The 72,089-nt window shown below is 34.3% G+C and overlaps 1 protein-coding gene and 1 long non-coding RNA gene across 2 annotated transcripts; both read left to right on the forward strand.

The window, feature by feature from the left end:
• Nucleotides 1–7,787: 7,787 nt before the first annotated feature.
• LOC127165990 (calcium-binding protein 7) lies at nucleotides 7,788–48,848 on the forward strand. The gene is made up of 5 exons (XM_051111038.1): nucleotides 7,788–8,686; nucleotides 35,870–36,013; nucleotides 39,830–39,942; nucleotides 41,288–41,438; nucleotides 43,686–48,848. Exons 1-5 carry the CDS (start codon nucleotides 8,578–8,580, stop codon nucleotides 43,814–43,816), a joined length of 648 nt encoding a protein of 215 aa, XP_050966995.1. The 5' UTR covers nucleotides 7,788–8,577; the 3' UTR covers nucleotides 43,817–48,848.
• A 12,183-nt stretch (nucleotides 48,849–61,031) lies between these two features.
• Nucleotides 61,032–62,996, forward strand: LOC127165741 (uncharacterized). The gene is made up of 3 exons (XR_007827811.1): nucleotides 61,032–61,172; nucleotides 62,069–62,189; nucleotides 62,535–62,996. It is a non-coding gene; the product is annotated as an uncharacterized LOC127165741 (long non-coding RNA).
• The last annotated feature ends 9,093 nt before the right edge of the window (nucleotides 62,997–72,089 follow it).

The raw sequence follows: 72,089 nt of genomic DNA on the forward strand, positions 1-72,089 counted from the left end.
AATCAAAAATTACGAGATTAAAGTCGTAAAATTTTGAGAATAATGTAAAAATATTTTGAGAATAAAGTCCAAGTTACAAGAATAATGTTGAAATATTTATTCTCAAAATATTTTGACTTTATTCTCAAAATATTTTGACTTTGTTTTCAAAATATTTTGACTTTGTTTTCAAAACATTTTGACTTTATTCTTGTAATTTTGACTTCATTGTCGAAATATTTTGACTTTATTCTCGAAACACTTCGACTTTATTCTTATAATTTTGAATTTATTCTCAAAATATTTTGACTTTATTCTCGAAACACTTTAACTTTATTCTCATAATTTTGAATTTATTCTCAAAATATTTTGACTTTATTCTCAAAATATTTTGACTTTTCAAAATATTTTGACTTTGTTTTCAAGACATTTTGACTTTATTGTCAAAATATTTTGTTCATTGTCGAAATATTTTGACTGTTGAAATATTTTGACTTTATTCTTATAATTTTGACTTTATTGTCGAAATATTTTGACTTTATTCTCGAAACACTTCGACTTTAGTCTCATAATTTTGAATTTAGTCTCAAAATATTTTGACTTTATTCTCGAAACACTTCAATTTATTCTCATAATTTTGAATTTATTCTCAAAATATTTTGACTTTATTCTCAAAATATTTTGACTTTGTTTTCAAAACATTTTGACTTTATTCTTGTAATTTTGACTTCATTGTCAAAATATTTTGACTTTATTGTTGAAATATTTTGACTTTATTCTTGTAATTTCTTTGTAATTAACTTTAATCTGGTAATCTTTTTAACATGACACTAAAATGCCATCATATACAAATGGAAGGAATTTTTTAATTATAACTTTTAAATAAAAATATATAAATTTAACATTCAGGTCTAAATATTTTGAAAACAGCCCACTATTTTTGTCCACCGCATAAAAAATGAAGCAAAATAATAAATATATTTTATTTTTAAAAAATTGAGCATTATGAGATGTGAGCTATGAGTTCATACTTAGGGTAGTGGTTTAGAACCTTAGATCAGTGCTTCAAATATATATACAAATAAAAGTAAATGTTATTATATTTTTTAAAATTCTTATTAATAAATTACAAAATTATGTACTCCAAGCACAGCCTTAGAATAGAATAGAATAGAATAGAATAGAATAGAATAGAATAGAATAGAATAGAATAGAGCAATGCTGCTAAACCTGGTGAACCCTTATTCATGAGCTAGAAAAATACAGAGGTCACAATCTTTATTATTTTTGAAGCATCTAAGAAAGCATTAGCATTGTGGTTGCCTCGGAGGGATTGACCGTGTTACTCTAGCTGGCTTTAGATGAAAACTATCCTCTAAATGCAATCTTTAACTACTTTTTTTTTTTTTAACTTCCAGAGAGCATACTGCAAACTTGAGGTGATGAATAAAATATGTTAACAGGCACTTCATGCTGTTTTTCTAATTTGTCTTAGTGTCCAAAGAAATGTTCTGAAGTCAGAATCTAATGTCTGCCACTGCAGGAGCCCACCAGCAGACAGGAGCCACGGGCTCTCCACATTGCCCTCTAGAGACCGTCATATAAACTAAGAGCAGTGATGCACTGTAAAGCCTTCCAGACAGACCCTCGGGAGGCCCATTCGATTCCGTGCGCTATACATGAATGAAACATGCTCTATGAACAATAGACCCTTCGGTGTGCGTCCTAATAAAGTCCAGTGGAATCTATTGAGTGACCTTTTGGATGCTGCCCCGTGCTGTGGAGGTTTTGTGCAGATGTCTGAATAGAGTTTACTAAGAGGTTCCGTTTGCTTTTTGTATTTAATGGGCATTGCCAATACAGGGATCAATACAGACCAGAGTGAAAAGAAACCCATGCAGGGGCTCGTCCGGCTCTCCCTGAAGGCATTGTGTGTTTACTTGGACAAAATTCATTATAGGCTTAAGCAACAATGGTTTAATAGGGTGAATTTTCTGGAAATCAAACATATTTTGACATTATTTTTAATTTAAATTATTATTAAATTCAAGTATCTATATATTGCAATAATATATATTTTTTTCACCCTTACACTAATTTAAAAGGATAAATGGAAGGAAACTTATTATTTGCCTACCCTCATGACATTTTATACTTGTGTAGCTTTATTTACTTTATGTAATATCTATACTGGTCCCTCTTTTCTGTACGTTTACATTAAATGGGAACTTCAAACCTCAAAAAGGATGCAAAAGCACCATAAAAGTGTCATAAAGTTTCCATACAACTATAACTCCATTAGTTAGTGAGAGATGTCCAAATTATGAATGCATGAGTTTCAGTGAATCAGTTGATTTGAATCAGAGTGATTCATTTATGATTATACTGATCTGGTTCCCGAGTTCAATTCACTGACTCCACTTGAACTGAAACAGAAGATTAGCAGTGAATATTCAGTTAAATATCAGTTTGATCTACAAAGCTATTGTATGACTTTAAAGCACAATTCACATGAATTATGTTTGTGATATTTGTGCAGCCTTTTTGAAGCTTGAATGTCCCAGTTGTAATGCAAATTATAAATCCAGAATTATCTGAGTTGAAATTAAAGGGAAAAAGGGCCATCAAAACCAGAAAACCAGCTGATTCATTCATGGATTGGACTGATCTGGTTCAACTCACTGACTGAGTTGCACTGAAGCAGAAGATTGGAAGTGAATAACTCCTTACATTTTACAAAGCTTTTGTATGACTTCAGAAGACATATAGTAACTTTAATGATGCCTTTACAATCATTGTGAAGCGTGAACGCCTCAGTCACCATTTATTGTTGCAATGATTAGCAATGAATTGAAACATTCAGAGTGATTCATTCATGAATCAGACTGATCTGGTTCAACTCACTGACTGAGTTGCACTGAAGCATAAGATCAGCAGTGATTACTTATTTTTTTGATCTACAAAGTTTTGTATAATAGACACATAATAACATTAATGATGCTTTTACAATCATTTTAAAGCTTGAATGCCATTATTGTAGCAATGATCAGCAATGAATTGATTGATTCAGAGTGATTCATGGATCAAACGGATCTGGTTTAACTGCCTCCAGTTGCCCTAAAAGATTAACAAACAGTGAATAATGACTTTTGGTTTGATCTACAAAGCTATTGTAAGACTTCAGAAGACTTATAATATAACTTTGATGCTTTTACATTCATTTTGAAGCTTGAACGACACAATGATCAGCAATGAATTGACGGATTCAGAATGATTCATTCATTGATTGGACTGATCTGGTTCAACTGATTCCATTTGCACTGGAACAGAAGAGTAATGATGAATAATTAAAGCTGCAAGCAGGGTTGAAAGGGCCCTCGCACCCAGGCTCACCATCACCTGGTGGCTTTAGGAAAACAGCAAACGGTGGCCAATATGGATTTAAAGGGTTAATTTAGAAGTCATATGTGCCAGTCTTCCTGCTACCAGGTGGTGGCGCCATGACTATAACTGGATACTGGCATGTAGATGACTTCAGGCCAGCACTTTTGTCAAACATATAAAGTTTGGTGCAGAGTGAACATGGTAGGTTTGAGTTGGTGCAAAGCATAACGTATCCTGTTGCCAACAATATTGGCCTTTGGATGACTTCAGGCTAGGACTCTTACCAAACGTGAAGTTTGGTGCAAATTGAACATTGCATGTTTAAGTTAAAACAAGTTATTTCCTGTTGCCAGCAGATGGCGCTATGATTATAACAGAATATTGGCCTTTAGATGTGTTCAGGCCAGGACTCTTATCGAACGTGTGAGGATTGGGGCTGATCTGACATTGCATGCCTGAATTATAACAACTTCCTTTTTCATGGCAAAACATCAAAGTTTGTCAGACCGCTACAGACACGCCCTTCAAAGAAAACTCAAGATCTTCGCAATTGAACGTCACAAAGGGCTTTAGATTACACTGAACAAATTTGGTGTTGATCTGTGTAAATCTCTAGGAGGAGTTTGCTTAAATACAGCACTTGAAACATGGCAAAATCGGCACAAATTTTGTCAAGAAAATTCAAAATAACAGACTGCCTGTTGGGTTTTGGACTTCGTACCGGAGGGGAGGATATTGGTGTGTTACGTGTGTCTACCGAATTTCGTACATGTGTTTGAAACACAGCTCAAGAAGCACTTGTTCAAATCCTTCACTTCTGAAACCCATATCAGATGTAAATTTTCACCACTTTTGGCGCGTGTGAGTTTTCGAGCATGTTTAAGCCCTCAAAATGCAATTAATTTTGGAGAAGAAAATCTGAACAATTTCACCACCGGTGCTCGGGCCCTAATGACAACTTTAATGATGCTTTTTCAATTGTGTTGATCATTGAATGATGCAATGATCAGCAATGAATTAGTGAATTCAGAGTGATTCATTCTTGGATCAGACTGATCTGCTTCAACTGACTCCAGTTGCACTGAAACAGAAGATTAATAGTGAATAATGACTTAAATTTTGGTTTGATCTAAGCTATTGTATAACTTATTGTAAAAATATATAACTTCAGTGATGCTTTTTGAAAGCCTCATTTGCCGTTTTTTTGTAAAGCATGTAGGAAAAAAGTAATCAAGGCCAGAATATGGAAAGACGTGAGGCTATAATGATAGTATTTTCAGTTTTAGATTAACTATTCATTTAATTAAAAGAAAACATAGTATAACAGTAATGTTTATGACATGTTTTGATGAAATTCATCTTCTAAGGAACTCCTTTGTGAAGCTAGTCGGGTGTTTCAGTGTTTGTTTATTTATGAGAAAGGAAAGACAGCATGCGCTGGAGTGTTCAACTTGTTATTAGGTTTTCAAACCGGGGGTTTATGTTGTCAAGATAACATAATACATAATTTACACCAGGCTTATCTGCCTTAATCACACTAAGAATGAGCAATGCATTATGGGTACCACTTAACCTCTGACATTCAGCTTACAGCTGATGCTTCCCGCCAGTGGGCCGGATCTAGAAATGAAAATCTCTTGGAGGAGCGTTTCTCTGTCAAAGCAGGTGATGCACCCAGGAGAGCTTCAGGAGCAGTGAAAAGAGACGGAAAGAAGCCCCTTTCTCTTCTTGTCACTCAGTGTTAGACGTGGGTGACACTGTGAAAAGTTTATGCTCTCCCACTGAGATGTGTGAGTATGTGTGTGTGCAAAACACAGGACACCTGTCACTATGTGGAGGAGCTAGAAAATGCCTCAAAATCTGGGTATTGGAGGTTGAGAGTCCGCCGGTCGTAATAGGCCATCAGGTCCTGATATGTGCACCTGGGTCCTGTCGCAAGAGTACCGGTCCACAGCTGGAGGAGACAATGGTGTCATTACACCACCCAAATCCATCACAGCTCCAGATAACCCATAATAAGACTCATATGTCTCCGAAAGAATGCATATGTTTTTTACTAAGTGCATTTGACAAAGAACGCATGCGGAAAATCCCTGGTAGGGATTCGAACACCTGCTTGCGAATATGTCAGAAATCTGGGCAGAAAAGCAAAGATAACCCACCCACACGGAGACAGATTAGTGTGCGGTGGATGACTTCCACCATGCCAAGCACCTTTTGATTAATATGTTTGCATTGCAAAGTGCTATGCATTTCTACCAGGATGCTCTTGCACATGCAAAATAATAAGCATCTTTTTCCTGAGATGCTGGCATGCTGTCTCGCGCTAGAGTTTGGAGTGCTTTCAGTCTCTTGTTTGGACAGATCTGACAAAGCCTTTGAGTTTAACAACAGCAGTAACTGACTTCTTATCAAACAGAATGTGAATTTTTAAAGACGAGTTTCCATTAAAGAAATGCCAAAGGGGATGGGATCCGTCCCAGCCCTGTGAAAACATTAGTCACATCTCTTCTTGTTTAAGGGGGGTCTGAGAATCACGCCTATCAAGGATGCCTGTGGAGAGATACATGCAATGAAATGAATGAGAATGAATGAGAGGAGTGTTATGTGCTTGATAGTGGTGTTGCGCATAGAAGGGGGCGTTCATATGGAGGATGTGTTCGTTTAGTGCTATTTTTTACTCAAGATGTGTTCCTGTTTTCCTTCTGAGTGTTTTTTAATTGTATGTTTATATCAGGGTCAGAAATTTTGAAGATGCCACAGAATTGTTCATATATCTGTAAGGGGCAAAAAACAATGATTCATTCAGAAACAAAACAATTGTGATGGTCTTTATGAAGGAGTCACTGAGTCATTAGTTTAACAGATTTTTTTCAAGAACTGATTCCTTCCAATATGCTTACTTTCATAAAAAAATGGCATGCATGTCCAAATTCGTAGTATTACTTACACTGAGATTCTTAAATGTGCACTCGATGGACACTCTGCTATCACACAAAATCATGGGAGGGCATTTGTGAATGCCAGTTAAGTCAAGTGACAGTGACAATATAGCGATGAAGCACGTCTGAATTTCATTCATTCTACTCATATTTATAGTATACAGAACTTACTTTTTTAACAGTTGTAATTCGTGAAGTAATTTTCAAATCAAATATAGTACCTACTACACAGCGAGTGATTTCGGATGCAGCTGGAAACTGTTCTGTGGGCGATTCACTGATTCGTTCACTCAAGCGATTCAACACTAATAAGTTGCTTTGGCTTCGAAATATTTCTTCAGCTGCTTGTAAGTTGCTCAATGTTACTTGTCTATTGAACTGCTATACACTAAAAAAAATTAGGGCCTAGTAAATTTTACAAATAATTAAAGAAACCGCAAGAAACAAATGGAGTGTTTTCATGACTCGTCATTAATTGGCCATATTGGCAGCACTGAATGTAAACAGTGCCACTGAACCGAACAAAACTTGCATATTTCACTGATTATTGCTGCTGAAAATGATCAATTATTGTTATGTTTTGGGCTGTTCTAATCGGTCAGACCAGGAAAAACATTTGGAGTACTACAGACTGTCAAAAGTTATAACAAATCAAGGAGAAGAGTGCAAAAACTGTCTGAGGAACAAAAGGCTTTGTGGTTGGCCAAACTGAATTAGGATTTCCAGGGCAAGAATCTTGACAACATTAGTGTTTGTTCTTATCATTTCCGGTCAGGTGGGTGAAATGTTAGGCTAATATCTTAATTAATACTGCTCGTATGTATCTTTGCCACCTATTACCTTCAGTTTGTCAAAATATTGCGCCCTTTCCTGCTTACTAAGTCCTTCTCTATATGATTTAGCAGCTTCTACACATTTTTTCTGGAATTTAGATAGCCTAAATTAGCCGAACAACATTTTCAGTGGTATGCTGCTGTTTACATTCGAGTGTCACCAATATGGCCGCTCATCCTGGTAACTGACCAAACTGTGACAAATATAAAACATTACCCTTGCTGTTGTGCGTGCTGAACGTTTTGCTTAAAAAAAAAAATAAATAAATATTCTAATAACTCATTTCACATTAAATGTGGATGTTGATTTTATATTAATTTATAAGTAATCATGTTTTATTAAATGAGCAAATTTGCCGCTTTCAATATCATTTAAATTAATTAAATGGACGTTTTTGACAGTAATACTGTATTCTTGTTCAATTAAAGTTTTTCTGACACTATACGCACGCGGATGCGTCGCTTCGCGTTTTAAGACATCCTGCAAAGTACAAAAAAAGGCAGACCAACTTTTCAAAACGCGTCAAGAGTGTTCCAGTCCGTTACGCTCCGTCTAGCTGTTGAACGCAAGAACGCGTCCTGTGTAAACGCCTCCCAACACCTGCGGCGGGAAATACCTTGTGGAGCAGCAGCTTACACTCAGACTAAATATAGATCCATCGCGAGGGAACCCGGACACCGCGCCTCCCCTCGCACAGCTCGTTTATCTGCATGTCGTGATTAGCTAGAAAGTTTGTTTACATCGGTGACATCTTTTACTGTTTTTTTTTTTTTTCACAGGAAAAACTGGATTGCATTAGAGAAAAAGACCTTAACCTTAAAAACTACACACGCGTAAAGCGCATTTTTAACTCATTGTTCTTGGCAGTGCGCACACGCTGTCCAACAAGTGCGTGCTCGAAGCTCAACTGCTGTGTCTTAAGAAACTGAAACTGAAGAGAAAATCATATGGAGATCAGTGCCTAACGACCTGGAGATCGAATCGATCCACGCAACCTCGTCAAACACGCACATACTTTGTCGCATTGATAAAAATGCGCGTTTGTTTGATGCGCGTCGTGTGAACTGGTGGATTATTTGGATCTGCTAGTTTCCCCGCCGATGGAGCCGCCGTAATTCGTTGTCTTGGTCATTTTTACATCAAACTAAAGAGCGGGGGTTTTGCTTATATGGTGAAGATTCAAACCCAAAAGCCTTACATCTAGACCACCAGTGACCTGTGAAGACTTGTAAATCCCTATACCTGGTTTCTTGGAGAGGGCTGCGCAATTGCGCACGCTGCGAGAGTACTATAGGACCTTTCCATGGAATCAACTCCACGCTTAATCTCCAGTGAGGGTTTCGGTCCGATCTGATGCGGGGTAAAAAGTTGCCGTCCGGACAGTAAATCACATATATGAGGATCAATACACACGTGCTGGTCAACATAAATTGCAAAAATGCCTATGCATCCGGTGACTTCCACTTTGATGTACCGGGGGATCTGCACCATTCCTGATATCCTATCGTACCGGGCACCGGTCAACCTGCCTGAGGATGAAGTGGAAGGTGAGTAAGAGCGTCCTGATGGTGTTTGAAGCTCATAATCTGTTGTATTCTCTATGAAAACGACTCAATTGCTACTATTTTTCGCGTTGCTTTAGTGTATTTTAACGTTTCCTAGACACAAGGTCGGTGTTTTGCGCACCTGTTCCGCGTTTTATTTTCCCCCCTCATATCTTACTGACCTAATTTCGATTTAAAATGTTGTAAGTGAACAGTGAAGAGAAATAGTGATTTTTCTGTTTGGTTAGAACAGTTTGGATGGATTCAGCACCATGGACAGCGCAGCTCACTTAAAACGCGTGAAAATCCCGTTACCTGTGCCTTTGTTTCTCTATGAGGTGAATAAATCTGATGGTGTGATTTATGGAAAGTAGGTCTATCACAAGCCTGCAGAAAGACCTGTGAGCGGTTTTCTGCAGTTGTGACATCTCCTTGGCTTAAAACTTGCAGCTTTTCAGCCCGTGTGAGTGAGTAAATCAAAAGTGAATCTAAATATAAAGTCTTTAACAGGCCATGCTAAGCTGTGAAACAAATTCTAGTTTTATCTTTAGATTCTGAAACATAATAAATGCATATTAAGTTCGACAGAGTATTTCCAGTTTCTCATTTGTGTCAAAGTTTACCCTGAGGACTAACTATATATAATAGTACAAAACATAAGTTGTATACCTTTAATAGAATTGTCTTTTCTAATTAAAATGATGCTTTGTGTGATTTGTAGAGAGCAGGTCTCTGGTAAGTCAGCAAACAGACCTGTTTGTGGTACGCAGCACTCATTTGGAGCCCAAATTTTTGTTTTTGACACCATGTCGTAAAACCAACAACTTTAATTTTTATTATCTGAAACATATTGCACTGTATTCTATGCAAATGAATAGGATGGTTGATTTAAGCATATACTGTTTCCCATTCTTGCTCATGGAATACCACTAAATTGCACATTTTGGATGTCTTCCTTAATGAACTTGGTTCAGATCATCAGCTCATTAATATTGGCACCAAGACCTGAACTGGTGCATCAGATAGAGCGACATCCAAAATGAGCAGTGCTGCAGACCAAGGAAAACCATTGGTTTACCTTGATAAGTATCCAATTAAATAAAATCATTAAAATGTAATTTGAACTAGACACAGCATGCTCAATACCAGGAAATAAATGTCTTTTTATTTGAAAAAATAAAAGAAAATGCGTCCCCCCCTCCCCCATCACCATGCAATGCTTTTGCCAACTATAATCAGTTTAGCGTAATCACATTGCATCAAAATCCCATGCTTTTTCATTTAACTTCTATGCATGTTTGCAAAATTAGAAATCAATTTGTTATTTAATTGCAAAAATTTAAACGTTTGTAATGTCAAACTGTGTCATCAAATGCATTCACTCAGATTAGTTTTTTCATTAAACTTTGTATATTGACGTCTGACTGGTGTGATTGTCAGCTCAGTTCAAAGTGCCTTTCCAGATCAATCTTTTTGTGATTAGGATTTAATTAGGTATCCCAGCACCTCATTGCAATTCCATTCATCAAAGGATGTTTTCTATGTTTTCTAGTACATCTAGTTAAATAAAAATGCTATAACCTAAAATCTCAAGGCTGATACTCATGCTCTTAACCCTTGAAAACCTGCTGGTCTGAACTAACACAAGATGAAATGGCGATAAAGAGACAAATGCAAAAAATGACAGGTCACATATGGATGTTCCCTGTAGTACATGATTGTGTGTGTTCTGTTCATACACAGATATCAGTGTGTGAATTAGTCAATCTATGTGCAAATGTGCCTACATGTGGTAGAACATTGTAGTTTGTGTGTACACAGAGGTGGAAAGTATACAGTAAACATGAAGAGACTCGTCATCTCCCATAACCGTTTTGCTTTTACACAGATTTTCAATCTCAAGCAAATATAAATGTAGCTCATGGACCAAATTGTTGGTGCACTTGCCTCACGCTGACGAAGTAGGCCATGTTCATTCTCATCCTTAGGATATATAGTTGTTTATTTGTGACTCTTGAGTTTGAGCCAGATTTTTATATTTTGCTTTGAACTCGTATGGCACGCTGGGGGCAGAAACCAAGATGTAATTTGTGAGCTAGATCCGTGCATCTTTATTTTAGTTAGCAATATTTCATCATAAACCCGTCCTTATTCAAAATGAAGAATGAGGATAAGAGCTTCAGCTAAAGCTCGAAGAATTCATTATTATTCTTTGCTGAAGATTGCTTAAAGTCTGGTTCATCTAAAAGACATTATCTCTTGACTGTATGCTCAAACACACTGGACATCTTAACCCGTCGATAACGTCCTTTAAAAGATTAGTTCAGACAAAAACGAAAATTCTGACATTTACTCATTCCAGACCTTTTTTGTGGTAGAGAGCTAAGATGAATTGAGAATGGAGCTTTTAAGCTTTCCACTTCATTCAGATGAATCATGTGCTATATTCCAAGTCTTCCGAGGCCATACAAAAGCTTTGTGTAAAGAACAAACAGCAATGAAAGTCATTATTCACTGATAATCCTCAGTTGGAGTGAGCTGTTAACCACTGAGAGTGAATCAAATGAGTCAGATTAGTGAATGAATCAGTTAGACTTGTTTAGTGAACTGGTTCAGTTGATTCATTTGCTGAACACTTACTCAACCTCAGGCCATCCAAGATGTATATCAGTTTGTTTCTTCATCAGAGCAGATTTGAAGAAATTTAGCATTATATCACTTGTTCACCATTGGATCCTCTGCAGTGAACGGGTGCCGTCAGATTGAGAGTCCAAACAGCTGATTAAATCATCACAATAATCCACAAAAAGTTTCCATTAAGATGACTCCAATGTATTCTGTCAATATTATTGCTTTCTCAAGTGAAGAAGTCATCTCGTCTGAATCAGGAGAGAAATACACATAGATCAAGCATGGTTTACAAGTGAAAACAGTCTAAAACATGTCAGAACAAATATGTGGGTGGATTGTGATGTGAGAGGACAACAGGGGAGCAACTTTTTCACAGGATAAGGCGTTATTATGGATTATAGACTCAAATGTAGCACAAAAGTCACTTTTATGATGTGTTTATGTAATTTTGTCTTTGAAAAGACCAGCCAGAATATTCCATAAAACTCACATTTGGTGTTCAGAGTTTGTTTTTGTATAACAGATAAGTACTTCTTTTACCCATCATGATTCACAAGTCCTAGAAAGCCGCTTTTTGTTGGACTTTATTCACTATGAACCAGTGACCCATATGATTCACATGAACTGAATAAACATCCATTACCGGTAGGGCTTTCACTGAATGCACGTTTAGTGCAAACTGGCAGCTGCACGCCTTTGTGAGAGTGAAATTCAGTTAATGCGCAGGGTCCTCCGTGCGCCGGGAATTACCCAGCTGTTAACCGCATCCGACGTCATGCGCCACATGGTCTTTTTATGGCAGTGCATGACAATCAGACATCAAGCTTGTTTGGAATTTCATTAAAAGAGGTTGGCAGCGGTGACGGAAGCAAATAAAGCCATGATTAAATTTGGTGCTGTGGATGGATTTCAGAAAGCAATCTCAAAACCCATTGTCACAGGGATGGTAAGGGTGCCATTTGCCGCCTCTGAGAGCACGCCAGCCCCTCTTGATCAAGGAAACGCTGACAGCACATGGTGGACTGTTGTACTGATGTTTTACACACAGAGTCATATTCAGCCTCAGGGTCCAAATAACTGTTAAAGGCGCTGCTTCTCAGTCAAAAATTGATTAAACTAAAGGGGGCGTATCAGAGAAAACAGGATTTTCCTTGCTTTTCTTATACTTGAACATGATGCTCCTTCTTAAGTCCAATAAGAGCATTTATGGAAACTAGGCTGCAAAAACATGTTTTTCAGAAATCATTGCAGTATCTGTGACATCACAACAGCTACTTAGCATTCAGCAGCTTCACACACCATTGTGACAAACAACACTCTAAAACATTGCTGGGTTGTTTTAACCCAAACTTGGGCAAAATATGGACAAACCCAACTTTTGGGTTAAAAATGTAATTTAAAAATATTACCCAGCAGCCGGGTTTGTCCATATTTTACCCAGGTTTGGGTTGAAACAGAGTGAATGTGAGCTACAGCACTATGCAGAGGGCTAACCAATCAGAGCAGAGATTGCAATTTGGGATTGAAATTTGTTTCACACAGATTTTTTTTTTTTTTTTTTTTTTTTACCGAAATGAATACTTTTAGACATTAAACTGATCAAAATTAAATGCATTTATAATGTTACAAAATGTTCTGTTTTAAATTTATGATGTAACAGAAAATTAAAAAGTTCTAAATGCTATTAAGAATCCTGAAAAACGTATATCAAATGTTTTCAACATAATAAGAAATGTTTCTTAAACACAAAATCAGCATATTAGAATGATTTTTGAAAGATCATGTGATACTGAAGACTGGAGTAATGATGCTGAAAATTCAGCTTTGCATCATAGGAATAAATTACATTTGAAATATATTTTAATGTATTTTTGATTAGATTTGATTAGATTTTGATTACCATATTTTTGTGTTACAAATGATGTAGGAAAAGTAATAGATTAATATATGTCAAGAGAGCAACTTAAAAAATCTACATCATAACATGAGTTCTGACCTTTGTCACAAAAGACTTTCTTCGTTGCCTTTTTCTCTATCATACTTTAGAAATCATAAGAAATTATGTATCAGTACAAAACTTAAAATCTCAAAATTCATGAAAGGCATTTTAAAATCAGACTATGCATTAACACAGAAAATGTAGATCAAAATCATATTACAAAATGTTTTCATTCATGAGTTATAAAAATGTAAATCTGGATAGTGCATTTTTATGTCTGTGTTCAAAAATGGGAGTGACAGTTAAAGGGTTAAATTGTAATAATATTAAAACAAAATGTTATTGTATTTTTGATTAATAAATGCAACGTTGGTGAGCATAAAATAGATTTTTCAAATGCATTTTAAAATCTCACTGATGTCAAAATTTTGTGTGGTATTGTAGTTATTAATAAGTATTTAAATTAAATGTAATAAATAATAAAGAAAAAAAACACTGAACACAGAATGTAAATCATATATATATATATATATATATATATATATATATATATATATATATATATACATATATAACTTTGCAATAAATAGATGGGTCAGACAAAGTATAAATAAATAATATTTTTTAATTAAATTTTCAATTAAGTTAAACTTTCAACTCGCATATATCTAGTATGATAAAACAGTGCTGCTTTTTTACGTGTGACTGGAAAAAGCGGAAATGACATACTGTGCCTTTAAAGCATATAAAGGAGGTTTTCCTTCCACATCAAAGTCACTTTAAAGCCAGTTAGTTCACTCAGTGGCCATATTCATGATATGCAATTATGTTCCAGTGACATTTTACAGTTTTACAGTGACAGCCACCATATTGGGCGTTATTACATATCAATGAAACAACTCTCTCTCTCTCTCTCTCTCTCTCTCTCTCTCTCTCTCTCTCTCTCTCTCTCTCTCTCTATATATATATATATATATATATATATATGTATATATGTATATATGTGTGTGTGTATACATATGCACCTAAAAAAAGATATGTTTTGTGTAGTTTCACAGCAAATCAAGCAAGCATTCTGTAAACTTAGCCAGAGGATTTAATTTGACTTTAATTTGACTTTAACTCTCTAAATCCCTAATGCACCTTTATGGGAAAACAAGGACATTTATATTCTGTTTCTGTGTTCAGTGTTTTTTTTTTTTTTATGTATCAAGGCTTTATATATCAACTTTGAAGTTTCCACATTTTGCATGCTGAATTTGGATGATGTATCTTAGAGTGAATGTATTGTACTGATGTGACACTGTCTGATGGATGCACATCTGTCTGATTTAGCTGACAGCAGCGTAACCAACTGAATAATCTGACAGATGGTTTCAGTACGAGGGAAAATTCAACCAATTTTCCAGTGATCTACTAGCATAACAGTATAAGAAATTAGTTTCTGCTCATAAAAATTGTTCATAATGGTAACTAACATCATTCTCACTAATGAGAACTACTTATCCTTTGATTTCTACTAGTTCAGATTAATTTGCATACTAGGAAAACCATGTAAGCGTTACATATGTGGTTATGTTCAAAAATAAATTTATTTAAACACAATAGCTTTCTAGATTGATTTTGTGCGTCCAGAAACGTAGTCAAATTGTAGAATTTTCAATAACCCTAACCAAATTAAACTGAGGAAAACCTTTCCATGTAATTAAATTAAACATTTTCTTAGAACAGATTTGTCCTTGTTGTATGATTTTAATTTATTTATGGCCCTAGATGCAATCAAAATGTCAAGGACATCTGAATACGTTTTACTTTTTTTTTTTTTTTTTTTTTTTTACCAAACATTGGTTATTGATTTTTCTTTTTGGCATAAATAAATAAATAATCTTTTTTTAATTTAGTAGAGTGCTAAATTAAGTGATTTTGAACAATTGATTCCAGGCTTACATTAAAAATTTACTCTTATTATTTTCATTTTAGTGTCTGAGTCAGTGTGGATTTGCGTAAATCCGATGTGGCATTCAGTCCCAATGCAAATGGAAGTAAACATCTGTTTTGTGAACCTGAATGGATTGAAATAAAAGTTGACAAAAAAATTGATATGCATTAGCTTTTGAAAGATTTTAAAGCTGAGCTATTGAACTTTAACTCAATATATACATTCAATATATGCTCATTTAGCACACAGCTTACTTGTTATAACATTTATGTGACCTTCTTATGGGTCTGCATGTATTTGTCTCAAAGGAATATTATTATAATACCATCCCTCTATTGCAAATTTTTACTAAACCATTATAAAGACATTAGAGTAGTTTACCCAAAATGAAAAGTTGCTGAAAATGTAAATTTTGCAGGTCATTCCAGATGTAGATGAGTTTCTTCATCTGAACAGATTTGGAGAAATTTAGCATTATGTCACTCACCAGTGGATCTTCTGCAGTGAATGGGTGCCATCAGAATGAGAGTCCAGAGCTGATAAAAGCATCACAATAATCCACAAGTCACACAAATTAGTCCACCAATTAATGCTTTTTGAAACAAGCTTTAAACTTCACTTGACTTGCTTTAACTTCAAAGTCCATAATATTGCTTTCTTCAGTAAGGAATTTGTCTTGTCTGAATCAGGAGAGAAATATGCATAGATCATAACAACAAATATGTCGATGGACTGTGATGTGAGAGAACAACAGAATAAAGACATTCTTCATGTTATTATGGATTATGGACTTGTATTTTGTCCAGAAGTGAGAGTTTAAAGTTAAAATGCCTTCATAAGTTTGTTACTTCCATGCAGCTTTTTACTGCACGGGACATTAATTGATAGACTGGAGTGGTGTGGATTACTTGTTGATTATTGTGATGTTTTTATCAGCTATTTGGACTCTCATTCTGACGGCACCCATTTACTCCAGAGGATCCATTGGTGAGCGAGTGATGTAATGCTACATTTCTCTAAATCTGTTCTGATGAAGAAACAATGTGCAGTTTGTCTCCCTAAAACTTTGAAAGCAAGTCTAAATATCCTTTTAAGTTGCAGATAATGGACTTACAAGTGGTCATTTTATGAATCCGTGTATGTATTACTTAGGTAACTCAGTAATCCATAATTGGAAACGTGCCCTGGATATTAAGTAATATTTATGCGCTACTACCATACTACTTAATGATTCGGGAAGCCCAGCATTTTGTGATTGTATTAGACCACACTGATAAATGCTCTGACTGCAATAAAACACATTCATTCTGTTATACTTCTCTGTCTATAAATGTAATGGTCACCGTAGGAGTAAAATCACGGTTTGGGTAAATTCGGCACACATTGCAGAAGGTACAAATCCGTTTCCTGTCAGAGTACAAGTAAAGAAAGATCAGTTGGCTGTTTGGCAGGTAGACTGGTTTAGAAATAGACATACAAACAGAGGAGTGATTCACTTGAACGTATCTCACTGACAGCTGAACGGGAGAGCAAACAAACCCTCCACTAGCCAAGGTCTGCTTCCTGTTTCTTTTCCCTCCATCATATTTCTCTTTCCACACGCTGTCTGTTTTGCAGGAGGGTAAATGAGAGGAAGCAGACGGACAATGGCGTATCTTCTTTTTGTATCTTTCATTTGACGCAAATCCGGAATAACTTCATTTTTCATCTTCCTTCTGTGATCTGATTTGTTTGCAGAGCAAGAAAAAATGTTCCTTTTTTAAGAATTGCAATAGCTTGAGGACACAAAAAAGAGGACGAGGAATATATTCTGAGTGTTAGAAATTAAAAAAAATGCCCTTGTTTTCCCATAAAGGTGCATTAGGGGATTCAGAGAGTTAAAGTCAAATTAAATCCTCCGGCTAAGTTTACAGAATGCTTGCTTGATTTGTTGTGAAACTACACAAAACATATATTTTTTTAAGCGCATTTACTTTAGTGTTATGTTTCATTGATATATAATAACGCCCAATATGGTGGCTGTCACTGTAAAATTGTAAAGTGTCACTGGAACATAATTGCATTTCATGAATATGGCCACTGAGCGAACTAACTGGGTTTAAAGTGACTTTGATGTGGAAAGAAAACCTCCTTTATATGCTTTAAAGGCACAGTATGTAATTTCCGCTTTTTCCGGTCACGCGTATGTGAAAGTTCTGTTATAATGCTACTCTGTGCGTTCGTCCTGTCTAATAAAGCACAATACATATTAAAGCGTCTTTGGTGTTTCAATGTTTTCTATAAAATAAAAGTGTGTTTCAATGACACAGTGACAAGTTACGGGTCACTAAATTCTTTATTTCTCTAATTTTAAATATTCTTGGAAACATTTGGGATGATGTAAGTTGCAAGTCAACAGAATATACAACACTGTTCTAGTGGTTTTATTAATGCATTAATGGGTGACTAATTGTACTTTACTATATTACCACACACCAAACAGATAAAGAGACAGAAATATTTACTTTATTTTCAGTTTAAATCATTTTATCATGCAATAATCTGACTTTATAATGCCTTGATTGACCAATCAGAATAAAGATACCTAAGGAAGCCAGTTTACTCCACTGAACAAAACAAAACAAAAAAAATGTTCAACTTCACTTTTTTTTCAACAACTTTTTTCTCAGAATTGAGAGATATAAACTTGCAGTTCTGAGAAATGAAGTCTGGTTTGTGAGATATAAACATAGAGTTCTGACTTTTTTTCTCAGAAATGCATAATATAACTTGAAATTTTGAAAAATGAAGTCAAAATTGTAAAATATAAATGTAAATTTATATCTCGCAATTCTGACTTTTTTTTCGCAATTCTGATCTAATTTTCTCAGAATCGAACCTTGAACCTTGATAAAGTCAGAATTGCAAGATAAACATGCAGTTCTGACTTTTTTTTTTAATTGCGTGATATGAACTCTCAATTGCAATAAATAAAGTCAGAATTGTGCGATTAACACATGCAATTATGATTTTTTTCCTCAAGATTCTGACTTTTTTATTAGAATTGTTAGATATAAGCTTGCAATTCTGACTTTTTTTATCAGAATTGCAATATGAATGTGCAATTATGGCTTTTTTTCTCGGAATTGCAATGTATATTTTCTCAGAATTGTATGATATAAACTCAGTTGTGAGAAATAAAGTCAGAATTGCACGATTAAAAACATGCAATTATGACTTTTTTTTCCACATAAGGGGCAGAAACAGGTTTCATAGATTCCAGAGAACCATAAAGTTATCATTGTTTCTGCTTTTATTTGACTGTAAGAATTAGTTTTATGTAACCTAAATTTGATATTTCTGTGTGTGTGTGTTTGTTTTGTCATTTAAATGATATTCCACAATTTGGAACAATACTATAATAGCATAATAAAAGTAACCAAACAAGTGTCTAACAATTATGTATTTGCTAAAAAAATATCTGTCTATAAAGCAGCTGTGGTGCATTTAAAGCTGCTCATGCGTTTCTTTGTTAGGGCAGCTTGTTTCGTGGCGCATGGACAGGAGGGGCAATTTACACACAGTCTGATTTTCAATTACCAGCATACCCACTGGTGAGAACTAGAAGAGAGTTCTGCTTCAGCAGCTTTCCAAAATGGTGCTCCAAATCCCAATTTTTTGAAATAGGATGCCATTTTGTTTTGTGGGTTTTTAGACTACAATATACAAGATCTTCTGACTAGACTCTCACTGCACATGTGTGCATCTGTGTGTATGATGCAAGTGTTTTTTTTAACAGAATGTACGTTCAATCAAATACAAAACCTGACACTGACCTATAGGATTAATTCACTATCATACCCAACCTCAAAACAAGACGCTTGACATTTAAGTGAAGGCACTGCACTTTCAACAAATGGCCCTCTGGGATGGGCACCAACTTGTACCGTGCACACTTGGACTGTTATTTAAAGGTAAAGCGGCTCGAGAGACAGTAGGCTGGTGTTGATAGATGGGGGGCTTTGTTTATTTGTGCTATTTTTCAGCTCTTTTGGGAGGGGTGAAATATGGATCACCATACAGGCTACATGTTCAGGCACTTGAGCCGCCTGTAGTCAAGATCAAACTTGCTGTTTTAATTTTAGATTGAAGCTGTTTATGTGTTCACAACAATAAAATTGCTAATGAGCTGTTTAATAGAACTGTACCATTGCAGCCTTGCTTTTAATAACATCCAGTACTATTTTCAGTATATTTAAAGCTGCAATGGACTGGTTAGTTGATTTCTTGAAATGATATATGTATTTTAGTATTGGATGCACGTTCCAGACTATGTGTAGTTTACATTATTATACCAGTAGATGACGACAAGTGACTAATTCAGATTTGAGTATAGGCATGGTAAATGGAAATGGATAGTTACATTGTTGAAACACTGATAACATAAAATTATAAACATACAAATTACACACAATTAAAAAAAAAAGAAATTATGAAAATTAAAAAAAAAAAAAAAAAAAAAAAGCTGATTTAAAGGATTCATTTAGGAACAAATCAAGTCACTGAATCATTTACTTAAAGGAGAAGTCCACTTCCAGAACAACAATTTACAGATAATGTACTCACCCCCTTGTCATCCAAGATGTTCATGTCTTTCTTTCTTCAGTCAAAAAGAAATTGTATTTTTTGAGGAAAACATTTTTCTCCATAATGGACTGATATGGTGCCCCGAGTTTGAACTTCCAAAATGCAGTTTAAATGCGGCTTCAAACAATCCCAAATGTGGTTGTAAACGTCCCAGTTGAGGAAGAAGGGTCTTATCTAGCGAAACGATCAGTTATTTTCATAAAAATAATACAGTTTATATACTTTTTAAATGGGTCATCGGATGCCCATTTTCCACAAGTTGATATGATTCTTTAGGGTCTTAATGAAAAGTGTATAATATACTTTGGTTAAAAATTCTCAATGGTTGTGTAAAACAACACCCTTTTTACCTTGCCAAAATCAGCTCTTCAAAAATCATCCTGTTCTGGTCGAGGCTGCTTTAAATGTTAATGAGCTCTGCTCGCCCCGCCCCTCTCTTCTCTCTGCTGCTCTGTTTACTTTAGCCGCTAAACTTGCTAACAAGCACGTTATTAGGAAAGTTGATTGCAGATATTCATAAAAACCCTTATACTTACTTCTGCTGTAAGTGAAGCTGGATCACGAATGATTTGCGTGAACATAGACGGATATATGTAGATCGGGAGGCGCATTTCCTTCACAAACAAACTTAATCCACTGCATCTTCAGCGGCTCAGGTTTTGGGAGTAAATAACGACCACTATGTTCATTATTACATCCAGCAACACAACACCTCAGTCGCTCAATCTGAGATATTCTTGTCTAACTTACATCCCTTCTCTGACATCAAAACAAAGGAGGTCGGACTATTACAGCTGGTCTAAGGTAAGACACTCATGTCAGTCAACTATTGTGGGAGCGGCCTCTGTCTGTGTAACGCCACGCCGTCAGGCATCTGAGAACGGCTCGATTTGAAAAAGGGATATTATTCTTACAGATTAATTAAAAACCACTGCATGGATTTTTATCATTATAGGGTAGATTTGTACATACACTGCCAACACACATTAATGTTCAAACAACATATAAAAGTGAACTTTGCATCCGATGACCCCTTTAATGTCAAACGCTTGTCTTGTCTCATTCTTCCCGACCTCTGTTTTTTTTTTCTGGTTCATGACAGTTAGGGTATGTCGAAAAACTCCCATCTCATGTTCTCCCTCAACTTCAAAATCGTCCTATATCGCTGTTTTACCTTTTTTGTTGAGGGTGTTTGATCTTCTTTGCATGTTCACTTTGCAAAGACTGGGTTGGTACTTCTGCAGCGATGTAGGATGATTTTTTTTGTTTCACTAGATAAGACCCTTCTTCCTCGGCTGGGATCATTTGAAGCCGCATTTAAACTGCATTCTGGAAGTTCAAACTCGGGGCACCATAGCAATCCATTGTATGGAGAAAAATGCTGAAATGTTTTCCTCAAAAAAACATAATTTCTTTATGACTGGAGAAAGAAAGAAATGAACATCTTGGATGACAAGGGGGTAAGTACATTATCTGTAAATTGTTGTTCTGGAAGTGGACTTCTTTAATAGGTTTGTTTAAAAACACATTCCTTGAACGTGGTAGATGCGTTGCTGTCTATGCAGGGTCAGAAATCTCTCAGATTTCATCAAAAATATCTTTCATTTGTGTTCTGAAGATAAACAAAGGCCTAACAGTTTTAGAACAACATGAGGGTAAGCAAACATAATTTTTATTTTTGGATATCTATCTCTTTAATTTTTCAGCTTGTAAAACAAAAATAAGTGTACAGTAATTCACTTACAATGGAAGTAAATTCATTACTTGAATATTTCAAATCAATTTCTTTTTTCTGTGATATAAAGCTTTATTTGTATCGAACCCAGAGCATTTCTTTGATTCACTGTTTTGATTAAAATCCTACAAAAGCCTTTGAGAAACACCACCCATCTGAATAACATGTGAAGTGTTTATCTTTATGTTTGTATTTCGACAGAATGTTACTATGTCAGCCGGAATCCTGACTGGCAGCGTGATCGGCGCTTTAGGGGCTTATCCAGAGGAGCAGTTTGTCTGCATGAGCTTTGTGATTCACAGTGGCTCTTGTAATATAGGGCTCACTCAGAGGGTAGGCGTTATGGGGGCGTAAGTTCATATAGGTCAAATACGTCTCTCCCAAATCACAGTAGAAGCAGAGACAACGTTGTGATATAAATTTTGGCTCAGGATTTATAGAGCCTGCTCTAAAAATGTAAGCAGGCTGAGGGCTCAGAGTACACTGAATCAGAAGATGTCAAAGAAGGGAAAGTAACACATAAGATGTCTATGGGCTCATGAAGCTTTTATCATTCTCTCCCTCTCTTCTTTTTCAAACCTTGTGATAGATTTTTAGGAGCAGTTTTTCAGACAGCAGATCAGCGTTCCTTTGTGAATGTTTGACAATGACTGCAGACATCTGCCTTCCGCCGTGAGTCAAACCTCTGTCATCGTGCAATTATCAGGGCGAGAACCAACAAAAGAGAATCTCATTTTATTGAAGTCAAATTCCACATGCTCCTGTGAAACCACGTGGCTCGAGTCGTCAGGTCGAGGCAGTGGAGTGGACAATTAAAAAAAAACAAAAAAACAAAGCAATTAGATTTGATATTGCAAAATTGACTTTATTATATATTATTTATTCCAAATCGTATGCACACACCTTTCATGAGAGGAATAGTTCACAAAATGCTAGGTTATTTTTTTAACCCAAATGCTGGGTTTAGCCTGTTGGGTCATTTTATTGGGTTGTATTTAATATTTTTACTGAGGTGCTGGGTAGTTTTTTATGCACTCTAAAAAAAAAATGCAGGTTTTTTTTTTTTTTTACCCCAAATGCTGGGTTCAGCTCGTTGAGTCATTTGATTGGATTGTTTTTAATATTTTTATCCAGGTGCTGGGTAGTTTTTTGCACTCTAAAAATGCTGGGTTATTTATTTGTTTATTTATTTTTTTTTAACCCAAATGCTGGGTTCAGCATGTTGGTTCATTTTATTGGGTTGTTTTTTAATATTTTTATCCAGGTGATGGGTAGTTTTTCTGCACTCTTAAAAATGCTGGGTTGTTATTTTTTAACCCAAATGTTGAAGATTGGGTTGTTTTTATGATGGGTAGTTTTTCTGGGTTATATTTTTTTTAAACTCAAATGCTGGGTTCAAATGCTGGTGGTGGGTAGTTTTTCTGCTCTCTAGAAGAATGCTGGGTTATTTTTTTAACCCAAATGCTGGGTTCAGACTGTATTTTTATTTATTTATTTATTTTTTTGTAAAATGCTTGTTAAACGAGTTTATTGGTTTGTAATATTGTAAACTATGCTGTATTCACCCAAGTAAACTCAATTTGTCTTATATTTTTGGGTGTTCTTGCTTAATAATAAATGTTCATATTTTAATTACTGCTGTTGGGTGAACAGCAAAACATTTAACCCAACCAGTTGGGTCAAAATAACCCAGCATGTGTTCTGTCCAATATTTACCTAGCGCTGGGTTGCCAAATAACCAAATAAGTTGGATTGTTTTTAACCCAGAATTCTTTAGTGTGCACAAATAGGAAAACTGTATTTGTTTGTTTGTTTATTATTTATCCAATTTATTATTATTTAAAGATTTGTTATGATGCTATTAGTGTGGGGAAAGATACTTTTAAAAATAATGCATTACAATATTGCATTACTCCCTAAAAAGGTTACTAACTGCATTACTAGTACTTTTTTATGGAGAGTAATGTGTTACATTACTTTTGCACTACTTTATTTCATCTATGCTGGGCTTACTTGTTTGTTTTTAATATAATAGCTATATTTTTGGCAAATGTAAAAGCACTTTCACCCTAAAAGTGAAATGAATAAGCCTCAGGACACAAAGTAAGTAACTGGCAACAAAATAAAAGGCGTTACTTATTTAAAAAAGTAACTCAAATATCTTCTTGTGAATTAAAAAGTAATGTGTTACTTTAGTAGTTGCTACTCACAACTCTTTTTGCTTTCATTTTTGTGACATTTGCCTATTTTTTATTCAGTATATATAGTGGAGAGTGATAGGAAAATTTGGAGAGGCTGTGATGTTCATGAGCATGTGTGTTAACCTCTGCACTCTGGCTTTGACTGTGGACCATTTCTCATGTAGAAATTGTGCCATGCAAATTGCGTTTGGCACAGATTTTGTGCCATGTTATGCTGTTACTTAATTTGCATAATTCCTTTAGTGAATTGGACAATAAAACAATGCAGACAGTGTTTGCAAATAAACAGAGCCATCAGCAGACACAATTCATCCTTAGTAAATTCACTCCTTAATCTTTTTATCTTTATTTTACAGTGGAATCTGGAAAATTGCTTTGATTAGATAGTGTTTTATCATCACTGACCTTATGTTTTCAAAAAAAAATGTTGAAGCGTAAGAGTGAAACATGATAAGAATAAGGATGAATTTCACTCTTTAACTCCCATTTTTAAATGCCTTTATTCAGGTGACCGGGAGGCAAATGCAACCGCTTTCCCACAACCCCAAAACCGTGTGTGATTTAGTCTCCTCTGGAGGTTTACAGGATCAGAATGCAAAACGAGAGTAACCCCGTACAACACAGCGGCCCGGCGCTGTATTTAATGCTTATGTGAATACTCCAGAGTCTTGTTAAAATATGGTTACTGTAATATTCAGATCTGCTGGGCCCTCTCACCACACAAGATGGATTAAGCCTGCCACAGATGTTTAAAAATAGTCCGGAGGACATGAACACACAGACACTAGGTGCACATAGACACGCTAGTATGAGACACGCTCTCATTGTCACCCCACAAAGTTCAAGATTGTCTCTGAAGAAATTGATTTTTAAGAGTTTTACATAAAGAGCTCATTTGAGGGAAGCCTGTTGTGGAAGGGGGATGGACGCCGCTGATAGATCTCCACCGGGGAAATGAGAGATTATGGAATATAGCTGACGGGAATTGCCAAGTGTGGGAGTGGAGTCATTAAAAGTATTGCTGGAATGAATGAAAGCATTTATATGCTTTTTTTATGAAGTCAATGTAGGCTGTGTTTTTAAATGTATCTGTCTATCTGTCTGTCTATCTATGTATCTATCTATCTATGTATCTATCTATCTATCTATCTATTTATCTATCTGTCATTCTGCTGTTCTGTTATTCTACCATTCTATCTGTTGTTCCATCCATCCATCCATCCATATTGTTCTGCCATTCTGTCTGTCATTCAATCTATCTATCTATCTATCTATCTATCTATCTATCTATCTATCTATCTATCTATCTATCTATCTATCTATCTATCTATCTATCTATCTATCGTTCTATCTATCGTTCTGTCTATCGTTCTATCGTTCTATCTATCGTTCTATCTATCGTTCTATCGTTCTGCCATTCTATCTGTTATTCTATCTGTTCCATGCATCCATCCATCCATCGTTCTATTGTTCTGCCATTCTATATGTCATTCAATCTATCTATCTATCTATCTATCTATCTATCTATCTATCTATCTATCTATCTATCGTTCTATCTATCGTTCTATCTATCGTTCTATCTATCGTTCTATTGTTCTATCTATCGTTCTATTGTTCTATCGTTCTGCCATTCTATCTGTTATTCTATCTGTTCCATGCATCCATCCATCCATCGTTCTATTGTTCTGCCATTCTATATGTCATTCAATCTATCTATCTATCTATAGATGGAACGATAGATAGAATGATAGAACTATAGAACAATAGAACACTAAAACGATGGAGGGACGGTAGACAGACAGGCAGATAGATAGATAGAAAGATGGATGGATGCATAGATGGATGGAACAACAGATAGAATGGCAGAACATAAGAGAGCGATGGACGGATGGACGGATGGAATTACAGAATGGAAGAATGAAAGAACATTAGATAGAACGATAGATAAAATGATAAATAGAACGATAGACAGAACGATAGATAGATAGACAGATAGATAGATGATAGATAGATATTGTTCTGCCATTCTATCTGTCATTCCATCCATCCAATCTATCTGTCCATCCGTCCATCCATTCATCATTTTATCGTTTTATATATTATTCTATCTATCTATCTATCTATCTATCTATCTATCTATCTATCTATCTATCTATCTATCTATCGTTCTATCGTTCTGTCATTCTATCATTCTATCTATCATTCTATCTATTGTTCTGCCATTCGATCTGTCATTCTATCTATCTATCTATCTTTCTATCTATCTATCATTTGTTCTATCGTTCTATTTATCGTTCTATTATTCTGCCATTCTGTCTGTTGTTCTATCCGTTCCATCCATCCATCCATCCATCGTTCTATCTATTGTTCTGCCATTCTACCTGTCATTCTATCTATCTATCTATCTGATAGATCTGGTAGATGGAACAATAGATAGAATGATAGAATGATAGAACAATAGATAAAATGATGGAGGGATGGATGGACAGACAGATAGATAGATAGATAGATAGATAGATAGATAGATAAAATGATGAATGGATGGACAGACACACAGACGGACAGACAGACAGATGATAGATAGATGGATGGATGGATGGATGGTTGGAAGGAATGGATAGAACAACAGATAGAATGGCAGAACAATAGATAGAGTGATCTATCCTTCTGTCTGTCTCTCTGTCTGTGTATTCATAATAGATGAATAACTTTAAATGAAAAACTAATGAGAGAGCTCTTGCATACATAATGGATTATATTCAAGCCTTCCTTGCATAATTTGTTTGCAAGTGTGTTTGAGAGAACGAAAGCGGTTTGTGTTGAAGGCTCGACAGTCCTTTAACCCCACACACGCACTTTCATGTCTTTCTCTTTCAGTAGCATCTCTATATGAGAACTGTGAGAACACATTACAGCTTTGAAGTGCAACTGCACCTTCATACATCAAACAGGGCTTCAGCGTGTATTAGAAGCACCCTGCCTTCAGATGATAGAGATCCTGCGAGCCCTTTCAAGCTCCTGGGACTTTTAAAGGGAAGGTGCACAGGGATTAAACACAGAGGTTCAATATCAGTAAAAATCCCACAACAACAAAGAGACAGCAAAGGGCATTTGAAGACGATGGCAGAACGTGATCCGAACACTTTGTGATTTGTTGGTAGTGTGATGTCAGATTTCAACAGCAGGAACATTTAATTTTCATGATAAAGGTACACATATTTGGTCTATATGATGTCCACATTTATTAATATAGAAATGAGAAGTGTAAAATTAAGTAAATGTTGATGGAGCAGAATAGTGATGAGGTAAATGGCAGACTATTAATGAACAGACATTTAAGTAAGCAGCAGACTTTACAAGGATGAATATTTGGTCTCTAAAATGAAATCTGTAAAATTAAACGCCATAATTATATAGAATTAGTTTCTGACTGTCATAATGCATTGGAAAAACCCCTGAGCTTATGGTCATCAGATATGATTGCCACATGAGAGGGAGTTGGGATTCAGCTCTTCTCTGTACATCCCTTATCTCACTGCAGGACAGAAAGAGAAGTATGGATATGTTATCTCTCTCTTTCAGTGATTTGGACTGGCTGTCATGCCAGTTTAATCCCTCTATAAGAGGCTCACAAAGAGAAAGTTAGCACTCGGAAGTGATTAATTAGGTCTCTTTGAAGAAAACTTCATGCATCTCTCTTCTGTAGTTACTCTTTGTCCAGGACTACATATCCATCTGTATTCTCCAGTGAAAAATTGTGTTTTGACTAGTTCTGTGTAAGACTGGATGACAGTTATATAATATAAGGCAAACACTTACTCTTTTATTTATTTAATATTTTGCAATAAAAACACTGCACATATTCAGAAGTAAACAACATCAGAGAATGACACATTTAGAGCTAGCAGAGGTTTTTTAGAGATCCCTTAGGGTGTCTTCAATGAATTTATGTTGTTGGAGATGAGAAGAAAATGGTTGAAATAATAGAGAAATATAAATAATGTTAGTGATAATTAGTGTTGTTACTGTATATAAAATACATCTATTTCATGCTAAGTATACTTCAAACATATTTACATATTATGTACTCATTAAAAATACCCTGTACTTTTAGTATACTAAACTGGTATATTTAAAGTCTAATATACTCAAGTATATTTGATTGTGCTAAAGTGGAACTATTGCAAGTATACTTTAAGTACACTTTAAATATTTTGCATCTAAAGACCGATATTATTTAAAGATCATACAGTCCTCATCAATAGTGATATTAAAACATATTTTAGGTGTAATATTAAGAAATGTGCATTGTGCACAAGTAGTATTCCAAATAAATAATGATTTTTATCATGAAGTCTCAAGCGATTTGTCAGTAAATATGTTAATACACTTGAACTATACTTAGTATAAAATAAATGCATTTTAAATCTATTACTTTTTTACTAGGAGGTAATGCTGCATTAAAAGTATTAAAAGTATAAATTAAAAGTATAAATATAAGATGGAAAATTAGATTGCTTTGGCAACTAAGTAAAATAAATAATTGTTAGTTGAAGTACTAAAATTAATAAAATAAAATTTATAGAAATCTAAAAATAATAAACATGATAAAACACAAAATGACTAAAACGTCAACTGAAAATAAAAAAAGCTCATTCAGAATATTACAAATATAAATGTAAATGTATAAATAATACTAAATTAACACTGGTGTTTGATTTAAACATATCTTAAAGCATTTTAAAAGATTAATGATACTAAATTAGCACTGGTGATTGATGTAAACTTATTTTAAAGCATTTTAAAGTTTATTCTAATTAAAATACTTTTTTACTGTGTAAATAAATGTTCTGGGTTCAGTACAACTGATTTTTTTTTTTGTGTTTGTTTTTTACAGCAAAAATGTTGTTGTTACTAGCATTTAGCAACACGTGGGAACAGGCAAGACATTTAGACATTTAGTATAAGGCTATTGTTTTCTATTTATTGCTACTTGAAGTGAAGCAGTTAAATTTTTTTTTTTTTTTTTTTTTAATCAATGGCTTTGTTTTAATCAGGATTGTACCACAAATATTCTCAATAGAGCTCACATGTATTAAACCAGAAATATTCCCCAAGTTCTAAAAATGTAGAGTTTTCTCCAGGAGCCAAACTAAAAAAATCCCCCAAACATTTACAAACAAATACATACGGTGGGTCAGAATTTAATTGGCAAAGAACTGAGGTTTCCTAACAAATCTAACCAATGCCAGCAGCACAGCATCTGGCAACGTGTTGTGCTCTGGCATGGACTTCCCCAATCGAATGGTTTTTCACTCCAAGGAAACCTGTGGCAATCCCTTAATCGGATTGCTATCTGTTCCTCACAAGAGATTTGAATTCACTCGAGGTTTTGTGCTGTTGTTGTTGCCTCGTGCCACTAAATTTGCAGAAAAACACCTTCTGTGTTATTTCAAAAACAAAAAGTAAAATTTTATTTATGAGCATTGCATGTGCAATGGACTGAAAGGTGTAATTATGTAAATTATACCACAGGTGTGGGTCAAGGCACGATGGTTCTTGGTTGATTTTGAGCAAAACAGTAAATAAAACATTAGCTGTTTGAATCTACCTGGTTGATGGTGTTGAATGATGAATATTCTGAAACCTAGTCATTTGAAAACAGAGTCAATGATGCAGCTTTGCAATGTGCACAGAAATTATGTTTTTTTTTTATTCATTTACTCACCTCATGTTGTTCCAGACCTGTATGATTTTGTTTCTTCTGCAAAAAAAATAATCAAATATTCTTTTTCTTTTCCAAAAAGGATGCAAAGCCGCATAAAAACATAATAGTCCATGACTTGAGCGCTGTATTGAAAGTCTTTTGAAGTAATATGATAGCTGAGAGTAATTTTTTTGCAGATAATCTCTTTCAATAATGAGCTTCAAAATTCTTTGAAATCTCCTGTTAAAAAGAAAGTTGTAATTTGGAAAAACATGAGGGTGAGTAAATGATGAGAGAAAGTTAATTTCCACCTCCAAAAAATAAACATTTGCTGAGAATTTCCTCACCCTCAGGCCATCCATGATGTAGATGTAGTTTGTTTCTTCAAAAAAACAGATTTGGAGAAATATAGCATTACATCACTTGCTCACCAATGGATCCTCTGCAGTGAATGGGTGCCGTCGGAATCTCCAAACAGCTGATAAAAACACCACAATAATTTACAAGTAATTCACATCACTCCAGTCTATCAATTAATGTCTTGTGAAGTGAAAAGATACCTGTTTGTAATAAATGAATCCATTATTAAGACTTTTTTTTTACACTGTAAAACACAAAAAAAACACAATTTGTTGAATCAACTTAAAGTAATTTGTTACCCTGCCGCCTTTAAATTTTAAGTTCAGACAACTCAAATAAGTGTAGTCAACTTGAAACGTAAAGTTGTACTAAGTCGCAACAAACTAAAAATGTTAAGTTTGTTAAAGGAAAACTCCACTTCCAGAACAACAATTTACAGATAATTTACTCACCCCCTTGTCATCCAAGATGTTCATGTCTTTCTGTCTTCAGTCGTAAAGAAATTATAGTTTTTGAGGAAAGCATTTCAGGATTTTTCTCCATATTATTGGACTTCATTGGTGCCCCGATTTTGAACTTCCAGAATGTAAATGCAGTTTCAAAGGGCTCTAAACGATCCCAGCCGAGGAAGAAGGGTCTTATCTAGTGAAATGATCTTTTTTTTCGGAAAAATAAAAATTTGTATACTTTTTAAGCACAAAAGCAGGCGTAGCACAGGCTCTGGGATGCGCATCCATGATGCTACGAATTAGTGATGGGTCGTTCTTCAACAATTTGTTCATTTTGAACGAATCTTTAATGTGACTCTGAAAGAACGAGTCATCTCGGGGAGTGATTTGTTCAGTCGCGCATGCGCAACATCCTATTAGGTTCTGTACTGGATTTAGTTCACCAGTTTTGAGTCTTCGGGTTTTTGGAGTCGTTCGTTCATCTTATGGGGCTGTCACGTGATGAACGAACGTCTCACACCCGAAGACTCGAGAGATGAACTAATCAATTCTTTTTCCGGCTCACACTGCATTGGTTGAGCTTATGAGGCTGTCACGTGATGCACGAACAGCTCAAACCCAAAAACTTGTCCAATAAGAGGTGAGGTGAGCTAATCACTAAAGACGCAGGTAAACAATGAATTAATCTTTTCTGTTTCTTATAGCATTATAGTTTTGTCTTATTTGTAGTATGATCAACATTTGTGTAAGCAGTAGATGTGTTAGGGAAGTAACATGTAACATTTTAATTACATTTTGCTAAAATGAACGAAATGATTTGAAAAAAGATTTGTTTATTTTGCTGAACGAGACTCAAAGGTCTGAGTCGGTAAAATGATCCAAACTTCCCATCACTACTACAAATCACGTTTAAGTTCATCGTCTGTGTACTCCGGCTAAAAAAGGTACAGTATGTCGAAAAACTCCATCTTATTTTCTCCTACAACTTCAGAATCGTCCGACACCATTGTACCTTTTTGTTTGTAAACGGTGTTTGACTTACTTGCGCTTCCTTAGTCTTAAACAAATTTTTTTTTTCCAAAAAAAATTAGCGATCATTTCACTAGATAAGACCCTTCTTCCTCGGCTGGGATTGTTTAGAGCCTTTTGAAGCTGCATTTAAACTGCACTTTGGAAGTTCAAAATCGGGGCACCAATGAAGTCCATTATATGAAGAAAAATCCTGAAATGTTTTCCTCAAAAACCATCATTTCTTCACGACTGAAGACAGAAAGACACAAACATCTTGGATTACAAGGGGGTGAATTAAATAAGTAAATTATTTGAGAATTGTTGTACTGGAAGTGGAGTTCTCCTTTAAACTTAAAAGCTGGGCTTGTTACCCAGCTGCCTTAAAATTTGAAGTTGAATCAACTCAAATATATAAGTTAGTATAACACTTAGTATAACAATTTAAGTTGACCAAACTTTTTTGAGTTGACTGAACTTAAAATTTTAAAGGCAGCCAGGTAACAAATTATTTTAAGTTGACTCATCAAATTGATTCCATAAACAATAATATTGCTTTCTCCAGTGAAAAAGTCATCTCATCTGAACCAGAAGAGAAATATGCACAGATCAAACACTGTTTACAAGTGAAAACAGTCCAAAACATTTTAAAACAAATACGTTGGTGGATTTTGATGTAAGATGATGACGGGAGATGAACTTTTTCATTGGAGGAAGCGTTATTATGGATTTAGGAGGCATAATTTGGCCAGAAGTGATGCCTTAATGATGTATTTGTTTATTACAAATATGCAGCTATTTGTGTCACAAGATGTTAATTGATGGACTGGAGTGGTGTGGATTACTTGTGGATTATTGTGAAGTTTTTATTAGCTGTTTGGACTCTCTTTCTGACAACACCCATTCACTGCAGAGGATCCATTGGTGAGCAAGTAATACAGTGCTACATTTCTCCAAATCTATTCTGAAGAAGAAACAAACTCATTTACATCTTGGTTGCCCTGAACTATTCCTTTAAATATTCTGAAAAACTGCATTTTTAAAATAGCATTGTTGAAAACACATTCCACACCGGATCATTTTTAGGTGCATGCTTGACTTTCATAGATATCATTATTATTTTTATAGGAAGTGCTATTTTTATGAGCGGGTACAACTTTTTGATATACTGTGACAAGCGCGCGCTATCATGCTGGAAGGGCTGTGGTCTAATCACAACCCTTACAATAGTGGGTTGGAGCAGTTGTGCAGTTGCCTAGCAACAGGCAGAGGTGGGTTTCCCAAAAGCTTTGTTGCACAATGAACATTGTTGAGTCCACTATAGAGCCTCGGTAGTTTCCCAAATTTCCCCACGTTTCACACATCATTATGGTGTTTTTAGAAACTGAGTTGAGAGGTGTTTGTGACAGAGACCTGATTCTCTATTCCAAACAACTCCTACATAGCATCATGTATTCATTATGCAATGACATTCCAAGGATACTCATCTCATTTCTCAAATTAAATTGAAGGCTAAAGGTTAAAAGCGAATCAGTCGGTCAAAAAGTTGGCAAGTCAAGTGTTTGTCATGTATATTTGCAATCATATGTGGGTTGAGTGACTGTATGATGGAGCTCCCTTAAAAAGTCTCAAATTATCACCTTTGCATATAGTAATTACCTGTCTGTCAATCAGAATATATTTAGACAAGAGGCCTGTTGTCCATTTCTGTACTCCAGAAGTAACTATTAGGCATTATTATTTATTAGATGGAAGACTTAAAGTGTTTTTTTTTTTTGTGTTCTTCATAATAATTATAATTTTTGTGGTGTTCTTTAGTATTTTGTTATTATTTTTTTTTTAGTCACAGTTCAGTTATTCATCACTATGGCTGCAGGTCTATTAAAACAATCACAATAATTATGAACTTGCTAAAATTTACTGCATGTAAAAGTGTATGTGGTGCATTACGTTAATGCATTTGGCTGTTGTAAAAATACTTTTTTACTTTAAATGTTGGAGCCGTATGACATTGGAATATGACAGTGGTTTGATGCTGGGGAGATTCTGTATACCGTTATATTTTATATAGATGATTTTAATGATATTATAGTTTACACTTTGTGGATGACACAAGAAAACACTTGCAGATTTTGCTGTGTCTCTTTGCGTTTCTGTCCTCAGTAACTTTAACAAAGTACAGGAATTTCAAAAAGCGTCACTTCTAACATCTAAAATATGAAGAGAGAAAAAAGAGAGTGTTGTCTGAATTAACAACTCTTATTAACTGGGTAATTTTAGTTTACCAAAAGTATAGTCGGGTCAGTATGGAAAGCCTGTTTCCACCACTGAATAAAAAAATAAAAAAAAGGTAATTGTGACTTTTTATCTCAGAATTGCATGATACTAACTCGCAACTGCAAAGTTATAAAGTAAGAATTGTGAGATATAAACTCGCAATTCGGAGAAAGTCAAAATTGCATGATATAAACTCGCAATTGTGACTTTTTTTCTTAGAATTGCAAGTTTATATCTCGCAATTGTAAGAACATATTCGTTTTTTTTCCCCCTCAAAAAAAAAAGTCAGCTTTGCGAGAAAAAAGGTCAGAATTGCTAGATTTAAAGTCACATTTGCGAGAAAAAAGTCAGAATTGTGAGATAAAAAAGTCACAATAACTTTTTACAATTTTTTTATTCAGTGGCGGAAATTCTGGCACAATTCTGACTTTATGACTCGCAATTGTGAGTTTATATCATGCAATTCTGAAAAAAAGTCAGAATTGTTAGATAGAAAGATTGCGTCTAACCTTTTTTATAAATTTATGATTCTATTGCGGAAACGGCCTTCCATAGATCAGAGATGCATAAAATCTCTTTTTGGTGTCCACATCAAATTAAATTTACAAAAATGGTTTTATATACATAAAAAGCATAGTAAATGAAAGTTAAGTGTCTACTGTTTCAAAGAACTTTGTAAAAATAAAATTTCAAAATACAGGTGAAAAAATGTTCCATTGTCATTCACCGTAACAGATATATTTACACAACAATGAAATAACATACTTATTCTTAACTTGTATTTATTAAAAATGTATAAAACAAAAAGTGATCATACTAAATTTTATTATATTTTAAATGAGAAAAAACTTCTTGCTGATAAAGTAAAACCTAGTGGTTTAAAGGATGGTGGCAAAGATTGGGGGGGCTGCACTGTGATCCTTAAATAGTCTTTTAATATCATCTAACAATTCTTGATTTAAACAAGCCTGACATGATCTTTGTTATATGAACTCTTTTTACACTAAATGACATTTCAGTGCGTTTCTTCTGTAAATCATGGTAAAAATCTTTTCTTTTTTTTTGCTCAGAAAAGAATAAAATTAGATGGGACACATTCAAAATTAAGCTGTATTAAACTTTTGTTTTATTGCCCGAAAACTCCCTTTCGTCTTTGTCCCGGTTACTGGTTGTTCATAGGATGTGTAGTTAAAGATGCACAGTTTTGTCAGTCGTATTATTTTATAACTCAAAAAATTAACAATTTTTGTCTCACCTATTGGCAATTAAATTGCATTGTTTTTTTTTCTTAAAAAGAACTAAAATAAATAGTTTTATTTATTTTATTAATTTTTTTAATCAGAATGGTTAAGTTCTTAATTTCTGTTTCTAGTTGTTAATGTGTTTGGTATACTTACTGTACAGTCTACTTGTTGAGCTTCTTGAATAATTAGCTTTTTAATAATCATTAAAATCAAATGCAAATGACTCTGAATATCCTGTTTGAGTTGTCTCTCATCTGGCGAGCTAGAAGCATCTTATTTTTCTTTAAAACATTTCTCTTTTTTTTCCGGCCTCCAAATGTGTTGCTTGCAGCTAAATTGTTTTGCTTTGAAATGAGCAAATTAGAGCCCACACTTCACTTCCGTTTGAAATCTGCTTACTTCCACCGTAATGCAGAGTAAAGTTTCTTTCACCATCTGTTGCTGTTGGCTTATTTGGACCACAGTACCATCATTTCTTGTATTTTTCTCATATTTCCTCCCTAATTTCCTTCACTCAGGGGAGCGATAGATTTAATGTGCTGTTTTTGTTTGGACCTCATGTCCAAATAGCCATTTATCAAACCTACAGCAAAGCAAGTAGCGAATACTCCGGTTCACACTCCGTATTGAATATATTATCTGGATTTATAGTAATATCTTGCAGCCAGAGTGGCTCATATTTCATAATTATGAATATGGCATCATGGCGTGACAAGTGGAAAATTGCAAATGACTTAATGATGATGTATAATGCATATACGGTGAAACAACTTGGCTCAACCAACCGTATGTATTGCGGCATTTTAGCGTCTTTTAACAAGCCTGTTTGGATGCAACGGAAATCATCCTGCTCCTTTGTTTTAAATCAATCAAGTCGAGAAGGACTGCGCTCTGCTGAAGTGAATTATTGTGCGAAAAATCAATATGCTGCAATCATCGCTTTTTGTTTGAGTCACTTCGGTGTGGTGATTTTAATATCTGTCTCGTAGAACAGTGTTGCAAAGTAATAGTTTTAATATTGGACGTATATAGCGCCGTCTTACAGATCTATGTGTTGCTCTCTTCCTCAGAAATCCGGGAGGCGTTTAAGGTGTTTGATCGAGATGGGAATGGCTTCATCTCAAAGCAGGAGCTCGGCATGGCCATGCGTTCTCTAGGGTACATGCCCAATGAGGTCGAGCTGGAGGTCATCATTCAAAGACTCGACATGGATGGTGAGGAAACACATACACAAGACTGTGAATGGAGTGCCATGCTCAGAAAACAAGAATAGATAGTTGTCCTCGGCATGGGAGCTGATGTGCTGGAAAAAAGATCTGTGAAATTAGCAGTTAAAAAAAACAGCAGCTGTGGTTACAGGAACAAATACAGCAGCAACATTTTAAGTCTTATGGATTTAACTTCAAATTTGGATATTTCATTAAAGGATTAGTTCACTTCCAGAATAAAAATGTCCTGATAATTTACGCCATGTCAACTAAGATGTTCATGTCTTTCTTTCTTCAGTCATAAAGAAATGAAGGATTTTGAGGAAAACATTCCAGGATTTTTCTCCATATAGTGAACTTCAATGGGGATCAACGAGTTGATCCTCCAAATTGCAATTTCACGTGCAGCTTCATGGTCCCAGACGGGGAATAAGGGACTTGTCTAGCAAAACGATCTGTCATTTTCTAAAAGAAATAAAGCTTTATATACTTTTTAACCACTAATACTCACCTTGCTTTAGCTTGACCTCACGCATTATGACTTTGAAAAGGTCACACGTGACTTAGGCGGAAGTACTGACAGTGAACGTGCAAAGAAAGTCAAACGGCCTTTACAAAATAAGGTTAAACAACAATGTCGGACAATTTTGAAATTGGAGGAGAAAATCAGAGTTTTTTGCCCTACTCCATCTTTTTGAATCGGAGTACACCGACGAAGGACTAACCGTGCACAACCTTTCCAACATGATTACACAATGCGTGAAATCGAGGATGGGCATCACAGAGCTAGTGCAAGATGAGCATTTGTGGTTAAAAAGTACATACATTTTTATTTTTTCAGAAAATGACTGATCATTTCACTAGATAAAACCCTTATTCCTTGGCTGGGATATCAATGAAACTGCAATTTGGCCTTAAACCCCATTGGAGTTTACTATATGGAGAAAAATCCTGGAATGTTTTCTTCAATCACCATAACCACCATAAAAACAGAGGTGTTAATGAAAAAAGCACACAGTAGCTTTTCCATAAACTGAGGTAAATTCGAATATCTAAAACATCCTTTTATCAAACTTGCCTCAGTGTTTTAAACTGAGAAGCTAGTGATCTAAATTTCATAAAAACCACCTGTCAGTTTCAGTCAGTGAAGAGCAAATCTAATTTAATTTATTTAAATCTATTAGGTATGTTATGGTCTCTGACAGACAGCATGTTGAAGCCACTCAGGCCACCTTTTTCTCTGAAAGCGTTGATCGGTGAAACCATCCAGTAGTGTGAGTTTTTCAGGAAATGTATGTTGAGGGGGGGGTTGCTGTAAGAGAACTTAGACTTAACCAATTACATATTTTTACTATAGCATGTTTAAGTCTTTTACCATTAAATTATGATCATTTTTTTTGCAGTACAAGCTGCTTAAAAGATCCATTCAAAAAATTTCAGTTTCAATATATATTTTTTTCTTCTCTCGAACAGAAAAGATGTCCAATATTTTATTTCAAAATGGTCTTTTGTGCTCTGCAGAAGACAGAATGTCTTATATATAAATAGGGGTGAAGTATCTCTTTAAGGAAACCCACCAGACACCAGTCAGATGCATTTCTTGGCACTGTAGGGATGCCAACCACAATTGACAGATATTCAACAAACAGAGACGCTAAATAACTGTAACCTTTTATTGCTCCAAACTATCATATTCTTCACAATGCATGGAGACATAGGGATTATGCATGGGCTAATAATGAGAACACTGTTCACAGTAGGCGTTTTGAAGTTTGACAGTAATTGTCTTGAAATTAATTGAAGGCGAAAGCGGTGCTTTGATGGCTGTAGCGGCGGTGCTTTAAAGAACGTCTCAGAGACGGTCTTTCAGCTAGATAAAACCATTCCAAAAAGTTATACTCAATCTGACACTAAAAATATTGAAGCTAACAAAAAAAAAATAGATAAACTAATTTAGCAAAGGACTAGTCAGTTAGCCAACCATTCAATGACTAGCATGGAAACCCAGGCAAAAAGAATTCGCTTCATTTTAATTAATAAGTTTGAACATGAATTAACTAGGAAGTCAAACTGGAGTGAAAGAAAAAGGTTAAAAAAACAGTGGCTGTTGAATATTTGAGAATTGCCATTCAGAAAATCCTTTAAAGGGGTCATCGGATGCTAAGTTCACTTTTACATGCAGTTTGAACATTAATGTGTGTTGGCAGTGTATGTACAAATCTACCCTATAATGATAATCCATGCAGTCGTTTTTTATTAATCTGTAAAAATAATATTCCTTTTTTCACATCAAGCCATTCTCAGATGCCTGTCGTTGTGGCGTCACACCGACAGAGGCCGCTCCCACAACAGTTGATTGACATGAGCGTCTTACCTCAGATCAGCTGTAACAGTCCAACTTCCATGTTTTGATGCTGGAGCAGGGATGTAAGTTAGACAAGAATATCTCAGATTGAGCGATTGAGGTGTTGTGTTGCTGGATGTAATAATGAACATAGTGGTCGTCATTTACTCCCGACATCTGAGCCACTGAAGATGCAGTGGATTACGTTTGTTTGTGAAGGGAATGCGCCTCCCGATCTACATATATTTGTCTATGTTCGCGCGAATCATTCATGATCCAGCTTCACTTACAGCAGAAGTGAGTATAAGGGTTTTTTTTTAATGAATCTTTGTGATCGCCTTTCCTAATAATGTGCTAGTTAGCAAGTTTAGTGGCTAAATGCTAAAGTGGCTAAAGTAAACAGGCTCATCAATCCACAGAGAGAAGAGAGGGGTGGGGAGAGCAGAGCTCATTTGCGTTTAAAGCAGCCTCGACCAGAATGAGATGATTTTTGCAGAGCTGATTTTGGCAAGGTAAAAAGGGTGTTGTTTTACACTACCATTGAGAATTTTTAACCAAAGTATATTATAGACTTTTCATTAAGACCCTAAAAAATCATATCAACTTGTGGAAAATGGGCATCCGATGACCCCTTTAACAGAGCAGTTTAATTAGTCTAAGTATGTAATAATTATCATTACTTACAAATTATTAATTATAAATGGTATTATTGTTATGAAATCAATATTTTGCTTAATTACAACTATTTACTCTCAGATATGTGACATTTTTTTCATAACTGATTAGACATCTCCAAACTCATTACTATTAAGAGCAGTAGCATTTTAATATTGTCAGAATCACAAAATGAAAGTTAACTTGTTTAAAAAAATTATTAATATTAATTTTATAAAATATCAAACCTCTGTTGGTGGTATTCATTATTGATATCATCTAATATTTCTAGAAATACTCTATTTTCCAGAATTCCCAAAGTTTTTTTCCTAGCCAAACCCTTTTGATGTAAAATACAGTATTTACTTTACCCCCTGAAGTTAGTTAATATTAGTTAATATTTCAGTAATATTATCTGATTCTCTTGTTTAAGTCATATGGCATGCAGATTAACAAATAAAACATTTTTAGTAAGTGAAATATTTGTTTATTATAGATTTACATTTTTTAGGATTTAATTAATTATTGATTTTTGTGACATATTTATGGGTAATTCATACTTAAAAATGAAATGTGTTTTTAAATGACTTTACAGCAATATGATTTTTTCCCCAGCCCATTTTGATTCTTCATTAAACTTAAATTACAATTCTGCATTGATAACTTATTCAATTCAAATGCAGGCATGCTCTATTCAGCACACAATCCCGTCAGAAAATATTAGATTTATGTCCATTTCTATACACATTTCATATCCTGGAGCCAACAACCGGAACTTGATGTGGTGCTAGAATGCATCTAATGCTTCACGGTCTGTTTTTTAGGAGACGGCCAGGTGGATTTTGAGGAATTTGTTACTCTCCTGGGGCCCAAACTCTCGGCTGCCGGGATGCCTGACAAGTTCAACGGAACCAATTTTGACTCTGTGTTCTGGAAGGTGATTATTAGCCACTTCTCTCTTATTCCAAGTGACAACAGGCACAAAGTCTGCTGCTTCTTGTCTACCCCTGTCACACACAGAAACCAGATTAGATACACTTTCAATGCCTTCTGTGAAATCCAACAAGCAGACATGAATCACCTTATGGGAACTGATTCATATAAAGGGCCTCCTATTCTTTAAACATTTATACACATTTACATATCTGAGTACAGATATATTGCTATGTGACATGATGACTTTAAGCAAGGTTCATTAATAGATTTCATAAGGCTGCATGTCTCCGAGTGAGAAGAGCAGAATATCATTTGTTTGGGCCATATGGTGATTCCCCCAAAGGGTTTGCTTCTCTAATCACAGCTCTCTGCTGGTGCATTTTTTAGCAGCGTGTTTGACCCCAAATAGCTACGGGGGTCTCCCTCTTAACCGTCTCTCTGTGTATTCATGAGTTCGGAGCTATGAATATATGCACACTGAAATTTAAATCATCCCCACCTACTTTTTTACAAAACATTTCTTATCAGAAATTCATCATGCATGTTATTTCAAAGAAAAGAAACTTGTTTTTGTATTCAAAATGTGTGCAAAACAAAACAGCTTTCTGGAAAGATGACTTCCTATATGTCCTTCAGTCCACTTTTAATCAAATAATTCAAAAAGAACAAAATCAAGTTATATTCTGAAATATGACACATTATAGAAATGAAACATTGCATATGGTTGCATATGTTGTTTGTTTCATTTTGACTTTCATGAAAACTTCATTAATGCATGAACTGATATACTGTATGTGACCCTGGATCCCAAACCCAGATATGAGTAGCATGGGTATATTTGTAGCAATAGCCAATAATACATTGTATGGGTCAAAATGATCCATTTTTCTTTTATGCCAAAAATCATTAGGGTATAGTAAAGATCACGTTTCATGAAGATATTTTGTAAATGTCCTACCATAAATATATCAAAACTTAATTTTTGATTAGTAATATGCATTGCTAAGAATTTTATTTTGGAGAACTTTAAAGGCGATTTCCTCAGTATTTTGATTCTTTTGCACCCTCAGATTCAAATAGTTGTATCTTAGGCAAATATTGTCCTATCCTAACAAACCATACGTCAATGGAATGATTATTTAACTTTTAGATGTATAAACGTCAGATGTATAAATCTGATATTCAAAAAATGGACCATTATGACTGGTTTTGTGGTCAGGGGTCACATATGTACTATATACCTCTAAAAGCGTCTACTAAATGCAAAAATGTAATGCATTTAGACTAGCTAAAGATCACTTAGAGAATTTCAGAATGAAATCATACAGTTTGGTCTCTATTTTCAGTGTGACATGCAGAAGCTGACTGTGGAAGAGCTGAAGAGACTCTTATATGACACCTTCTGTGACCACTTGACTATGAAGGACATTGAGAATATCATCATGACAGAGGAGAATCACATCGAAAATCCTGAGGACTGCCAGGTTGACATTGACAGTAAGAATGTTTTTTTCTTTCTCAGTGCACAGCTCTGGCTAAAATTCAAGTTGAATTATTATTACTTTAATGTAAAAAAATTTAATGTAAAAATATAATATAATGGACTTTATTGGTGCCCTGTTTTTGAACTTCCAAAATGCAGTTTAAATGAGGCTTCAAAGGGCTCTAAACGATCCCAGCCGAGGAAGAAGAGTCTTATCTAGCGAAACGATTGGTCATTTTTTTTTGAAAAATAAAAATTTATATACTTTTTAAGCACAAAAGCTCATGTAGCACAGGCTCTGGGATGCGCGTCCATGATGCTACGAATTAGTGATGGGTCGTTCTTGAACAATTCTTTCATTCTGAACGAATCTTCAACGTGACTCGTGAAGAACGAGTCATCTCGGGATTGATTTGTTTAGTCGCGTATGCGCAACATCCTATTAGGTTCTGTACTGGAATTAGTTCACCTGTTTCAAGTCTTCAGGTTTTTCGAGTCATTTGTTCATCTTATGGGGCTGTCACGTGATGAACGAACGACTCAAACCCGAAAACTTGTCGGATAAGAGGTGAGGTGAGCTAATCATAGACTAAAGACCCAGGTAAACAATGAATTAATCTTTAAATCATTTCTTATAGCATTATAGTTTTGTCTTGTTTTTAGTGTGATCAACGTTTGTGTAAGCAGTAGATGTGTTAGGGAAGTTACACGTAACATTTGAATTATATTTTGCTAAAATGAATGAAATGGTCCGAGTCGGTAAAATGATCCGAACTTCCCATCACTACTACGAATCACGTGTAAGTTCATCGTCTGTGTACTGAGTATGGCGAAAAACTCCATCTTATTTTCTCCTACAACTTGAGAGGAGGACATCGTTGTACCTTTTTGTTTGTAAACAGCATTTACAAACTTACTTGCACTTTCTTAGTCTTTGCGCATTCACTTTGTAAACACTGGGTCTGTAGTTCCGCCTACGTTCCGCGTGACCTTTTGACGTGATTCAGTAGTATGTAGCGTCGTGAACGTGCATCCCAGAGTCTGTGCTACACAAGCTTTTGTGCTTGAAAAGTATAAAAAATGTTTTTTTTTTTTTTTGTACCCTCAAATTCCAGATTTTCAAATAGTTGTATCTTAGCCAAGTATTGTCCTATCCTAACAAACCATACAAACCATCCCTTATGACTGGCTTTGTGGCTCAGGGTAACATATCTTGATCTAGGCACACACTACTGTTCAAATGTTTGGAGTCAGTATGACTTTTTTTTTTTTTTTTCATAAATTAGTATTTTTATTCAGCAAGGATGCAATAAATTAACCTAAAGTGACAGTGAAGACATTTATAATGCTATAAAAGATTTCTATTTCAAATAATTGCTGTTCTTTTGAACATACAATATCTACAAAAATGTTAAGCAGAATAGCCGTTCAACATTGATAATAATGAATAAAACAGCAGCAAATTAGCATATTAGAATGATTTCTGAAGAATCATGTGACACTGAAGACACTGAAGAATTCAGCTTTGCATAATAGGAATAAATTACATTTTAGAGTATGTTAAAATAAAAAATGGTTATTTTAAATTGCAATAATTTTTCACAAAATTGCAGTTTTCATTAAATACATGTAGCCTTGGTGAGCATAAGAAACTTCTTTCAAAAATATTTGTAAAAAATTGTACAAACCCAAACTTTTGAACAATAGTGTACAGTATGTATGACATCATACAAATAGTGCTGCATCTTACAGTAAGTGAAATACACAAGACTTGATTAATGAGCAATGATTGATTGATGAGCTTGATTAATGATAAGGAAAAAAATACGTATGGTTAAAAATATTTTTAGCATTACTTTTCAGTACATTTTTACTTAAAATTTCCCTCAATTCTATCCGCCAACGTCCATGGGCTTTCATGGAGGTGGTTGCAAAACATTTTGAGATTCTGAGTCTTAAATCTCTAAAGGATATTTGTGATGCCTCCTTTAATTTAGTTCAAAATAAGTTATCTTAGAAGGCGGCATAACACGCCTAAGCATGCATCTTGCTAGGTTTTGACAAGGAGATATGATTTCTTGCAGTCCTACATATTTATAAACCTTTTTTTTTGAAGCATCCAGTAATGTACACTATCTTTCAAACACTTTTTGGTCACAACACCCCATATTTTTCATTCCATTTCAATCAATAACCTCCTAATCTTGTCATACTGCTTTATATCTCCTGATCTTCTGATTAATTTCTCTCTGCTTCTTCAGCGGAGAGCCCGACCCAGCAGGTGAAGCAAACATGCGTACGGAAGAGTCTGATCTGCGCCTTTGCGATCGCTTTCATCATCAGCGTCATGCTTATCGCAGCCAATCAGGTGCTTCGCAGTGGCATGAAGTAACTGAATGGATAGATTCATTTCAACAAATAACAGTGACAAAAATGGCTTAAAAAAAAACAAAAAAAACATGCACACATAAACTGGAGCAGCTGAAAAGTTAATTTTATTTATGTGAAATCCAAATGTTGTGACTGAAATATTTTTGAGATGAGCTACAGCTTCCACAGGACAGAATTTTTCATATTTGACAAACGTAATGCACACAGATATATATAAACGCAAACATACTGTGTCTTACCCAAAAAGGTCTGATAAAAAAAAATACATGAAAAGAGAGAAAGAAGAAGTTTCTACTGTAATGGACTCTAAAAAGTTTCCCCTTCAACCGCTCTCTCTCCCTCTTCAGTATGTTTTGGGTGAGTTTAGCCGCATGGACATCGCCAAACCGAGGATCCTACTCTTCAATGCATGACGATGCATGGATTTACAATAGCTTGGATGTACCAGTAGAGCTCAGCTGTACATCCATTCAACTATATATTAGATCCCAAAACAAATTTTCCGAAGAAAGACCCGTCTCACACGTTTGAAGAGTTGGATATGCAGCGGAGGCCGTTTCTGACATCTTTTACATTCAGTATACTGATCCCTTGCATGAGAATAAGGGCTGTTTAGGGCATGCTCATGTCATGCAACGTTAGTCTTGTGTTTGTCCAGTAACTATTGTTGGTTTTTACCTGTTGCACATGCCTGAGATGATTGTAGTAGTACTCCATATGGCCAAAGGGGGCGTGAAACAACCCAAAAGTGATGCTATACCACTAGTGACAAACCTGTACAGTATTAAAGGAACAGATCACCATCAGGCCATTCAAGAAGTAGATTAATTTAGCATTATATCACTCGGTCACCAATGAATCCTCAGTGGTGAATGGGAGTCCAAACAGCTGATAAAAACATCACAAAACTCCACGCAGCTCTAGTTCATCAATTAACGTCTTGTGAAGCGAAATCTGCGTTTGTAAGAAACATATCCATGAGGATTTTTTTAACTTTAAACCATTGCCTCTGGCTGACATACAACTCCTAAATCCGTAATATTACTTTAAAAAAAAGTTGTCTATTCTGAATCAGGAGAGAAATATGCACAGAGCAAGCACTGTTTATAAATAAAAACAGTCCAAAAACAAACATGTTGGTGGATTTTAATGTGATGTGAGGACTTTTTTCTTGGACAAAGCAATATTATGGATTATGAACTATTCTGAAGTGACAGTTTTAAAGTTAAAATGCCTTAATTATGAGTTTGTTTCCTACAAACATGCAGCTTTTCACTTCACAAGATGTTAATTAATGGACTGGAGTGGTGTGGATTATTTGTGGATTATTGTGATGTTTTTAATCAGCTGTTTGGACTTTCATTCCGACGGCACCCATTCACTGCAGAGGATCTACTTGTGAGCATGTGATGCAATGCTAAATTTCTCCAAATCTGTTCTGAAACTCCTCAACCTGAGGGTAGTTGTCAGCAAATTTCATTTTTGGGTGAACTATTCCTTTCAGTGTTTTACAGTATGTTGATCAAAACGACTTCTTTTCACCTGAAATACACTATGCATTTTCAGGCTTACTGTTTGGTCGATCAACAACACTCATCGGTGCAAATGTAACTGTTACATTTTGCCAACATTTGCACTGTAGTTATCACACTTGATAATTAGGAGCTTTTGAATTTAAATGACACGACTGGCATGAAATGATACCAAATGATTACGTAAAGTCACATATATTTGATTTCTGACATATCAGGATTTAATGGTTGTTTTCGAACCAAATTGATGTCCATTTAAGCTTATCGCCAAACCTGGACGATCATGATGTTTTTATTCGTTTGCGATGTAAGAAATATGTGTATTAATATAACCTGAGAGCAAACACTGTGGTATGTCAGTGTTTCACTTCTGTTTCAAAATATATCGTTCATATGTCCAATATGAATGTGCCGTTTGTGACATCGTTCCGTGTTTTCCTGGGAAACAGTAGTTTGTGTGCAGGTCGACTTGATGATAGCAAAACGGAGTATCTAAGGTGTGAATAATGTTTCAAATATGAATGTCAGGGTTTGAATATGTATCAGCTGTAAGTGTGTCATTCTGTTGAAGGGCATTTTCCAGGGTATAACATTAGTTTTCAACTCTGCCCAGGGCCTGAATTGATTTAGCTGTTAGTTACAGCACCATGAAACTCTTATATTTGGATGTCCAGGTATAAATGAAATATGCAATGGATGGAAACACCCGTCTCAGCGCACACACGAGCACTACGATCGAGTGATAGTCCAAGAGGAGTCACAGGACAACAATGTACAGGTTTCCCCCATTATTCAGGCACGATTCCGTATTCATTATTAGAAATGGGAAAGCTAATAATGTTCCTGAGCCGCAAGCAAAATATTATCGCTTTAAATAGCAAATTATCTTGAACCAGAGAATAGCCTATTATTCAAAACTCATCCAGAATAGCAAAACCTGATAAGGGAGTTCTCATTATATCATTACCGGATTGGCTGGTAACCCCGTCTGCCCCAGAGTTTTATTTGTGCTTGGTAAATCAGATCCAACAGAATTAATTATTCACAATAGCTGCTTATTAAAAAAAAGAAATACAAGAAAAGCAGAGTAGTGTTGAATGCTTAATTTGAAGTGGCTAGAATCTATTTCTGCTGGCTAACCTATTATAATAACATGTATTAGATTTATCTTAATAATAATTTAATTTATATATATATATATATATATAAACTAAATATAAAATATATATTGTGTATATATATATAAAATAAAACCAGTTAAAATTTTTGACCATTAATTGTTACGTTATTCATGTTACCAGTTAATTTAATGTTTAAAATTAATTACATTATTAAACAAAATTTTTGACAATAGCTAAAATCAATTAATTTTAGGTTTGAAGTTATGTAATTCATTATTAGAATTTGCATTATTAAATTGCATTATTAGAATTTGCATTATTAAATTGCATTAACCAGTTATTGTAAGGTTTAAAATAATTAAATTTATTATTAAACTAAATTCTACAATTAGTAGGGCCGTTAATCGTGATTAATCGCATACAAAATAAAAGTTTGAGTTTGCCTAATAAATGTGTGTGTACTGTGTGCAATTATTCATTATATATAAATACACACAAATTATTGTATATATTTAGGAGAAATATGTTATGTACAAAATAGTTTTATTTATATCTAAAATAAATGATTTAAATAATTATAATAAATGCATATACCTGTAAATATTTCTTAAATATATACATGAATGTGTTTGTATTTATATATACATAATAATTACACACAGTACACACACATATATTTGGCATATTTTATTTTGTATGCGATTAATCGTTTGACAGCCGTAATAATTAGTGCTGGGCAATGATTAATCGTGATTAACTGCATCCAAAATAAACGTTTTTGTTTATAATATATGTTTGTGTACTGTTATTTATTATGTATATATAAAGACACATACACAGTATATATTTTGAAAATATTAACATGTATTTACATGTATATATTTATATTCATATAATTTATATGATATATTAATATATTTAATATATAAACTTAACTTTTTTCTTAAATATACACATGCATGTGTGTGTATTTATATGTACATAATAAATATACACAGTACACACACATATTATGTACTTTAATTATGGATGTGATTAATCGGGATTAATCGTCAGCCAGCACTAATATATCTATATGTTAAACATAAATAAAATTAGTCAATTTAAGGTTTAAAATTTTTTAATTTAATATTAAATTAAACTATTTTCAACTTGAATTAAACCAGCTAATTGAAGGCTTTGCCACATAAAGCAATTTTCAGGTTCCCTGACAAAGCAATTTTTGCTGTGAAGCAAAGACTTATTTACTTATCTGACAAATGACCCAAGACAAATTAAATGCAAACCAATGCCTTGTTGATGTTGCCTTGTTTAATGCCGTCAGGACATATATTTTGATTAAAACCTTCTTCATCCTAAGCTTTATTATGCTTGTTACTGGGGGACACCTGTATATGAATCTTATGTTCCATTTTTAATTGGAACTTAAATGAAACATTCAAAATATATATTTCATTATAACGTACATTCAATTTAAAGCATATATTATATATGAGTATTTCATGTCTACTTGGCATCATGAGAAAGGGTATCTGAAAAAAAAAACATACATTTTTTATAAGGTTTGTTATTTGCGTCATCTTGGCTGAGGAGGATATATTTAAGCAATACATGAAAGCGAATAGGAAATGTGGGTTGAGAAATGCTAAGTACATACATATAGCTGTGGATTTTAATGAGAATGTTGGTTTGTACAAAAGAGGTTGGTTCTCTTCTCTCATTAATCAGACCAGTAGTTTATTATCTGTAGAGCACTTTAGTATCCAAGATTTTTAGTAATTTCACATTGAAGTCATTTTTTATTATAGCCAGATTTTTTTGTATTACATAAATTATCAAGATGTTTATGTTTGTAAGATTAAACCGATACATGTAGAGCTTCATTATTTTTGTTAAAAAGATGGCAATATATGACATATATGGCTTTATTCGAGACGTGAGCCACATTTCTGTGTATTTCTAAAGAGATGCGCAAAAAATTCAGCTCACATTATTTTATGTAAACAAGTATTTGGCCGTGCTTTGGCCCGTTTCCATACTTGAGACGTCGAGCGTGTTGAATGTTGTCCTGTGACATTTCTTACTTTGCCTTATGCTGTTTTTTTAATGCTCATAAAGAATATTGTTTACAGTGATGACATTTCTATGATATTCCTATCAGGTCTGAATATACTTCTGTTGGGATGAACTATTTTTGAATGTGGATAATCAATGTGCCATGCATATGTTTATTAGTGTGACTTACGCTCTCCGAGGAGGGTCGATGTAACCTTATTCATTCATTTCACCTTGTGAAGTGTGTTTACGGAGTGCACAAAATGTATGTATCCACCTGTGACATTGTACTGTATTCCAAATGAATAAAGATAATACCAAACTACACTGGGAGAAAAAGTTTAAAAACAATTATTTTGCACAGACTCTCCTACAAACTGCTTAATACAACGTTTGTGCTCCAAACTAGTGACTTGATATTAAAAAACAAAACTAGATCAGTCAACACTATTTTGTTGCATAATCTTGGTTGTATACAGCATACACTGCACAAGATTATTTTTATATGTCTCTTATTTATATTTGATTTTTGCCTTTTTCAACCAACGAGTAAAATGAGAATCAGTTTATTTATTGTTCATTGCATCAGGGTTTCTGGAGGTTTTATGAAGGTAAATTTTAAACTCTTTAAAGACCTTTTTCTAATAAAATTTAAGGGATAAATTGAAAGGAATACCATTCAGCACACAATGAGTTTTATTAGCAACTGATGTCCATTAACAACAACAACAACAACATGTTCTTCCTCAGTATTTTTGTCTTGTTGTTTTGCAGTGCACATTTCTAAAGATTCTTAAATAAATATCCATTTACTTGAAAAGTAAAGTGACAAAATAAAAAGTCTTGTTTTTAAAAAAAATCTGATTCAATTTCAAATGGAAAACAAGTTTTCATTCCCCTTTGACAGATATTTGTTCTTCAATAAATAAATAAATAAATAAATAAAGTAATAATGTGAGTAATAATGTGTTGTTTCAACTGGTGTTTCAACATAAATTCTTACAATTTTTAAATTACGTAACTTTAGTTGAATTAAGTTTGGATATTTATCTCAACAAATTTTGTTATAAAAGTTCATTCTAAAAGTTATAACTAATTGCAGCAGCATTTTTTACATTGTTTTTAAAAACAAACTTCGTTTTGCTCCGTTTCTCAGAAATAAAGACTTTCCTGTCTTTTTATACTTAAATAAATGTATCTTGATTTAAGGATGTTCATATTTTTGGATTCGAAAGCAAAGTGACAATGGAGGAAGAAGATACTGTTTTTTGCATTGCATGCAGCATTTAATGCCATGACTTTATGAATTTAAGACTTTGTATGATTTAAGTCCTTTTTTTAGACTTTAATTTGTGAAAGGACAAATGAAGACTTTTTAAGACCAGCAAAAATATAATGTTTCATATAATGTTAACCTTGATTTGTGTAATTTACACAATATACATTATAAGTAAATATAAAAATATTTATAAAATCTAAAAATAATACTAAAATAATAATACAAAAATGGGAAAACAAGTAAGTAACCAAACAAGTAACTAGTTTAAAATATTGTTTTTGGTCACTAAAATCTGTTAATAATTGCACATTTTTTTGGTTTAAAAAACATATTTAGTAGTTTCTAACACTAAAAACAAAACAAAACAAAACAAAACAAAAAAGGGATTTATGACCCATGCTTTTTTTTTTTTTTTTTTTAAAAGTCACAGGGCTCTGGTTTGCACCCTGCTTGTGGGAAAGTAAGTGCCTAATGCAGTCATAATTTCATTAGGAACTCACATTCTAATTATAATTGTCAGTTCATTAACAGAATTAGATTTGTTTTTTGTTATCCTTTGACATAATTACAATCACATGTTGCCCTATCTTACTGCAGTCACAATTGCTAATCCTGATCTCAAAGCAAATCTGACATATTCAATTTTTCCCCACTGAAAATCCCTTTATCGCTGTAAAGAACCTGCTTGTTTACTGATCACAGGTTCTAGATATTGCTATCGTTGCAATGCTGTCAGTTTCCTAATTTTAGTACGCTGTCATACTTTTAGTCCAAAGCAAGAGTTGGAGATTCTATATCCTTTCCCTTTATGCTCTTCGATTTCCCTCTCTTTTCCCAGCAGATTGATCAATTTTAGCCACAGGTGGGTAAGCCTATCATTGAAGAGAAGTTTTGATATTCGGAGAGTGAATGCTCGGTTAAAGTACAGAATAAAACACTCAGAATAGACATCAGAATAGACACTAAGTAATGTGTAACTAGTAAAAGTATTTGTCTGGCTGAACTATCACAACCACAATTGCTATTTAGTTATGTATGTATGTATGTATTCAGTAAAGTCATTACAGAACATTTGAATCTCAGTTTAAGAGTGTATAAATGGTACAAGAATCATCATTTTTGGTACATTTGTTCCGTTTAAACCTGTCTGGTCTTATGGGGAAAATATGACTGATGAAATCATATAATAGCATTATACATAAAAAAAGGTTGTTGGTGTTTAGTGTTTGTAAGAAAGAGAAGAGAAAAGAAGAGAAGAAAAGAGAAGAGAAGAGAAGCCTATTTTGAACATATACTTATCATACTTTTTTTTTTTTTTTTTTAATTGTACATCAGTTTATTATTGTACATATTTTAGACAAACACCCCTAAACACTGCAGTCAAGCAAAACCAACTGTGATTGATTGCTTTACATATTGGTCCGTTCATGTCCAGAAAAACCAACAAAGTTGATCCGACTTAATGGGTGTTTGATGATAAACTAGAGAACAAAGAGACGACAGAGAACAGAACAGAAACCCTGAGAGTTGACAGGCAATGACTTTAATCTCAATGAATACACAAAGTTCACATCCAACAAATATGTTGTTTACGTAGCTGTGGAGCTTCCTCCATTATTAAACAGAAAGAGCTTGACTCTCTTTAAATAGAGCTTTTGTGCTTCATTGCAGCGGGCTGGATCAATCTCATAATAGAGTCCATTGTGATAAACAAGAGATGAATCGAAACAGAGCACTGATTCAATGTCAAACTCAGTTCAAAGAGTAAAAATAAATCCACTCATTCGCAATCTTTCTCTTCCTCTCCTTCTTTGTTTTTTTTTGTTTTTTTTTCTCATTTTGAAGGGCAAGAACTTTATAAACGGCTCTATTCTGCTTAGAAATAAATTAATTAAAAGTTCAAAGTCTCAATACTAAAATGTGGGTTTTTTTATGTGTATATATAATATAGATAGATAGATAGGTAGATAGATAGCTGAAATAGCAATTAACCAGATATGATACCTATTATTATTGTTGCCTACCTATTTGTTCAAAAATACAGTAATATTGTAAAATGCTGTTTTCTGTTTTAATAACATATGTGACCCCGGTATTTGTAGCAATAGCCAACAATACATTGTATTGGTCAAAATAATTTTTCTTTTATGCCAAAAATAATTTGGATATTAAGTAAAGATCATGTTCCATGAAGATATTTTGTGAATTTCCTACCATAAATATATCAAAACTTAATTTTTGATTAGTAATATGCATTGCTAAGAACTTCATTTGGACAACTTTAAAGGTGATTTTCTCAATATCTTGATTTTTTTGCACCCTCAGATTCCAGATTTTCAAATAGTTGTATCTTAGCCACATATTGTCCTATCCTAACAAACCATACATCAATGGGAAGCTTATTTATTCCGTATAAATCTCAATTTAAAAAAAAAAAAAAGTACGATTTTTTTTTTTTTTTTTATGTATAATAATTTTTATAACAATTTTTATGTTCACCAACACTACAACTATCTGATCAAAACTTGTAAAAACAATAATAATGTAAACTATTATTACATTTCTAAATTTTAAATTTTTTTAAATTAAATTATTCCTTTGATGCAAATTAAATTTAGCATCATTACTCCAGTTGTCGCATGATCCTTCAGAAATCAGTTTAATCTGCTGATTTGGTACTCAGAAAAAAAATAAATAAATAAATAAAACATGAATTATTATTATCAGTGCTGAAAACAGTTGTGTATTTATTTATTTATTATTTCATACTGTAATACATTTTTTTTAGGATTGTTTTCTTTTTTCAATCAAAAAAGTTCAATTTATTAATTAAATATTTATTTGACTTCATATACAGTAGTCACCAAGAGCTTCAGTATGAATCTCCGGTGGAGAAAAAGTTGGTATGGATCGGTGCTGACCACAACAACTGGGGCATTATCTTCAGTATGGCCAGAATTTTAATGTGTCTCTCATTTCAGCAACTGAAGAGAGAGCATGAGGTCAGAAATATGAAGTTTTTAAGAAATCAATATTAATGGAACAACACCAACCGCTGTGCAAGATTACCATTGACACAAATTGCTTACCATGCAGTCTTCACAATGCTAGTGATATTTCATGGAAGATGTACCGGTATGGGAAAAACTGTATGAAATATTCTCTGCAGACCAAAATAGACCCTACTGCATTCTGTGTAAACTGACTATCGTACTATTCATATATCTCTTTCCAGGTGCTAAGGCACAAAATAGACAGGTGCATGTTCATTTAGACCGTAAGTAAGTAAACCATCAGGACTTCAACCGTGAGCTATTGAATCTACAGTACTGTAAATAAATAACCCCAATAGAATTTGATATCATGTGTGCCTGCTATTATAACTGTAGGCTGTTAAATGGCAGTGAGGATCCATCTATTTCTGGTGCTTTTTCCGCACACAGTTAGATTCCAGATTGGAGACTGGGGCAAACTTGTGTACAAATGATAGTGCTCCCTATTAATCCTCGACGGGGTCCCGTTTCTCTTTTCATTCCTCTCCCACAGGCTATAGAAAACACATATTTTCTACCCGGTCACATAAATCAATGTTATCTTGAGTGGTTTGGGGGCTAAATAGTAATCAAAAGCCCCCATGATGCTCATAATCTGTCTTCTCATACGCAATGCCCAAATGCTCCAGTCTGAGCTGCAAAACAACACTGATTATAAAGAAATTTTTCAAAATGAACAAACGTTCACAGAATACGTAAGAGTGTAATGTGAATCTCATAGCAGGGCCATTAAGGGGCAATATTTGCATGCGCAATCAACAACAGCTCCGCCGTTTTCAGCGCTGACTAATCTAAGCGTCTCTGATTGGCCAATGCATTCCTAAATTCAACAGAAATGCATTTGATTGGTAGCTCAACACTGCACTAAAACAGCACGTAAATCTAATGCAGTGTGGGCGAATCTAAATGTAATTCCGCGAATCGACACTTTTCATTTTCATTTTAATCACGACAGCCGTAATACGTTGTTTAATTGTGCAGGGGCATTTTTTGCCCATTTATGTTGAATTTATGGAGCATTTTTGTTCATTTTGGTGGCATTTTTGCCACAAGCCCTAGGTAATTTCCGGCCCGAAACATAATAAATGTCATTTTTTACCCTAAAGGAAAATTTTTACAGTCAGTAAGATTTAAAATAATAATAATAATAATAAAAATAAAAATAAACATAAAAATAATTATTTTATGGCCACCAAGGCTGCATTTATTTAATCAAAATATAGTAAAAACAGAAATATTGTGAATTATTATTACAACTTAAAATAACTGTGTTGTATTTAAATATTTTTTAAAATGTAATTTATTTCTGTAATGCAAAGCTGACCCCAGTCTTCAAAAATCAAATAATTTTTATTGTTTATTTATTCATTGTTTTATGAATATTATTATTAATGCTGAAAACATTGTGATACATTTTTTCATATATTTATGAATATTTTCAGTGTTATACGCTACATTCAAAAGCACCACAGAGTGAAATCTAGTAGAATAATATGGGAAAACAGAGCAGGTAAAAGCTACTAAATCATAGTGTGTTTGACTAATTTGTCTCTTATTATATGTCTGATTGGAACATTTCCGTTTGAGTGTGTCTGTTTGTTTTCACTCAGTGCCAGGTGTTTCTTCAACAAAGCACCTGAGCTGCCACATTATTTCTCCAGAATGTCAGAAACGAAAGCATCCCAAGAAATCAAAACCGAGAGGAGGAGAAATCTGGGAGATAAAGTACTCTCTCATATGGTGTTTGTTTCCATAATTCAAAGATTTTTGGTAGCATAGGTTTCATCTTAGTATCAAATGGAAGTTAGAAGTCAGGAGAGTTTTAGTCCTTAAAAATATTTGCCAGAAATTGCCCTGAGTTAATGCATGTTCATTGATCTTTCAAGATAAAATAGTTTTGTGCTGTTTAAAAGTCTCAACTTTTAGAATTTGTTACTTTTTATAAGTAACAGAATATTGTAACATATTTGAACATTTTAAAAGTAACATTCCCCAACACTTTTAGTCAGAAAATGACAGAATAATTGATGGTTTTGGAAATGTTGAGATGTTAAACCAGTATCCAGGTTGTTTATGTATTCTTCACTCCTAGGCCAGGGATTTCAAGACAAATAAAAACAAAGCAATCAAAAACTAATAATTTGAAATGAAATCATTCAAAAGGAAATAAATAAAATGCTAGCCGACTACGTGTGAAGAATAAAAAGGAGCTTTGCACAGGTCTCTGCAGTGTTCATATCTTGTATGTCAGAGTAACAAATCTGACAAAAGGCTTATCGTTTATATTAAGAATTTACTTCATCAATCAATAAGAGATGCAGCCACATATAGGACAGAAAAGCAAGAAACACAGAAAAACAATCATTTATATATGACATATCTCTGTACATCATCTGTGAAATACAGGTAGAGGGAAGCTTTTGCCTACTAAGTAGGCTGCATGCATTGGAAATGAGCTACTTGAAAATATATTTTTTTCTAAAAAGGAAACCTCACCAGCGTCAATCACATCCACTGCAAGGTGAACCAGAGGCTAGGTCACAACGACACATGCAGAAGTACTCACTAATACAAAATAGGAGGAACTAGAACATTTTCCATTCTTCCAGGGTGATAGTAATGTTCAAGAGGGAGAACTCTTCCCTCCACTTCAAAAAATGTGGCAGTAAACAACAAACTCAAGGTCAGGTGTAGAGAAGTGGGAATACTTCAAATCCATTTGGTAGGACCCATGTGCAGAAGCTGGTGGGAATGAAAAACCAAGCAGCAAATCCAAACTCTCGAGAGGAACGCTTGGCAAAGGAAGAAACGGAGACAAAATGAGACCTGTAATGGATGGATTACAGAACGAGGCATAAAAAGGAAAGGGCAAAAGAAGAAAGCTCAAAGGTAATGATTACAAAGAGTTTTAACACAAACAACACACATCAATGACAAATGGGAGACACAAGATCATATTTTAAGTACTATATGCCTTACACCACGAGAGCACAAATTCCTCCTAAAATCTGCCAAGACAATGGTCAGGTCATATTGTAGCTGCAAATCAACAGAAATGAATGTGAAATGATCTTTTACTTAAAGGAGATGTCCACTTCCAAAACAAAGATTCACATATAATGTACTCACCCCCTAGTCATCCAAGATGTTCATGTGTTTCTTTCTTCAGTCGTAAAGAAATAATATTTTTTTAAGGAAAACATTTCAGCATTTTTCTCCATATAATGGACTTCTATGGTGCCCCGATTTTGAACTTCCAAAATGCAGTTTAAATGCGGCTTCAAACGATCCCAAACGCGGTTGTAAACGATCCCTGCCAAGGAAGCAGAGTCTCATCTAGCGAAACAATTGGTTATTTTCATTAAAAAAATACAATTTGAATACTTTTTGATCTCAAACGCTCGTCTTGTCTGGTTCTTCCTGAACTCTGTGTTCTGCCTTAATACAGTTAGGGTATGTCGAAAAACTTGTATAAAACAATCGTATTTTCTCCCCCAACTTCAAAAATTATTTAAAAATCATCCTACATCGCTGCAGTAGTTTCAACCCAGTCTTCACAAAGTGAACGTGCAAAGAAGATCAAACACCCTTAACAAAAAAGGTAAAACAGTCATATAGGATGGTTTTGAAGTCGAGGGAGAACATGAGAAGAGAGTTTTTCGACATACCCTAACTGTCATGAACTGGAAACAAAAAACAGTCCAGGCAGAGTAAGACAAGACGAGCGTTATTTTTATGAAAATAACCAATCATTTCACTAGATAAGACCCTTATTCCTCGACTGGAATCATTTACAGCCACATCTGGGATCGTTTGAAGCCGCATTTAAACTGCATTTTGGAAGTTCAAAATCGGGGAACCATATCAGTCCATTATATGGAGAGAAATTCTGAAATGTTTTCCTCAAAAAACATAATTTTTTTTTACGACTGCTGGTTTAAGATGGTCCTTTGCTGGTTTATGCTGGTCCTTGACCAGCAACATCACCAGCATAAACCAGCAAAGGACCAGCTTCAAAACATACCTACCAGCATATGCTGTTTTTTTTCACCAGGGAACATCTTGGATGACAAGGGGGTGAGTACATTATATGTGAATCTTTGTCTGGAAGTGTACTTCTCCTTTAAACAACATGTTTTATGACAGTAACATGTTTTTGCATTGGGGCATTATTTTAATGACAATTAAGGATATTCCTCTCATATTATCATAACCATAATGCAAATATTATCAACAAAGTACTCTAAAAATACATTTATTACAGCCTTTGCACTAAGCCATTACGACCTGGCTAATCAGAAACGGTCTTTTTGGTGATGACATTTTCGGTAAAGGTCTCTGGAGGGCGATTTTTTTTTTTTTTTTATAATTCTGAATCCTGTGTTTTTATGTTTTTCTGATATAATTCTTCTTAACAATTCCCCCACAACAACTGACTTTAAATTACGCAGATTTAAATAAATAAAAAAGATCGTGTTTAAGTAAATAAAATAAAGTTAAAAATATTTTTTATTTCACTTTAATTTGTGTTTATTTACCTATATACTTTTTTCGATGTTTTCTAATCCTGATTCCGTGGGATTGGACGCCTCGTTAGTGCATACGTTCATCGAATGAGTATTTATTTCTTATTTATTGCGTTTCGCTGGTGCTTTTGAGCTTCACCCCGTTGACGTTATTGATTTGGAATCACGTTCATGTTCATCAGCCAATCAAATTACAGTATTTGTGCGTGATGGGTGTGGTCTTTCAGGTACGCTATCTAGGCCTGAGTTACGCTATTGCAGTGACGCGCGTGAAGAAAACGCTGGAGATGTTGAACAGGTGAGGTGGATTTTTCACGCCAGGTAAATAGGTAAGTGCTTTTTTTCCACATTTATCTATTGTTTACAGTGGGTTTATCGAAATGTGTACTTGGCTAGCTTGAGCATTCAGTAACACGTCTTGTTTTTGTTGATGGTGTTCTTGTATGTTTGAGTTGGTGAGCGTCTTTGAAATGTAGGTAATGTTTCTCTGGCTATTGTTCATTAACCAGACAGTACTGTACAGTTAATGGAACTGTCACATGTTCTGTCAGTGCTTCGTACATATATTATTTTGATAATGTACGTTTTTTTCCCCCTGAATATCTATTTTGTGTGGGAAATGTGATCTAAACATATTGCGGTCTGTTTGTTCTTTATATTTTACCATTCAAAAGTTTGGTGTCACTGGGTCAGTAAGATAATTTTATTTATTTATTTATTTATTTATTTATTTATAAGATAAAATGGTTTGTTAGGATAGGACAGTATTTGGCTGAGATACAAATATTTAAAACCTGGAATCTGAGGGTGCAAAAAAAACAAAACAAAAAAAAAGTCGCCTTTAAAGTTGTCCAAATTAAGTTGTTAACAATGCGTATTACTAATCAAAAATTAGGTTTTAAAATATTTACGGTAGGAATTTTACAAAATACATCTTAATGGAACATGATCTTTATTTAATATTGTAATGATTTTATAATAAAAGAAAAATCAGTAATTTTGACCCATGCAATGTATTGTTGGCTATTGCTACAAATATACCCATGCTACTTATGACTGGTTTTGTGGTCTAGGCTCACGTGTTAGTTTCGAATTTATACACTGGATTTATACATCTGTTACTTTTTCAGGTATTAATTTATTGAATGTGTATATAGTGACGCCTGCAGCTGAAAAACCTGAAAATTTGTACATAACATGTAATTTGTGTGGAAAACCATATTTAAATAAATTCAGCAGATTTGTGCAAATCAATGCAGAAAATTGGTAAAAAATGTCTGCAGATTCCATCTGGACCTTAAGGCCTACTTGATCATGTAAATTTATTAGCATAATCGGCACACAATAATGACTTTCAATGACAAAAGTGAGCCTTCTGGATACTATTATGTAGTTTTCTGGCTGTGCGTGATGAATACATTAACAAGAAGTGGCTAAAATAGCTCATAGCATCTTTAGAAATGTGATAAAAGAGCTGGCTTAACTATAAAGATGACTTCACGTTTGAATCTTATACTTAGATCTTAATCAAAACTCTTAGAAATACACTCTATGAAAGGAATACAGAAAATTGTGGGATCATTTTGGATGGGATTATTCAATAGCATATGTTCATCAAAGAACTTATAGGCCTCACAGGGAATAATTAGAGGAAGTCCTGTACGTACACGTAAATGCTGTTCATATGCATTAGAGCAAAGTTCAAAAGAAATAGTTGACTGTAGAATACAAGCGTACCACATGTCAGGATTCTTGACATGACACTTCAACGTCTTGAGCATGCTTGTGTATTCCCCTTCATACAGAGGCTCACGTTGCCTTTAAATTGTGAAAGATGAATCTGAATGTGAAGCCCTTCATGGATAATTTTGCAATCTCCTGGATACTCAGTGTCTGCAGTCCCCGATGCTTGACTTTAGGGTTGTTCTGCCATGGTACTCCTGTCAACAAGAACCTGAGCTGTTCTTGTCTGCAAATTTTGAGAGTCTGATGCTCAGGACTCAACAGGCTCACTGGTCTCTCCGTACGGGTCTGTAAATGGTTATTTGATCTAGTCTGCTGTTGAGCTAACATGTGTGAAGAAAGACCATCTGGGGGTTAACACCTGATCCCGTATGAGCTTTGCAGTAGGATATGGCTCTTTTATTCCAGTGTACTGCTGCGTGAGGAGCATGTAGACATCTGAGACTCGCAGTTCGGTACTGCAGCGGTGAAAAAACAAATCATATTTTATCTGTGCGTACTGCTTTTAGGATATAGATAAATCATGTTGTGTTTTATTTTTCCCTGTTGTAATTCTCTACTGGTTTGCTCTGTCGAAGGTGATATTTTTCCTCAAGTTCCTTGTAATGTCTTGCACAAAAAAGTGACATTTTTCTTCCTTTTTTGGCTCTAAGGGAAGGTTTGCAGTTGAGTTAGATGGCCTTGTTTTATGTGAATTCATAGTGATTTATAATTTTAAATAGCTGTTTTTGTTAATCTACCTTTAAAGTGTTATGTAAATTACCTAATGATTGTTTAAGTTCTTGAATTACGTTGAGATGCACAAGATATTGATTCTTTATTGGTTATTTACAATTACTTTTACATTAATGTTTTCTTTTAATTTTACTAATATTAACATCAGTATCATATACAATATATACTTTTATAAACTTAAGTCTTTAGCGAACTGTACACATACCATTGGGTTCAGTAAGACTTTTTTGTTAAGGAAATTAATAATTTTATTAAGCAAAGACATTAGATCAAATGTGATGGTAAATAAATGTATAATAAAAAAGATTTCCATTTTTAATAAATGCTTTTCTTCTGGGGGAAAATGTATGATTTTTACACAAAAATATTAAGCTGCACAAGATATTAGAATGATTTCTGAAGAGTCATGTGACACTGAAGACTAGAGTAATGATGCTGAAAATTCAGGTTTGCATCACAGGAATAAATTACATTTTAAAATATATTCAAATACAAAATGGTTGTTTTAAATTGTAATAATATTTCACATTGTTTTTTATGTTCACATTATTATTTATATGTTTTACTGTATTTTTTTTCTATCAAATAAATTCAGCCTTGGTGAGCATAAGAGACTTATATTAAAAATTCTAACTGGTAGTTTAAAAGTTTTAACTGGTAGTATACATTATGATGCCTAAACTCAGTTAAAAGGATTGATTTTTAGTTCTTAAGTGCTTTATTTTTAACTTATTTAAACAAAAGAGTGTTACATTTTAATATTGGTCATAACATGAAAATAATAACTATTTTCGGTGCGTCTATAACAACAATTTTACAGCATTGCCATAGTTTGAAATTGATTAATTATAGTTGAATAAACTTTTTTTTTTTTTTTTTTTTTTTTTTTTTTTTTTTTTAAATACACTGTAAAAAGTGCTACACCCACAAAGTAGGTTTTATATACTTTAAATAGCTGTAATCTAGTTTATTTTATTTGTTTTATACTAAAACGTATCAATATACTTCCTCTTTACTTAAAATATATCAGTTTTTATATAACAATATATTTTAAATAAAACTATTGCAATTTATTTGGGTAGTTATTTCTATGTGGTTGTTGTGTACAAGAAATGTTATAAAAGTGAGTTGACGTACACATTTTTTTAGAGCTGCTGTCGATGTGGCAGGTGTGTTCATCAAACGTAAATATTTCAAAATTATTGTAAGTTTTTCATTGGCGGAGACTTTCCCAGGCAGATGCAGCATCTTCCTCGGCACTTCAACTGTTTGTTCGCTGCAGCGGATCTGAATTACAGAGACTGATTAACACGGTAAGTTGAGCAAATTTAGCCGAATGATTTGTGATGTAAAGTCACGTGAAATCGCTTACTCCACTAGAGAGGCTGAGGCTAGGTTTGCAAATTGTACTGTATATCTAGCTATCCTGCACACATAGCAAGCTAAGTTGGCTGCACAGTGTAGAAGCAGTGTGGTCTTGTAGGCAACGATCGGCAGACAACGGTGGTTGAGACCGTGTTGTTAGTAAGTGCTGTAGTCATGCGTACTATGTGTTTTTAGGCTACTTTGGCTTTAATTTTACCAATAATATCCGTTTTAATCATTACTTAGCGTTAACTTAACTAGCGTAGTACTAATGTTAACTTGTTTTGTCTAGGACTTTTACCTTACCGTTTAATGTCAAATATTAGTTTAAGTTAACACAAACTAACGATTAAAAGTAATATTATTGTTAAAATTAAAGCCAAAGTAGTCTTAAAATAGAAATGTCCAAATCTTCTAGAAAGATGGCCTGCCCTCTTTGAACCAGGTAAACTTAAGTCGACTAGCTAAAATCCACTTCTGTCATCTAACGTTACTGGTATGGCTAAAAAATACAACTATAATTCAAACTTTCTTCACCATCATACTCTGTTTCTTTTATGCTATGCTACATTCAGTTGAATTTCACATTGCTCAATTATGGTAAATGGCCGATAGTTGTGAATATATAAGGCAACAAACTTGACCAAAGATTACATTTCTTTCTTGCATTTTTCATACTTAAAAATAACTATATAGTGAATATGTTCCTTTGCTGCTTGGCACAGTCCATGATTTTCACTTGACTGAAAACTAATTTGTATCCAAAACTCTCATGTTGTTTAAATCACAGCTAAAAAAAATTTTCTTTTGGTATGTAACTAAGATGGTATACTTCTCTTTACAGATCTGGGAAGACTTCCTGAGAATCAGTGGCATATCACTTGAGAAAAAGGAGAGAAGTGGCCCTGAGATGCCTGATTAAGTATATGGGGGAGAGCCTGGAAGACCTTATCAGTGTCCACCACGTATGTATTGGGCTTTGTCTATTTTTCTGTCTGTATGTATTAATATTGTGATAATATGGGGTAATTACATTTGCTCTTGAAAGATATTTAAACTCTGTAGCTTAATAAACAGTAATATGATGACCAATCAGGTACAGGCAAGGACAATCGCATTGTTTTATTGTAATGCATCCTTTGAAGCAGACAACACTCATGCTACAGTAGATCATGATAGTGTAGTATTCACCACCTTTAGCAAAAAAGTACAATTTTGACTTTGTGTCTTATCTGTCTTCTACCTTTCTGCTATATTCATCTCAATACCTGTTTGTCTGACCAAACTCTTGATTCTTTTTTGTCTCCCAGGACAGCCCGTGGTCAGAGATGTGCCAAACCTGTCGAAAGCATGATGCCTTCTGTTTGGACTTACCTATGCCTCGACCTCAAGTATCCCTCAAAACGGGTGTATACTTTTGAGATATATCAGAGGCTCTTTGTGGGATTGGACCTCATGCGTCCGAAGCCATCATCGAAGCATGCAAATCTCCTGACCAAGTTGTCTTAGGTGATTTCTCAATGGCATCTGGCAATGCAGTTCCAGTGTGATACAATGTGATGTTATGGCTCACATGTACCTTTATCTAAACATTGCAGATTGGGCAGTTTGGATATTTTACTTTACTGTTCAAAACAGGTTGAAAATGCACTTACTGTATACAGTGCTTGTTTTATATTATGGTGCACATGTGCAGCCACATTTATTGACTGTTTTGTAGTCCCTGTTAAAAGTGACACTGGTTGACTTTGAATAAATGTTATTGTCTTCAATCTATCTTCCCATCTTTTTCTTCTTTATTTAGAATTTAATTTGTAATTGTTATTGACAAAGTCTGTTTATGTAAAGTTAATTAGTGTAGTACTTAGACTATATAGCCATTTTTATTTTTATTTTCTGAGGTTATAGGCAGGATTCAATTAAAATGTTTATTCACATATGATTAGGTTAATTTTACTAAGAACATAAACTTCATAAAACCTAATTAAAATTAGTACAAGTTACTTGTAGCAACCTATAAATAAGTTACCTGTACCAAGAAAAGTAGGTTTATCTAACTGAGTAATACTAGAACTATTAGTTAACTCAACTTGATTTTGTTGTGTTTGTATTAAGTGATGTTACAGTGTTTATTATACTTAAAAAATGCTGCAAGTTGATTCAACTTAAAACATCCAATGCAGCCACTTGCCTCACTTTTTATAAGTTAGATCTAGGTATTACTTTTTACAGTGTAGGAAGGAAATCCGCTTTCTTATGATGTATGAAAAATGAGAGAGCTCCCTTAATAAATGACATATGCATTTAGTAACACAATGCTATGGTTGTCAGTGTTTTAATTAGCCCTGAACTCTTTGTTCATTCACTGCAGGTATAAATGGTTTTAGTTGAAAGACTCATATCTGACATCTTCATAATTAGATTTCAGTAAACGTATGAATTGAGCTATGGAGTTATAACAATGCATTGTTAATATTTATTACATCATTATGTCAGTGCAGTCTCACTACTGGCAATCTCAATTAGTTCCAGTGATCGTGCTGTATAAACACACTGTCACCCTGTGTTAAATGTTTCTGCCGTATCAGTGATGGATTTGAGTTTGATCTTTATAATGGCAGTTCGATTAACTGAGGTCCTGACTCCTTCTCGAATTGTGTCCATTCTCCAATACTGACCTTTTCCCCCTTGCCAAGGCCACTTTACTGGCTTTTAATTATAGGAATAAGACAGGGGACGTTGTGACATTGTCTGCGAAAAAGCAGCAATCAGCACCTCATCACAAGCATGCAGTAAAATGAAGAAATTATCATTTGCAGTCAGAGTTCACCTGATCTGAATGTAGATTTGTGACGAAAATGGTAAGATAAGATTAATATTTGATAATTCACTGTAGTTCAACTATGAAGTCTTTTTTAGCCGACTAGCTTTCTCTTTCCCTCGTTTAGGAGCAAGTGAGTGTGCAATGGAAGAGAAATGTTCCCTTGTTAAAGGAATAGTTCATCCAAAAATTCAAGTTTAGTCATTGAATCACCCTAATGTTTTTTTTGGAATTGTGGCTTAAATGCCACACGTTTATGTTGGTCCATATCTATCATATATTTAGATGAGGAACAGAAGTATAAGTGATTTACTCACTAATAATTCTCCCCTCCAGTGAGCTGTTAATGCCTTATCCATTGTGACTGGATCATTGCGTTGGACTGGAGAACCAGATCACACTGTTCATGGAAAAGAATCAGATCTTTAATTCTAATTGACTCAGTGATCCAGTTCTCAAGCTGACAGCTCATTGGAGTGGAAGATTATGTGTGGATAACAAATTTGGGTCTGTTTCTAATGCAAAGCTGTCGTATGACTTTAGAGGACTTTAAATATAATGCACAAATGTGACCTTGTCTTAAGTAGCATGGGAATGCTTGTAGCAATGGCCAACAATACAATGTATGGGTCAATTATCAATTTTTCTTTTATGCCAAAAATCATTAGGATATTAAGTAAAGATCATGTTCCCTGAAGATATTTTGTGAATTTCCTACCGTAAATATATCAGAACTTAATTTTTGATTAGTAATATGCTTTGCTAAGAACTTCATTTGGACAACTTTGAAGGTGATTTTTCTCAATATTTTTATTATTTAAAAATATTATAATTTTTTATTATTTATTTATTTTTTTTTGCACCCTCAGATTCCAGATTTTCAAATAGTTGTGTCTCGGCCAAATATTGTCCTATTCTAACAAACGATCAATGAAAAGTTTATTTATTCGGCTTTGAGATGATATACAAATTTCAGTTTCCAAAAATCGACCCTTATGACTTTGGACCCTTATTTTTGTGGTCCATGGTCACAAATGGTGTGATTAAAAATATCTAGTTGCATATAAAATGGCATGCCTTTAACATAAATAAACTTGATGCATACTTGTCAGTCATAAATTAAATGAATAAGAATGAGATTTATGCAAACATACCAATAAACCAAATGCACAATAACCAGGTTATATATATTTATAAAAACATTAAATTAATTATTTGTAAACCAGTCTCATATTTTAACCACATTAAGCCTACTGTATCATATTTGATTCGTGGGCAAATCCAGCGTTATGGATGTGACATATAAATGCTTAGAGAATGTATGTTACCAATATACCGAACCATCCGTTTATATTTTAATAAACCCTTGAGTCTAAACATCAGAAAAATATCAGTCTATGCATGAGTTTTCTATGTTAAACAGGGAAATAATCATGCGTTATGGATCTGACAAAAAAGAACAGTGTTTTTGAGAGACTACATACTTTTGTAGGATTTCTGTGAATTAAAATGCACAAACCACACAACAATACCCAACAAACAGAGAAGTGATGGCTCTTCACAGAACATATAATTGTTACTTTATTTTAATTTTGATGTATCTGTTTATGAGGAATATGTACTATTATGGATGTGATAAGCCTGAAAATAGCACTTACCAGATTATGGAAAATCATTCACTGATAATTAAAAAAAAAAGCTTTAAAAACTTTAAGAGAGACCTAACATGGGTATTTGAACTACCAAATGTGGACATGTGTGCTATCAGTGTAGTAAAAACCTTTGGTGTAAAAAAAAAAAAAAAAAAAAAAAAAAAAAAAAAACAAGTTTTTTTCATGGTAAGGTAGACATTTGCATGGAATTACCCTCATGCGTTTCTGAGGCTTATATAGACTTATATTTCTAAGTGAGCATTTACAGGACTAAAGCAAAATTAAAACTACAGAGCTTTCATCATAAAACTAAGCATTTAAATATAATCATACTAAGACATCAGAAGATGTAGAGTAACAATTTTCACGTTGCATGAAAAAAATAAGATCTTACAGGTTTGGAAGTGACTAAAATAATGGCAGAATTTTTATTTTGAATTTTGTGAACTGTTTCTTTAAGCAGTCATGTTTTCATGTATGTGTGAGTAAGAGAAATGGATTCGGCATGTGTGTACGTAGAGAATCTATCAAGTCCAACTGGCTGCAAAATGTCCCTGGAGCATTGAACGATTTCATTTCTCATACTCTAAATTACATTTTTACTCCCCAAGCCCCAAGAAGCCTCACCTGGGCACAATGAAATAAGCCAGTGACGCCATCTGGATTCCACACAAGGTGATGATGATGATGATGATTTATGATATTCTCTATCTATAGTAAACAGAAGCTCCAACAATGAGTGCCACATCCATTTACTGAGGCTACTAAGGTGTTGAGCGGGTAGTAGTGTGCAGATATGGGGTTCTGGGTGGTTTTCAATGACAGCCTTATATCTGAAAGAGTTTTTGTTTTTCTCAGACACGTTTTGTAATGTGCAAAAATTGAACTTGCACAGGTAGAAGCATTTGCATACTGGTAGAGTTTTTCAGGCCTTGCAGTTTGGGATATTAACAGGCACACCCATCCGCACTCTCGTGATAGTGTTCACACTTTTTCGGGAGCTCATCTTTTCTCAGTTTCAGGATAAATGGCTGTGCCTCACATCTGCATTGATAATAAGCCAACCGTATGGTGAAAAATCAGGCTCTGGCCTTCATTAATTATTCATACAGGACCTCTCCAATTTTTACCGTGACTCAATTAGTTTTTGAGAGCCTTCTGCTGGGCCGAGGAACAGGGTTCTGTAATTAAGTATGCTGAGCGTATCCATGATGTGACTTATTTGAGATATTGCAGAGGGGGGGAGAACATGTCTGGATGATTACAGTTTCAAATATACACACTTGGGGGACGTAGACTGTTATATTGCCACAGGGGACAGTGTAGTCATCGCTAGGCAAGGTTAAATATGAAATGGGTAGCAAATAGTGGCTTGACAGTTAAAGTCAACATAAAGTCAGAAGTGACTTGGTTTTCTTTATTAATACAAGTTTCTGATAAGTTTGTCTTTGTGATCTTCCTGAGAATTCAGAAAACTGCTTTCTTCCATGGCTTTTCCCTCTGTTTCTGTCACCTTATGGGCTTGCTTAGTTGGCCTTTAAAAGACACTTAATATTCAGTAATGTCATTGATGGGAATCAATATGATTTGACAGCACTGTCACGATTGGATGAAACTTGAAATCAGTTGAACTGAATAATGACACTATTGTATTCTGTAGAGCTGCTTTATAGTGAAATGAAATTGGTTCATAACTAATGAATTTTGCAACATTATTAAAAATGTATAAATGCATGGCTTTAAAATGGTGAAATTGTTTGCAACAGTCTTCTAATTTATTACATTTGGATATTGGTTAACATTTAAAAGTGACTTCTGCGCGTAGTTGATGTTATGCAAAAGGCAAGTCGCCTTTATTTAACACTTTATACAGATCAGGTTGTTTCAGAGCAGTTTCACAATAAACAGGAAAGTAACAGATTCAGTGATGCAGTCTTCAAATATTTGACAGTTTCTGCTGCAAAGCACTCTTGAATCAACACTGAATAGACTCGAGCTGAATGACACTACTGTCTTCTTAAGAGCTGCTGAATTGAACTTGTTTCATAAATGAGCTTTTACACTGTTATTGAACCAAATCATAATCAACACTGAACTGACTGGAGCTGAATGTTAGCAGAATTTGTCTAATATTTAATGAGGTTCCCATCCTTGATTCAGTTGTTTTCCTGTTTATTACTGTGAAACTGCTTTGAAACAATCTGCTAGAGAAATAAAGGTTGACTTGACTTTTGGATAACGGCACCTATGTACACAGGTCATTGTTTCATGTTAACCAAAAACACAAATGTAGTGATTTAGGATACTGTTCTAAGCAATTTCACCTTTTTAAAAGAGTAAATTTATGCATTTTTTCCCTCTGATACTTTTAATAGAAAGTGACTTACATTGCCTTCAAGGTAAACATAATGCCCTTCCTGGGAATCAATCTCCTGACTTTGACGTTGATATTGCCATGCTCTACTTAGTGATATTACATTTGGCTACGACATTACTGAAGTAAAAAAAAAAGAAAAAGAAATTGGGTTCAAAAGAAGTGAACCTCCATGCAATTTTTTTCCTACTGGCATATAAATAAAAAAAAAAAAAAAAAAAAAAAATATATATATATATATATATATATATAATCAAATAAATTTTTCAACAGATAATTATTTTAGATGTATCTGTCTATCTGTCGTTCTGTCACTCTGTCTATCTGTCATTCTATCGTTCTGTCTATCTGTCGTTCTGTCATTCTGTTGTTTTATTTTTCTGTTCTGTCCTTCTTTCTATCAGTATATCATTCTATCTGTCGTTCTATCATTCTATCTGTATTCTATTTATGGTTCTATTATTCTGTCTATCTTTCTTTCTACCCTTCTATCTATCGTTCTGTTGTTCTATCAATCTATCGTTCTGTCTGTTTTTCTATTGTTCTATCTTGCTTTTTCTGAAAATATTGTGCCGGTTTAACTTTGTATTGTTCTATCTATCTGTCATTCTATCGTTCTATCTATTGTTGTATCATTCTGTTCTGTTCTGTCTGTCTGTCTTTCGTTTTGTCGTTCTATCGCTCTGTCGCTCTATCTATCGTATCGAAAATATTTTGCTGGTTAATTTTGGGATATGCTGAAAATCCATTGATCTATCTATTGTTGTATCATTCTGTCTATCTGTCGTTCTGTCATTCTATTGTTCTATCTATTGTTGTATTATTCTGCTGTCGTTCTGTCTATCGTTCTGTCACATCTATCGTTCTATCTATCTGTCGTTCTATCTATTGTATTTTTCTGTTCTGTCGTTCTTTCTATCTATCAATCTGCCATTCTATCTGTGTATTCTATCATTCTATTATTCTATCTATACTTTCTATCCTTCTTTCTGTTGTTCTATCAGTCTATCGTTCTGTCTTTTTCTATAGTTCTATCGTTCTATCTTGCTTTTTCTGAAAACATTGTGCTGGTTAACTTTGGGATATGCTGAGAAGTTGATTGCAAACTTGCAATTAAGGTACTGGCTTCATTATGGAGCCACTTTATTATTATTATTATTATTATTATTATTATCCTATCAATTTTTGATGGTCATGTAACTTTTATGTCCTACACTTTTTTTTTTTTTTTTTTTCTTGCTCATTATCCTGTTTTATTCAGAAAAAAATCTCATTATTGACAAAATATGTTTTAAATGTTTGTTTTATGTTGACTTGTGTTCTTTTCTATTACTTTTTGCTTAAACATGCAATCAACAGGTCACGCAAATGTTATTAAAAATAGAAAACAAACATTCATTTTTTTCCCCCCATAAAATACTATTAGCCATTATGGACAGGCCTGGGGTAGAGAAAAAAAGACAGGAATAGTCCAATCTTGATGTTAGGAATGTAACCTTTCAGTGATTTCCTACCTTATTTCCCTGAGCAGCTGACCTCTGAACTTTTGTCACAGTTCCTTGAATGCTCCCACATGGACAGAAGCTACTTAGAAAACAAACTCCTTGGAAGGGGTGCAGAATAAGACTCCGTCTGACCCGCGGGTCATGAGCGGACAGGTGCTGTAGGGAACTAGAAAGGTTTAATTACATCTGATGCCGCAGTGGCATTAGAGCACCTCTGGCCTCCATTACATCACTGCCTTTATGTGTCAGAATGAAAAACATGTGATGTGAGATGGGGTGGCCCACTGGGAGAATGCTTGAGCCGATCTCTGGACAGGTTATACATTACTGAGCATTTGGTTAGCTCCAGGAAACAGCTACAGTATTACATGACAAGTATTATTCTCCAAGGAACACAGTGCATGTGCTGTAATGTTTAGACACCAAATGCACAGTTGTGTTACTAGCAATGCAAGACACTTTGACTTTCTCATATTAAATATTTTGGTAACACATGACAATAAGGTGTCATTTGTTAACATTAGTTAATGTATTGTACTAACTTAAACTTATTACATTATTAAATCATTTTTGTTAATGTTAGTTAATAAAAATGCAGTCATTCATTGTTGATTCATTGCTGGTTTATGTTAGTTCATAGTGCATTAACAAACACAACTTGTGATTTTAATAATGCATTAGTAAATGCTGAAATTAACATTAACCAAGATTAATAAATGCTGTAGAAGTGTTGATCATTCTTAGTTCATGTTAACTAATGTAGTTAACTAATGAACCTTATTATAAATTTTTTTTTATGATACAGACATGGTACCTGAAATTGTGTGGCTTGTTAATGAGTGATGTTTGGTTACTTTTTATTAAGTGATCAGAGATATTTAGTTGTTTACGGCTTTAAATTTATAATGTTGCAAAAGATTTCGGTTTCAGATAAATGTTGTTTTCAAACGTTCTATTCATCAAAGAATCCTGAAAAATGTATCAAAAAAAGTCAAGTCAATGAAAATATTAAGCAGTTTGTCCTGAGCACCAGTCAGCATATTAGAATGATTTCTGAAGGATTATGTGACACTGAAGACTGGAGTAATTATGCTGAATATTCAGCTTTGCACCACAGGAATAAATTACATTTTTAAAATATATTCAAATAGAAAATGGTTATTTTTATGTGTAAAAATATTTTAAGTATTTAAATATTTCAAATATTTTTTTTTAATCAAATAATTTCAGTCTTACACATAATAGACTTAAAGGAACCGTATGTAAGAAATTTATTTCAGTTAATCATAAAATGGCCCTGACATGTCACTAGACATTAAGAAATCATGTTCATTTCAAATACTTATATCACTGACAACAGTGGTCCGGCCAGGATATTGTCATTTAAAAGTGAAAGTTGCAGCCCTCAACTGATGTTGATGTTGTCATGTTGTGTTTTGGTCTGAGGCGCCACCCTCCAGCTATCTACCAATCACGAAGTCAGTAGAGTTTCGTCATCCGGGTTGCCAGCTCTGCTCAGTTACAGCTGCAGCTACGAACGTGTCGGATAAAACATGTATAAAGTTACGAAACCTAAAAGACCTCGTTATGAATCCGAAGTACGTCGTGACAAAGTCCGAAATAAAACAAGATCCGGGCCAGTCGGCACGGATACGGTTTCATTTTCCACTGTGGTGCCGATAACGGAACTTTTTGGAATGTAAATACAAATGCCTTAGTCGTTGCCTTGGCAACGCAATTGTAATATAAACAGAGATATGATCAGATATTCAGATCAGAGATATGATCAGATATAACAGCTGTTTACTTGGCTGTTTGGTCATACAGCGCGCTTTCGCTTAGCACACACGTTCTATGAGCACGGTTTGGTTGTCTAACCGTGCCGAGAATTCCGGGCCGAGAACAGTTTGTAATCGTGCCGTGCCGGACCAGGCTCAGGTGGAAACAGAACTGGAACCGTACCTGACCGTTCTAAGAACCGTTCAGCACGATAGTGGAAAAGCGGCTTATGTTCCGACTGAAATGTATTACAGTACATCTTCACGAAATATTTGGCTAATCGCCTTTAGTAAATTTTTGCGATACATAATTACTTCGCAAAACATCTCTCGTGAAGCATAAACATAAGTAACAGAAGAAAAAAAACTTATTGTGTAGGACTCGTCACTTGCCATTGGAAGCTCCTTGTAGCAGCCTACGTTCCTGCGGAATCCTGCAGCTCAGCTGGCAACCTCGAGTCAGGGGGGGAGGGGGAGGGGATACGCCGTTCTACAGTATTTTGAAAGTGATTGCAGTACCAGTTTTGGCCACAATCCTACATACGGTTCCTTTAAATAAATAAGTAAATAAATTTCTTATTACTTTTTATGTTACTAAAAATGTAATTTTATTTTATTAAAATTTTAGTTGTCTCTTTGGAGAAAATGTGTGATTTACAGACTATATTGAGCTCATATTTAGTGTTTAGCATCTTTGCCTTGCCTCCTCGGAGAACATGCCCCTGCTGAGCCATA

The sequence above is a fragment of the Labeo rohita genome, chromosome 5 (assembly GCF_022985175.1).
Source record: "Labeo rohita strain BAU-BD-2019 chromosome 5, IGBB_LRoh.1.0, whole genome shotgun sequence".
In the NCBI taxonomy this organism is placed as follows: Eukaryota; Metazoa; Chordata; class Actinopteri; order Cypriniformes; family Cyprinidae; genus Labeo; species Labeo rohita.

What these genes read in the sequence shown, in the direction of transcription:
- LOC127165990 (XM_051111038.1), top strand. Translation starts at nt 8,578, where the DNA reads ATGCCTATGCATCCGGTGACTTCCACTTTGATGTACCGGGGGATCTGC. An exon ending in GCCTGAGGATGAAGTGGAAG is followed by an intron (nt 8,687 to 35,869) that starts GTGAGTAAGAGC and finishes TCTCTTCCTCAG; the next exon opens with AAATCCGGGAGGCGTTTAAG. An exon ending in CTGCCAGGTTGACATTGACA is followed by an intron (nt 41,439 to 43,685) that starts GTAAGAATGTTT and finishes CTGCTTCTTCAG; the next exon opens with CGGAGAGCCCGACCCAGCAG.